Source organism: Dendrobium catenatum, unplaced genomic scaffold (genome assembly GCF_001605985.2).
Source record: "Dendrobium catenatum unplaced genomic scaffold, ASM160598v2 fragScaff_scaffold_1067, whole genome shotgun sequence".
Taxonomy (NCBI): domain Eukaryota; kingdom Viridiplantae; phylum Streptophyta; class Magnoliopsida; order Asparagales; family Orchidaceae; genus Dendrobium; species Dendrobium catenatum.
Window position 1 is genome coordinate 432,603 of NW_021319529.1, and position 72,089 is coordinate 504,691.

General features: G+C 35.5%; 3 protein-coding genes across 4 annotated transcripts; 2 read left to right on the forward strand and 1 right to left on the reverse strand.

Moving 5' to 3' along the window:
• The first annotated feature begins 16,984 nt into the window (after positions 1-16,984).
• LOC114580517 lies at positions 16,985-21,269 on the forward strand. Its single transcript, XM_028698344.1, has 7 exons — positions 16,985-17,734; positions 19,776-19,881; positions 19,957-20,093; positions 20,166-20,279; positions 20,367-20,459; positions 20,842-20,922; positions 21,004-21,269. Exons 1-7 carry the CDS (start codon positions 17,653-17,655, stop codon positions 21,267-21,269), a joined length of 879 nt encoding a protein of 292 aa, XP_028554177.1. The 5' UTR covers positions 16,985-17,652.
• Positions 21,270-21,333: 64 nt separating this feature from the next.
• Positions 21,334-27,664, forward strand: LOC110102781 (receptor-like serine/threonine-protein kinase ALE2). 2 transcript variants are annotated; one of them, XM_028698335.1, is made up of 8 exons: positions 21,334-21,786; positions 21,864-21,962; positions 22,050-22,157; positions 22,252-22,623; positions 23,623-23,898; positions 25,172-25,558; positions 26,145-26,388; positions 26,494-27,664. In XM_028698335.1, the coding sequence occupies exons 1-8, from the start codon at positions 21,555-21,557 to the stop codon at positions 27,140-27,142; spliced, it is 2,367 nt and encodes a 788-aa protein (XP_028554168.1). In that variant the 5' UTR covers positions 21,334-21,554; the 3' UTR covers positions 27,143-27,664. The 2 variants fall into 2 exon arrangements, with proteins under 2 accessions (XP_028554168.1, XP_028554169.1); XM_028698336.1 differs by lacking the exon at positions 23,623-23,898.
• A 1,786-nt stretch (positions 27,665-29,450) lies between these two features.
• On the reverse strand, positions 29,451-59,271 carry LOC110102782 (heterogeneous nuclear ribonucleoprotein 1). Its single transcript, XM_020831264.2, has 7 exons — positions 59,111-59,271; positions 58,718-59,003; positions 58,519-58,559; positions 41,072-41,235; positions 40,869-40,971; positions 40,631-40,800; positions 29,451-30,138 (listed from the first exon to the last, which is right to left on the reverse strand). The coding sequence occupies exons 2-7, from the start codon at positions 58,969-58,971 to the stop codon at positions 29,728-29,730; spliced, it is 1,143 nt and encodes a 380-aa protein (XP_020686923.2). The 5' UTR covers positions 58,972-59,003; positions 59,111-59,271; the 3' UTR covers positions 29,451-29,727.
• Between the last annotated feature and the right edge of the window lie 12,818 nt (positions 59,272-72,089).

The window sequence follows — 72,089 nt, forward strand, 5'->3', positions numbered from 1 at the left end:
CATTCAAATACTTAGTTAACAGTATATAATCAAAGATTTCAATCTAAATCATTCAATGGAACGCTGTAAAATCTAGCCAAATTTATCAAGGTGCTCATCTCAAAAAGTTATAAATAGAACCTCATTTTCTACGTGAGAGAGTTTTGATAGCTAAGAGAGTTGAAGAACACTTTTGAATTTCCCAGTCATTGCCACAAACGACCACCATCAACAATCACCACCACTATTATCTAATTCCATTATTCAATTAATGTCATTTGATTATTCGCATCCAACGACTTTATCAAACTTCAACTATTCTAATTTGGATACCTTTCACAATATAAATCAAATAATTTTTTTTTCAATTGTACAATCTTCTCTTCTTTAATTATGAAGAAAAGCACATTCTTGTATGTATAATATGTTGAGCTATTGCAATTGGGTCAAGCCCTATAATTTACCTCATTTTTATTTTTCTCGTAAAAATTTCATTTGTATATTACAAATTATATATGTGTATGTTGAATCTTTATACAAAGCTAAAATATCAAACAATCTACTGCTGTAAATTATCCAGCACATAACAATTTGGTGTCATTTGTGAGAAATATTCCAACACACTGCAAATATTTTCTTAAATGACTGACAATTATTTCCTCAATCAAGGATAACACAATATAAACAGTAAAGGCCACAGTGGCCTTACTTTGGAGGATCTTACATAGTATAAAAGAAATTTTAATCTATATTCTATAACTCTTAGAAATGGTCAAAAATTTGTTCAAAGCTAAAATACTAAATATTTTGTTATTGTAATTTTTTTTGCATGTAATAATAATGATTATTGATTTTTGCTATAAATATTAGGCACATGTTTAATGTTTCAATTCTTATAGTACAATAAATAGTTCTACTAGCTTAATAAGGAGGGTTAATTTATCTTGCTCCCTTGAATGCTAATATGAAAATTTTTATATGTGGATATATATATATATATATATATATATATATACTATATATATTAGGGAGGCAAATTAAAAGATTTCCAAAATTGAATTAAAATAATGGCTGATTAAATTTCAAATTCAACTAAAAATTTTAAGTCTAATAATAAAAAGCTAAATTAATTGATATTTCTATATTTAATATATTTTCAAACTAGATGTCATGAATACTAAGATTTGTTTGGGGTGACTGATATTTTAATAATGTGGCTGTAAAAGATTTTATAGGTTGTTTTTGGAAGTTATTGAAAAAAACATCTTCCTAACATACAAATTTTTTGAATAGCATGAAGAAAGACATAGTCAAATAAAATTGTGGTTGCAGATCTGAAAAAAAAAAAAAATGAGATAGATAACTTTCCCAAACAAACCCTAAATTTAAAAATCTCATCTTAATAAAATGCACTTCACATAAGAGCTCATGTGCCATAACATCAAAATTCTAATTACTATTATAAGGGCATCCTTGGCTCTATGTTAGGACTCCCGTGTCGGTGGCACCCTCGCTCCTCGTCAGTGTTTCTTCTAGGGAAGTACTCTTAATTTTTCTGTTCCACTTTTGTGGTTTTCTTAGTTGTTCATTTTGACTCCCTACTCTGGCCTCCTCGGCTGCAATGGCGGTGAAACGCCTGTGCGACCCTGATTTTTTAGATGGCCTGCTCAAATCTCGTTCCTTTCTTGTTGCTCTTGCTGGAAGTCCCTCTCATATGTGATTTCCTTATCTCAAACCTACTTCTTTTTGGGGCTTGTCGTCACTTTGGATCTCAGAGGAGAAGATTATTGACTTAGCGGTTCCTTTTCAATTTTCGTTACTTGATTTTTTCCCTCTTAGCGGCCATCTCTTGACTCCAATTGAAGGTTACTCTTAAACCTTAAGCTTATTGGTGAAGTCTCAGTTACCTTGCTTAATCTGTCACATATTTTTATTAAAATGATTAATGATCTTGATTATAGTAAGGTTTTCTATCATAGATCTTATTTAGTTAATAATGCTATATGAAATTAACTAAATGGTCTCCTCTTGTTGATGTTTGTGATGAATCTCATGTTATCCTGATAAAGTCTGGTTGGGCCATGAGAAATTAGGTTATATTCAACAATTTGTTATGGAGGCTTTCCCCTCCTTTTGTGCTTCTTGTAAATGTATAGGGAATTTGAGTGGTAATTAGCGGCCTCTTATGTCCTTTGCCCCACCTATTGCTTGTCCTAATGCCTATAAACTACTTAATGTTAATGTTAATGTTAAGTGTGAGGAGGTTAGGGTGGGTAATGTTGTTTCTTGTGTTGCCAATGATTTGGCTCAGGATTTGGGTCATACTGATGATGTTGATGGGAATGATGTTGGTCTCTCGGTGGAAGCTGCTGGCCATTTGGCCTCTATCTCACCCTTGAATGATCCTGTTTATGTTAGCGAGGAAGATGTTCCTTTAGCTAATGTCATGCCTATGAATATTGATTGTACTAATATAGATGGTGTAGAAGGTGTTGATGTTAACATGAATGACAATAATTGTTACATTAAACTTATAACTAGTCCTACTTGTGATAATGTTATGGAGGAGTCAGGTGACAATTTGGTTTCTTTAGTTGCTGGGGGTGGTGGAGCATCGGTGGAGCTGAGTAAGTTGGATGATGTGGCTTCCGGGATGCTTACTTCACCTATTCATACTATGGTGGATTATGAGGGTAGTGATGAAGTTGTGTTGCCTCTTTTTGATCTACCAATATCCATTATCTCCAGTGAAGATATGTTAGCTCACCTTGCTAGGGATAATGTGGTGTGATAAGGTGAATGGTTAGATGATGGCATTTCTTCTACTGGAGGGGAGGAAATTAGTTAGAAAGAATTGGATGCTCGGGGCAACTTTGACTTAAGTATTCTTCAAATTGTTGATGTTGATTTTTTCCAAAATAGTGGTAACCACAGAAAACGTAAATCCAAAAATAAATTATTCTTCTTGTTGGATTTGGTCTTCTTTTGCATTGGTGTCTGCTTGGTTGCGTCGGGCTTTTTCCTTTGGAAGTTTGGGGGTGGTGCTCTCTGTTTTGTTGGCTGGGCTGTTCTGATGTAATTTTTGTTAATTTTTTTGGTAGTAGTACCGAGTTGATTTTGATTGGTTTTGGTGAGCTATGCCTCTATTATTTTGGTTATTTCCCTATTATGGTGGGTTTCTGTTATGGTGGAAGTTTATTGGATGTGGTTCTTATTTGTTGCGATGGAATTGGTTTAGGACAATGACGAAGCAAGTTTCCTACACGCACCTCGGACGACCATGGCTTGGTTCGCAACCTAGGTGGTTGTTTACCTATCAAATTTGGTTTAATTTGATTTTTGAGAACATAATATAATTGGAACTTCTGTTGCTAACTTCATTTCCTCCTTGGATGGCTCTAGCCTGGAAACTAGGCGGTGGTATGAGTCCAATTGATTTTGGTGATGTATTCTTCTTTCTTTTGTTCAGATGGTTTGGCCCTGATGTTTATTGTATTTACTATGGCTGCAATCTTGCTCTTTGTGGCTTGCTTTTGGCCTTGTGGTGTATTGTTCCTCTTATATAATGGAATTTTCTTTTTATATAAAAAAATGCACTTCACATAAGAGCTCAATCAATTATCACATTGAGGCATTATCATTAAAATGCACTTCACATCACCTTATAAGCTCAATCAATTAAAACTTCACTTCACATCACCTAATTAAAATTATTTTTTTAATCATTAAATATCATGCAAAATGAGCTAAATCAATTATCACATTGAGGCATTATCAAAGTCACCTACTCTAAAATCTTGCTTAATCAATATAACTAAAAGCATTCTCATAAGAGCCACAAACTATATATATTTTAACACAAAATAAGAAGCTTTATTAAAATCATAAAAATAGTACAAGTAGCACAGGAGCAAAATGACAGGAAAGCAACATAAAATACAAGGGAATTACAACCCAACTGATTCAGTAACTGGCCGAGGCTTCCAGCTTCCCCAAAGCTAAGGTCAGACCATCCAATTTGGTGATGATAGTAGTAAATCACGAAGCAGCCAAACCCAAACGAGCAAGAGACCACCACCAAAGGTTGCCATAAGCCATGGCGATGGAGAAACGAGCCCCAGCCACATCATTGCCTAGCAAAACAAACGGCCAACTATAAAAATAAATCGAAGCTCCAATGAACTAGCACAAGCAAAATCAATCAATGTAAAAACCACCATCGAGAAGAAGCAACGATAGTCGAGAACCACCAAAGACAACATCACCAACCCACAACTTATTTCCTCCCACATTTACCCCTCCCACAAGAAGAAATAGAAACAATGGGACGATCATTCAGTAAGGGAAAACCCACCCCAGGTACATCATCCTCACTAGCTTATGAAGAAGAATCAAAAGAGCATTAAAGCCAATCAAGTTGCATCCTAACCTTCTCCCCCAAATTGGCACCTACTCGAGCAACCAACACCTTAGAGGATACTAAATTAACAGGGACCTCAACAAAATGAGCATTTAAACTTGGCGTAACTGGAGAATTAATAGTAGGAATAACATCAGAATCCACACACCTCACACCTGAGGGTGTAACCAAAGTATCCCCACTCAGATTAGGACGAGACTCGCCAGAATCCTCCACACAATGCACCAAATTACCATTTAAAATGCACGGTGCAGACATAACTTTCACCCCAGACACAACAGGGCAAGAATTAGGGATGCCAGACTCACCCAAAAACTCACCAACACTAGCACAAGCCCGAGGTGCAAAGACCCCAAGCACAATATCCTCAGGAGTCTTCATAGTATATCCAACGACACCAATCTCATCAACAGAAGTAACATTGATAAATGAATTAATAGGCAACGAGTTAAGAGAAGTCGGCATTGGGTACCCCAGCTCATTAACAGGAGGCAAAACAGCAACCTCAACCTTAGGAATACCAACATCACAATCCAATCCCTGCACCACAAGCACCATTATAGTAGGGACAACAGCATTATCTACAATAGCATGGACTAAATTAGAGCTCGGAGTAGGAGAGACATTAGGGGGAACAGTCGAACCAGGACGGCATTTACCTGGAACATTACCAATACACTTACAAGACGCACAAAAGGGGGAGAACTCGTCAAAAACAACCTCCTTGACATACTCTAAATTTTCAGAGCCTAACCAGACTTGATTAAGATAAGATTTAGTAATATCAAGATCCACTAAGACACGGGCAATAGAAGATCGTGAGACTATAAAAGTTGCTTCATCAATTTTCAATGGTTTGCCAAAGATAGCACCAATATCATGAGAACACGAGGGGTGTACAAACGGGGATGAAGGTGAGGAAAAGAAATCCAAATCAAAATAACATGTGACTCAACACCAACGTCTAAACAAGATGACCACTTAGTTAATTTCATATAGCAGTTGAAAACCATATAAGATCTATGGCAGAAAACTCTACAATAGTCTAGGTCATTTGCTAATTTGATCAGTATGTGAGAATGATCTAGCATTGTAGCAGAGACCTCGCCATTTAGCTTTAGGTTAAAAAAAATTTTCTAAATGGTGTCCAGAGATGGCCTCTTAGTAGGAAAATAACCAACTAAAGAAAATTGAAAAGGGGGAGCCAAAGCCTTGATTTCCTGGTCGGAAATCCAAAGCGAAGGCAAACCCCGAAAAGTAGAGGTCCAAAGATCTAGAAATTAGGAAGAAGTAGAAGAACCAGCAAGCACTTCTAAAAACAAACAAGAATGAGAAACACCCCCTAAAAAATCGGGGTCTCGCAACTTATTCAGAGCCATACCGGCACCGCTAGAGAGAAAAAGAGTAAAAAATCGAGCAAACACCAAAACCATTAAGATACAAAGAAGAAGAGACTTCCCTGGACTCCAGGAAAGCAACCGACGGGGAATCCCCAACGGGGCGGGGAGAATCCCGACGAAGCGTAGCAACGAAACCCTAGCAGAGGGAAAAAAAGCCTTAAGGGACGGGAGCTAAAAAGTAAGTGTGAAGACTTGAGAGCCACAAACTATATGAATCAATTGTTTATCCCTAAATGTTTAACTCTAATATCACTTGTTATTGAATGCGGATTGAAATTAGGTCAAACATATAAATGACTAAACAGATTTTTCAAACTATCTCAATTTAGGTTTCATTTGGGATAGCTTTCTTATTGCTTTTTAAAATAATTTTTTAGTCAAAAAAAATTTTAATTAAAAAAGCTTTTGTACTAAAAAATTATTTTTAAAAAGCACTAAAAAAGCCATCCCAAACAAAACATTAATCATCTGTTGATTAGTTTATGCATCACGTGAAATGCTAACTTTTTGTATAATAACATGTGATTAATATGTTTTAATAAGAGAAAGTGGCAATTTGATGGATATATGGAAGATTAGTTGGCTCAAAATGTGTGGTTTAAAAACAAGCCATGAGGCTTAAATGTCTATTTCAGTTTGATTATTATATATTGTTTCAATTTATAGAAAATAAATAAATAAATAAAAAGTCATATTAGCTAGAAAAAATATTGCAAAGAGTAATGAAATAAAGAGAGCACAACTCTTTCACGTAAGAGTCTTAACCCTAAACAAACAAAGAGATTATCTTAACTTATTAATTAATGTAACTCGACTGAATTGGATTGGCCGAGTTAGTTTGTGATGGCGTTGATGTAATTTTTTTGAGATGGATTGTCATCAAGGGAAAAATATGTATTATAATATTTTTGATATATTTTACATCATGTGATCATAATCATAATATCATGAACACCTCCATCCTTTCGAACATCACCAACAACCACTCTCATCACCATCACTTTCAGTATCGTGTTTCTCCTGCAAAGTATGATGAAGGGTCGAAGGTAGCGACAACCGCCTGCTATCCCCATCACTCAGACGAATCTAGCTTCGCTAGCCTCTAGTCTCATCATGATTGCAATTGTCACTGTCGGCTCGGGCTTGAACTGGCTTCCAAAGCAGATGTAGATCATGAAGCACAAGGGTGGGAGCTGATCCGTGGGAGAAGGTTTTCGTTATCTAGGTCAAGAATGGTAGGGCACTGGAGGTAGGGCTATAAATGTATTGAGCGTTCAGTAAGCTACTCATGACTCAGTTGAATTACAGTTCGTTCATAATCATTTGTTTAAATAATAAAGCAAATTTGAACAATTTTTAAAATTTCTTACTGTTAAATAAACAAATTTAAACAATTATGTGTTCATCTCATTTTGTTTCATGAACAAGCTTGATAAAATGCTCGATATAAAGCTCATTAAGAAGCTTGATTAATATGTAATACCAAGCTTGTAAATAAGCTTGTTAAGAATTGATCAAATATTGTTATAAAACTTTATTTGGTATATTTTTATACAATTTTTAGCTTTATTATAATAATTTTTTTTATATAAAAAAAATATTTTTTATACTACTCTTTCAATAAAATGAATTTGTTCACGAACAATATTTATTTTTTCATGTTTCTTAGATTGTTTGTTTAAAATGTTCATGCACAAGTTTATTTATTAGAAGAATCATTTTATAATCTCATTTGTTCATGAACGAGCTCGTGGATAGCTCAAAAACACTAGCGGACACTTTTGATAGCTTAAGAAAACTCGCTAATCAGGTTCACGATCTAAATAATTGTTCGTTAGTAGACTCGATAAGACTCGTTTGTTTTAAGCTTGATAAGTACGAAACAACGAATCGAATATGAACCAAACACAAATCAAACATAAACACCTATCATTCTAAATGAGCTAAACTTGAATACAAATAGAAAATCTCGAATCAAACCCGAACCAATTATAAAGAAGCCAATAATAAAAGAGCTCAAATATGAACCATTAGATAGATTGCTTAATGTGTATAACATACTCATCTTCTTCCTATTTTATTGGCTCAATTATATAATTCTAATTATTTTGTCAAAAATTTCAGCCGCGTAGCATTAAATAAGTCAACATCAGTCTTCGCATGATTGTCAAAGACAGCTCTAATTTCAAAATGTTATTGTCAGATAAAATTTATTAAAAAGGCTTATTAAATATTATCAGATAAAATAAATTAAGCCGAATACTTCTGAGGCAGCATTTTGTTTTTCTTTAGAAAGTCAGTAATGGCTAAGAAGAGATTATTATAAAAGTGGTGGCTTTGAAATTTATTTGATGCTAATGTCGTGTATTAATTTTATAATATAGAATAAAATTATGATATGTTGATATAGAGAGATGAGTTGTTGCATAACTTAGTTCATTATTAAAATGATGATTACATAAAGTAAAATATTTTAATAATAAAATATGTTTTAAAAGGTTAAAGTAATTGTGTAAAATGGATTTTAAGTTGAAAGAGCCTGATGTCATTAGAGCTATCTTCAAAGAAAATTTTATTGTTTTTTGATGGCCAAAAACTAAATATTCATCATAAATCTTGATGTTGATGTCAGGAGTTTTGGTGCCAATCTCGAACATCAGCCTTGTAGACGATGGAATGCATCAATGTTTTGTTGATGAAGTTAATAAGTATTGGTTGTGAAGCCGATGATTTGCATTGGTCTTATAGGTGATGCTCTGCGTTGACATAGTTGGTGATGATGTGCAATAAAGTTATTGAGTATCAGTATAGTTTGGCTACAATGGTTGAGAGACTTTATTGGGGTGATGGTGGTTAGAAAATCATAATCGAGTGAATATGATTAGAAGATTGTAGTTGAGCAACTTCGTTAGATGACCATAGTCGAATGACGATGGTTGGAGAACAGTAATCATGTGACAATGATTAGGAGTGCATAGATTGACGAGGCTGATTGGAGGACCAAAGTTAGGCGATGGGTGTTAGAAAATTATAGCCTGACAACGATAGTCAGAAAATCGTACTCAAGCGAAAGTAGTTGGGAGATTGTATTCAAGCATTCATGGTCCAAGGACCATAGTCAATCCACGATAATGGAAGGACTGATGTTAGTCCATAAAGGTCGGGAGACTATGGTTAGGTGACATTACACGATGATTAGAGGACCATGAGTACATGATGATGGTCAAATTAGGGGTGTCAAAATCGGTTTTAAGTTTAAGTTCTAGTCGAACTTGGAATTGACCCGAGTCCAAACGAGTTGATCCTAACCTGACCCGATTTAGTAAGTGTGTCAAAATTTCTGCCCTGAACCCGAGTTGCTGTGTTACCCAGTTGACCCGATCTGACCCGCTAACCCGATTTTCTTCCAAACGCAAGTAGTTCGGGTGCAGTCTTTGCTAATTCGAGGGCACGAGCACAGGCATGATGTAGTGTGGGAGCGAGTGCGCGGTACTGGGCCCGGGCACTGGCCTTGTGTCTGTGCCTATGCTGACGTAAGAAAGCAGGACGGCGGCAGCAAGTGCATGCGTTATGCGCGCACGAGGACGCGGGAGCAATGTAGGGTATCTGAGTCATTTCAGGTTGATTTTGGGCTTCCAGGTCAACAAACCTGACCTATATGGAAAATGGGTTGACTTGAATATGAAATTTTTCAAGTCATGTCCGAGTTTGGTTTTGGCCCTGGTCAAAATTTGACACCCTTAGGTCAAATAAGTGTTGTTAAGCTAAGGTAGTTGGACTATAATGGGTGACAATGGTCAAAGGACATTTGTTGGACGATACTGGTTGGAGAGCCATTATTCGGTGATAGCAATCAAAGGACTGCATTCACACTATAATAGTTGGAGGTCTAGCAATGACTATGGCCCGACGATAGTAGTCAAAGGGCGGCACTAGGTTTTGGTCAATGGAACTCTGTCATTCTTCAAGCTTTTGAGCTCTCTTAAATCCCCCACCTTATAGAGATATAAAGAGTGATGGTATATTCATAGTTTTTGATAGTGACGTACTCCATAAATATAACAAAAATCCAAAATACTCCATTTGATGCCTATATTGATTCTCTTAGTCATATATTATTCTTTTTAGTACTTAATTGCCTTAGATGTCAAAATTAATCAATTTCAGGATCTTACGATTTGTCTCATCGTGATGCTCAATTTGATTATAAGCATGCATGATTTGAAGATTGTTTGGTTTCATAATTAATATTTTAAACTTTATTTTTATACTTTAAGTGTTTAATTTAGCCTCATTTAGAGTTGAATATAATCACTTTTGGCGTCGATTGATTTGTTTCATTGAGACATTCAATTTGATTATAAATTTACTAAAATAAGGGAAATTGAATTAAAAAAAATTTCCAACTCAAATATGAATATAAATTTCTGCCTTATCAAATTAATTTTTTATGAAGTGTGAATTATTGTTATTATTATTGATAGATTATTCTAAAAATCTATTATCCATACAAATAAAAGATAAAGAAATATTCATGTAACGTAGAACAAATACTTTTATAGAAATCGAATTATAGTGGACCTTATTGCTTCATATGCAAAGCTAAGGCATGCATGTTTTGTGGCTCCTCTTCATTAATTTTAATTGATGCCTAAATTTTTATAAGAAATCATTATTTGTGAGGCCCTTAATAGGGGTGGAACTAGCCTTTCAATTTTTTTTTTTCGGGGGGGGGGCACAAAATTTTCATATAGATAGCTAAATTTTTTTAAAAAAATGATGATATAATTCAAAACAAAATCTTGTATTATTATAATAAAGAAATTAAAAATTATTACAAGCTTATTAATATATTTTATATTTTTTAATAATGTTGCATCACAACCTCATTTGAAATCAAATCAAACACATCTTTATCAATGAATGGTACCAGACAATCATTAAGACAATCATCATTCATCTTACTATGCAATCGATGTTTGATAATCCTCATTATAGAAAATGCTCTTTCAATTGTAGCAGTGGTAACTAATAAAGTTAATGCTAAAGTGATAATTTTATAAACTAGAGAATACATAAGATCCTTTTTAACCTTAATAATTTACTTTGCAAGATCAACAATACTGTTTAGAGAAGAGAACTCTTCATCGGTATGTATATCAATGATATAAGTTGACAATAGGCTTTTAAGAGTCACAAAATTAATGGTAGAAAAATTACTTAGATATAATTCTGTTATATGTATAAATTTTCTCTCATCATAAGCATTGAAGGAATCAATTTGATTTAAGCATGTCATACAAAGAAGTAACCCAGTACTAGATTCAAATAAATGATAATTTAACCCTTAAAGTTGTATATCAATCACAATATAAAATAGCTCAACACGATAATGATGTAAGTTAAATACTTCTTCACCTCTTCGTATTGATCAACGATACGTTTTGTATGTATCATTCATATTTGAAACTTAAACTTCAAAAACACCACAAAAATGTGATACTTTCTCTAGTAAAGCAGTCCATTCATTCTCCCTCAAAATATGTAGTCATTTTTTAAATATTTTCACCAATTTCATTACATTTCTATGTTTTGATCTTTCATTTATAATGATTGTGATAACTCATGTGTAATTCATAAGATATCAATTATTAAATGCATTATAAAAATAAAATCAAAGTATTTCATTATATCAATCAGAACACCTGCTTCAACTGAATATTGATCATGTACCCTTTCTTCTTTAAAAATCTCAAGCACCTCAATTACAAAAGAATGCCTTCTCATGAGACTAATTAAAGAATAGTAATGTGAACTACATCGAGTATCATCATATCTTTCTAAATTAGTCTCTTGATTTAAACTTTAACAGCTTAGGAGATTGCCCGCTTGAATATGTGAATGTATTTTATCATGGTGAATATTTTTTAGAGCATCCGATCTCTTATAAGAAGCCCCAATAGTATTTATAATTTTAGAAGCAAACTCAAATAGATGTTTCACTTGCCAATGATTCTTTGGTATTGCTACCAAGCATAGTTGAAGTTGATGGGAAAATAATGAACATAAAACACTTGAGGATTATCATGGAGAATAAGTGTCTTCAAATCATTAAATTTTTCTTGCATATTGGATGCCCCATCGTAATCCTGACCACGAATTCTATGAATGCTCAATGAGTGTTTCGCAAGTATACTTTCAATGGTTGTCTTCAGAGTCATCGCATGAGTTGAAGCTACATGTGTAATGTATATAAATCTTTCAATGACTTGCCCCAACATGTCTCACAATAATAGCAAATTATTCTTTTGTAGAAACATCTCTATATTCATCGACTATAATTGAAAAATAAGAGTCTTCAATAACTTTTATAATATGTGACAGTTTTAGCATTAATAGCAGAATAAATTTCTTTCTGAATTTTTGGTGAAGTTAATTTTATGTTAAAGCTTACATATATAGATATAACCAATTTAATTTCATCATTATGATTAGCAAGAAAATCAAGAAGCTCCAAATAGTTTCCTTGATTCATTGACTTGGATGACTCATCATGCCCAAGAAACGATAATCCAAATAGTTTCAGGACCCAAAGATCAGACGAAAATTAGAATCAGCTCAAGATGGGGTAGATTAGGGTTGAGTTAGTCTGTAATTTTATTTTTTCCCTCTTGAGTCAATTGTAATCTTTGGTGTGACTAATGCAAAGTAACCCTACACACCACTTGAAGAGACTTAGAATTTCTGTTTTTACTCAAATCGGCAGTGACGATATTTACATCGTCCTTGGAGATCTGGCTTTAAAACAGAAAATCTAATCAGGTTCTTAATTAAGGCAAGCCGTCAATTAGCAAATCGCTGGAGATTACGTGATCGGTTCAGGACATAGGATCAAAAAAGAAGAAAATTACCGCCATAAATAATTTAAGTATTCTGTATATTTTTGGAAAATCGGTCAGGACCATCTCTTATCGGCCTGGCAAATATCACAAATTATGCCGTTAATTATATCAAAAAATCAATGAAGTAATTTAAGGATGATTGATCACGATCCATCGTCCTGGACGATCGAGATCGGCCAGGACGATCTATTCAAAAACCCTTATTATTTCTGGACGATTAATATCGGCCAGTACAAATTCAGGGCGATGCTCTGGACGATTTTCCTCTTGATTTAACTGATCGGGCCTGACGTCGGTGATATCGTACTGGACGAGATCAAGCACATTTCAATCCATTCCAGTTGTCTCAGGGACGATGCCCAATGGCCGATCATGGGTTTGTATGATCGCGGCCAATACGATGTCAATATGGTCCTTAGGATGATATAGTCGGCAACTTGCAATTAATGAGCCTCCTTAAAGCTTTCTATTAAGAGCTTTATTCAGCATTTATTGAACATTTCCTTGCTGCTGTTCTGACTTGAGAAAAACCTAAAGGAGAGAGAGAGGAGTCTTGTGAGGGGGAGCTTTGGATGGGATCTAAGGGTGCTCCAAGCTTGTTTCCATCTTTCTTCTCCTAGAGTTCTTGTCGCTTGGAAGGGTTGAAGAGAGGTAAGTTCCAAGCAAGTGATCGAGGTTCTCTGCTTGCTTCAGGAGGAAGCAAAAGGAGTTGGGTTCTCTGCCTTGCCAAGTATGGCAAAAAGGAGGTGTTTTTGTGAGGGCTTCTCCGCTTAGCTGTAGGGGCTAAAGGAGAGTCACGATTGTAGTGCAATACTCGGAGGGCGCCTCCGGGGAGTGAACGTAGGTCGAGTTGACCAAACCACTATAAACCCTTGTGTTCTTGTTTTTACTGCTTCCGCATTTATTTTCTTCCGTATTTATTTGTGGTGATTTGGTTTGTATTCGTGCTTTGCCTAAAAATTTTTAAATACCAATTCACCCCCCTCTTGTTAGCCTTGGGCCGGTTCTATAGGGCTTAACATCTTAACGAACTTTCATCCTTGACCTACGTCCACTCCTCAGAGGCACCCTCCGAGTATTGGATTAACTAAGTGTCTCTGCTAGCTCCCTCAGCTAGGCGGAGAAGCCTTTACAACAGACTCCTTTTCACCAACCTCGGTGCAGCAAAGAACCTACTCCTTTTGCTTCCTCCTAAAGCGGGTAGAGAACCCAGACCTTTTGCTAAAGTAGACCTCCCAAGGACGAAGGACGAAGAACGGAGACGATGACTTGGAACCTTGCTTGGAGCAACCTTTGTAAACCCTCTCACAAACTCCCCCTCACAAGTTCCTCTCTCTCTCTCTCTCTCTCTCTCTCTCTCTCTCTCTCTCTCTCTCCCCCTCTCCCAAGTCTCTCTCAGGTCAAGACAGCAGTACTCAAGCTGGTGGAGATATAACAGCAGCCCTTCTTAACTTGTTATTGGGGCTTGAATAGGTAGCATTAAATATAAAAAATAATGTCTTTTTGTACATTGTAAATCATTTAGGGTTAAACATGCATGCAATATTTCTAATTAATGTTTAGGGGAATTGATGACTTCTCGGTTGATGGGGTCCAATCAAAAGATAAGTTTTTTGAATTTTGTCCATATCATACTCTGTATTGAAGGTTGGAGTCTAGAATCAGCCGAAAGATCGATCAAGTTGATCTCTACACGTTCTTTCCTTTTTAAATAGAGTTCCATCTATTAAGTTCTAGAAAGGTATTTAGGACCTAATTGAAAATTAAGTATACATTATTGAATTCAATCACACCAAACAAATAGATTGTTGCAAACATATTAACATAACGAAAGTAAGAGTTATAATAAATTTAACCACATGATATTACCAAGAACTAAAATTAAAAATTCATTTATTATTAAAGGAATGATAAGGAAATCAACATTTTAATATTTATCATAAATAGACATAGGAGAAAAAATAAAGAGTGCTCTTGAAGTGTAAGCAAATAGTTTTCACTTCAATTTTAAAAAGGAGTCCCTCTAGTTCTTAAAATTACAACAAGAGCAACCATAAACTTCCCATCCTTCATTAGGATCAGTCCATAATACATATTGTATATTGTTTACATTTTAGCAAACACATGCAAAACATCTGAAGATCTCCAAGCAACAGTTTAAACTAAATATTTTACGAGCATTCTTCATTCAAAAATAGAAAACATGTTGGTGCATATAACCTTTGTAAGGAAATTTAATAAACCATAGACGGTGGATCTAAGATGTAGTTTATAAAGACATCAAGTATATATGAAGGATGTTTTAATTGAATTTTCCAAACGGAATAACAAAGGCAGGTTCTCTTTGCTTGCCTAAAAGCAAGAAAGAAAAAATGTTGAACAGTAACTAACGGGGGATATTTATATCACTATATCAGAACTGATAATCTATCATAGCTATAGCCTTGTATGCGAAAAGTGGAAAAAGAGAGCAGAAAATAGATCAATGGAAAATAAATATGAAACTCACCATAGAAGCTAAAGAGAGACACGGCATCGGCGATGGACACTATGCCTTTGGAAGGCTAACGTCAGGGCACCACACTGAGATCGGGAGAGGAACTTTCTGCCGCACACGAAGAAGAGTGGCTGTATGAGCAACTGAGTGTGAATGTGTAATTATATGGGATTAGGGAAAAAATGAGGGAAAAATAAGAGTCTTAGGGGGGGAAATAACTTAAATGCCTCTCTCTTATAATAATTTTTTTTAGAGGGGGCAGTTGCCCCCTCTGCTACCCACGTAGTTCCGCGTCTGGCCCCTAGCCCCAAAAATGTAAAGTTTCTTAGTTTAGGGTTATAATATTATTCAAATTTTATCACTCAAATTTTTAGTAAATTCAAAACAAATTTATGTTATTATGATTCTACTTGTATACTCGTAAATGCCTTTACAAGTATTTAGTAAGTAGTCATCGAGTTATAAATAAATAACTCACATTTAATAAGTCTCATAGAGGAACTGGCCCAAAAACATTAGGCCTCACTCCCCCAAGCTTATGAAGGATGTTCACCTCTCTCAGGAGGAATGGAGGACCTTGTTGGCCAAGTAACTTATCACTAACCTCTTGGAAGTGAGCAGCCATGGCAGCAAGTTTCCCCACCTAGGGTGAGTGTCATCATCCTCACACGTCCAAGTCCAACTACAGTAATCACCTACTCTGAGGGCCCTCTCAGCTTGCTATGTTGTAACCATCCAACCACTATGTTCATCTTCTCCATAACCTTAGCTCATTTTCCTTCTCTTCTAAGCAATCCAAGGCTCGTTATAAATTGCAAACTACTCCTAGACATCACTCAGTCATCAAGCACCACTTGCTCAAAACACGCTTCAAAATTTGTTTACTCCTACTCAACACTAGCAAGCTCAGCCGCACTATGGAGCTCACCCTTGGTATACTCGTCACTACTAAGCTTGCGAGAGATAAATCATCAAAGCTATGCACCTCTCTCCCTCCCTTTAGCCAATCAAGAGACGACACATGTCTGGGGGGGGTTTATATAGTGTTGTACTTTTTACTTTTTTGTGTAACATTTCCTATAGCCATTAGATTCCTCTTTTTTTTTTTGCAACCTGTAACTTGCATATTACATTAGATCCCTTTAAATAAGGGGGTGAAGAGGAGCATTTTAAGGATTATATTTCTCAGATTTTTTTTAGATATTCTTATTGGACTAATTGAGCTTATGAGCACTTATTTTATAGCTTTCCTCTAGCATTCCCCATCTCTTCATTCTCATACATATTTTTAGTTTCAGATCACGCACTAGCAGAGTCGGTTTGCAACTAAGGTCAAGCATCATCTATGAACAAATTTGGATCTAAAACCACTCATAAATTATTATTTTTTATTTCAAGAAAAAAAACTTCAAGCATAGTGTCACTCACTCAACCAATTGGATGTTAGTTCTATGTTTTTCATATTTATATATTTTTTTATAAAATTAAATAATTTTGAAAATTTTAAATTTTATAATTTTCATGTATTTTTAAATTAGAATTACTTGTGTTAAATCAAATCCAAATTAGATAGAAAATAATATATAAAATGTATGCAATAATAAATTTGAGTGCCCACATAATCAATTCATTTCAGCTCTACTCAAAATATAATTCAAATTTACGTCAAATTTAAATCCGACTGAATTCAAATTTTTTGAATTTGATCAAATCTGATTCGGAGCACCAATAATAGATGGCTCACGGCCTGAAATTACAACGGAAAGCAAAATCCAAACCTGCTTAAAATTCTAGAATCAATATGAAATCTATTTATTTATCTCTCTCTCCCGTTGAAGAGGAGCTAAAAGCCTAAAAGCTTCATTTAAGCGCTTGTAATCTCCTTTAATCGTCCCATTTATGATCCATTTGACTGTTCGTTGTCATTATGGTGGCTGCAATTGTAACTTTCAAATCCTTTATTGCAAGTTCTGCTCAGTAGCGGTTTCTGGTCTCCTCCTGGTTCTCTGCTGAGTTAACCCCCCTCCATTTACCCTTTTTATCTACCGCCGAGCTCTATTTTCGTGTTAGTTCTTGTTTAAAGCTCCCATTTTTCGCCATAGAAATATATTCTCTTGCTTCTCTCTGATTATTTCATCTCTATCTGAAGCTTATGATATCCTTTTAGCTTTCTATTCGAGACCCCTTTGATTATTCTGGTTAAAAATAGTAACTTTTGATAGCAATTTGAGCTCAAAAGGGTTTTTTTTTTGGCCACTGGGTGCTCTCTTTCTCATGTTGTTGGTTTCTGATGAAGGATCTCGTTTTACTTTCATTAGCCTGCTTGGCCTTTTCTCCTACGGCAGCCACAGTAGATTATTCCTGATTAGTTGTGTTAGTTTTGTGCTGTTTTGGTTTGGCTAAGTTGCGCTTGGGTCTGCGTGGGCCTTAAAGCTAGGGTTTTTCCGGCGATATATGATGGGTTGGATGGAAGGGAACCTTGCTGGCTCTGTTCTCGGCGTTCTGATTTTTCTGTTGGTCATTTTTGAATCCAGAGGTAAGAAATTAGTGCTCCAAGAAAGCTTTTTTCATGTTCTTATTTGTAAAATCGCATATTTTAAAAGGAAATATCCCTTTGATGTGGTTGGAGCTATGTACTTTTCATTGTTCTTCAATAGATACTGTATTCTAGCATTCTTAAATAATTGTGTGGTGAGATAATTTTCTTAGGTTTTGATATGCTCAGCTGCTTCTTCCTACTCAATATCTATGTATATCTATGTGTTGATGATTCATAAAGGATGCAAATTATTTGAAGGAAATAGTAGCATAACTAACCTTAGATATTGCCTCTTTTCTTGGTTATGATTTTTGTAATCATTAAGTTTGTAGATATGAATATTTACCAATATGATTCTAAATTTAGAATCTATTTTACCAGAAGTTTTGCCTTTAAAAGGTTATTTTTTTATCTTCTGTTTAGTTTTAATGATTTTAAAAACTATTAAGATTTTAGTATATAGTGCATTCGTTAGTGATCTGCTTTTTTATGATGTGTTTACTCTCAGTTATTTAGGCTTCATTTGGGGCGGCTTTCTTACTGCTTCTTAAAGCAACTTTTTAGTTCAAAAATTTTTATATTAAAAAGCTGCTTTAAGAACCAATAAGAAAGTCGTCCCAAATAAAGCCATAATTTGTTTATGACATTCATTATTTTTATCTTTTTTTTTTAATATTAAGCTAGCTTGTTTATGAAGACTAAATAGATGATTTATAATTTAGGTTGGTATGAAGTTGATAAGTATTTCTCAACATTAATAGAAGAGCAATTCATGATTGGATTTGCTAGTTTATTTTCCTTGAATATGCAATATCAAAGAATTTCTATATGAATGAGAATTTGACTTCAACTAAATTATGAGATGTCTTTCAAGAATCAATTTAAAATTATATCTTGTTCTATTATTTTTAATGAAGTTAGCTTTGTCTATACCACATGACACTCTTATTATTGCCTTCTTGGATTGTCCTTTGCTTCGGTAGTTCGGGTGTTTTACTTTCGATTTGCTTCATGAAAATCCAAATAGAGCTTCTATTGTAGTAATGAAAAATAGAATTGGTGTATTATTTTTATGGGCCATCTTAGAGTTTAACTATGTTTCATTTTATTAACCATCATTATCCTTTCAAGATGATGGGAATTGCTATTCTTTGATCCATTATTATTTATGTTGATTTGTCGAAGGGTTAATAATTGTTGATCTCCATGTATTAATTGAAAAGCATTCTAATTTACATTTTGACCTTTTTCTAGTTTAGCTCGGCAAACTACTTCTCTTCTTTTTGTGGATTCTTCAATTGTTTTTGTCGAAAGGCTTCTCTTTTATTATACTTTTTATGAAGAAGATAATGACATTTTTACTTTCTGGGAGAAAATATGAATCCATTGTATATCTTGGATTTTTTTGTGAGCTGCTGCGAAGTGAGTGAAAGAGTCTATGAACATTTATGAGCCTTTGGTCACTTCTATTAAGAATGTAAATTAAGTACAATGAAAATGTCCAGAGATAATGAAGAGGAAATATGATAAAAATCAAATCATTTTTATGCTATGTAGTGATGATTAATTTTTATCCTTCAAAGAAAACACATAACATAGCCTTTAGTCATGGTCGACTTTCGTGGTAGGTTTATTGTTGCGTTTGGAAAAGGAGGCAGGAAGCTCACTCTTGAGGGTTTGGGGATGGAGCCCTTGAAAGGTATCAGATATTTAAGATTATTTCATTAATGGTATCTCGGGAATCTCATAATATTTTGGCTGCCCAAATTTTTTCCTTATAGGAAGGGGGTACCATGTTATATTTGTATCTCATAAATTAAGGTTGTAATTCTCTACATTCAACAATAAAATCTGTAACGTAAGAAAAGGTTATAGCCATCAATTGGGTGAACTTGTATGAAATTCTTGTCTATTTTCTTATGTGTTGATCACCTTTTTGGTTTTTTGACTTTTTTCGCTCTCTGTATTTTCATAATTTTTTCTTATCTCTCAACAACTTTAAAATCCATGGCTACTTGAAATTTTTGTTTATTTCCAGAATCAGTGGCTCATCCTCCATTAATATCACCTTCAAAGCCCAATTTTGAGTCCCATATCGTTGAGGAAATAGTACCATCAGTGCAACCCAGTGCTTCCTTGGACAGGTCTATAAATGTGCATATATCACCAGTTCCAGTATCTCTCTTACCTGATGGTCAGCAACCATATCTTCTTCGCAGTACTGGTAAATCCCTTACCATCAGAAATTCAGTCCAAGTATCTCGTACAATTTTATTCTCAACTATGGAGGAGCATAATTTGCAAAGAGAAAGAAATCTTGAAGGATATCAAGCACCAGATGTTCATCATGTCACAGGTAGATAATGTCAATCAAAACTCTTATGAAGTCCTGTGTTTTACTCATATCAGGCTTGCTTTTATCATGTAGAGAACAACCTATCTTCTGCACATGATAACCCTCCAGCAACACAAATCAGAGAGGGAGGTGATATTGGTTCAACATCCCTAAATGGTTCTCCATTCACATTGCAACATGCCCCAGGTACACAGATGACAAGCAGGTAACTTAAGAATCCATTAACTCTGAATTTTATGTACATCTGATTTCTCATTTCTTGTCTGTCACCAGCTCCATCTCAAAGAAAGATTCAAAATGTTCAGCCGGATTCTGAAGGAATACATCCATCAATGTCTTCTCCATCACTTGCAAAAGGCTTCAACAGTGAGCATCTCTCGCCTCTATTCTTCAATTAATTTATGAATACTCTTGGTCAGTTGATAGATGGCAGGTTTAGGCTTCGTTTGGAACTGCTTTCTTACTGCTGCTTAAAGCAGCTTTTTAGTAGGAAAGTTTTATTTTTTTCACTAAAAAGCTGCTTTAAGAAGCATAAAGAAAGCCGTTCCAAATGAAGCCTTAGATCAATGATTAAGTTGCCTCTATTGTGTTGAGTTCATGGGTTTGAATCCTGAAACAGGTTCTTAGCAATGCCCTGTTAAGATTGTATACATCAATACCTCCACAAAGGCACAAACCCTTGCATTTTAGAGTAGCCTCATGTACTTGGATATGCCCTTCATCAATTAATACCATATTGTTGATACAGGTCTGCCAATGTCCTCAATGGCTGCAACTCCAACAGAAACATCAAGCCATTTGTCTCCCAAAAACTATTCACACTTCAAAGGTACTCTGCTTATGCTCCTTTTCAAAAAATGCTGAAATGGTTTGTTTAAGGTACTCATTCGCTGAAGAATATTTCCTTTAGGATCATCCTCACACATTTCACATCCACAAAATGAAGCAAACACTGCACATGCTCCTTCAAACTCACCTCCCCATTCTCCAGAAAGAAGAAAAATTCACAGACCAAAGCCTGCACCAGCAATTTCACCTACTGAGAAAAAAATTGACAGAATTGAAGGAAGCACTGTTTCATCCCCATTTTTTCTGCATCCGCCATCATCGCAACCTTCTGGTTGGATTATATTTCTGAATTATCATCATCACTATTCATTACTGAATATGTCCTAGCTTTAAAGTCTTGATAACTAATTTTATTTTTTTCTTTTGTTGGGTTATTCTGATTTACCAGCTCTTTTAAGTGCTCCTGCACAAAATTCTAAGAAGAGAGAGAATTATGGCCCCCATCCTAATAAAGGAAAACGCCATGCTCCTCAACCCTATGAAGCTGACCACCATGTGATCTCTGCTACTCTCAATTCTTCAATAGAAATTCCAAAGAATAAGAGAAGGCATTTAGTTCCTCCAGCTAATTTTAATGGTTTTGAGATCAACCCATCTGCCCCACATGCTCCCATGCTGACTCCAAAACATAAGAGAAGTTATGCTCCTTCACCTTATATTGGAGGTGCTATGATCAATCTAGCTCCTTCCCCTTCTCCTGTTGAGATTTCAAATAATAAGACAAAGAATTATGCTTCCCCACCTTATGTGGAAGGCCCAAAGATCAGTACAGCTCCTTTGCACCCTCCAATCGAGACTTCAAAGAGGAACAGAAGGCATCATGCTCCTTCACCATCTCCTCAAGGTGCTAAAACAATTAGAAAAAAAATATGAAGAACGTGATAAGTGGCACTACGTAATAACCTTTTTTCCTCATTGCAGGCCCTAATGCCCCTCCAATCCAGGCTCCAACTTCATCAAATAGTGAAATATCTGCTGCTCCTTTGCCATCATCAGCCAGTCCCACAAGTTATATAACATGTAAGTTCATTTGCTTTTCTTCTTTTCTATCCACATTTTCTACTATTGAATTTGTTTTGTTACAGACTTGATCTTTTCCCTTAATAGGGCAAATTCATCCTCCAAAAGCTTCTCCTTCTGCAACTTTTGGAGGCAAGTCGTCGTCCCCACCACTGCAACCTAAACGGTCATTACCCCCTCCTCCTCCTAATTCAGGTACTTTCTATTGTCCGTTATGTTAGTAGCATTCCTCAATGCATTGTTGTCTTGAAATGCTTGATTGTTTTTGGTATCATTCACTTAATTGCAGACTGTGGCCCTGTTGTATGCCAATCACCATTTACAAATCCATGTCCTGGATCACCTTGTAAGTGTGTATTACCAATTAAAGTTGGCCTGCGCCTTGGTGTTGCTTTGTACATATTCTTTCCCTTGGTTTCTGAATTTGCAAAAGAAATTGCTACTGGAGTTTCTATGAAGCGAAGTCATGTACGCATTATGGGAGCAAATTCTGCAATTGAAGATCCTGAGAAGACAGATGTGCTTATCGATCTGGTTCCACTTGGAAAATCCTTTGACAACACAACAGTTTTTATAACCTTTGAGAAGTTCTGGAAAAACCAAGTTTCAATACAAGCCTCATATTTCGGAGACTATGTTGTATTATATGTTAGCTATCCAGGTTAGTGGACTTCTTTTGTTGAACTAGTTTCTTAGAATCACAGCATCACACTTTAACTTGAATATGTGGTATAACCAGACGGCTTTCTTACTGTTTCTTAAAGCATTTTTCTAATGCAAAAATTTTATTTTTTTACTAAAATTTGTTCTAAGAAGCAATAAGAAAACAATCCCAAACTAATCAAACTAACAAATCTGGCCCAATGCAATCCTAACAAATTCAGTTTTCTTCTGATGCCAGCACTTTATAGTTATCATCATATTTCTGAATCTAATGATGCTGAATGATTTGAATTTTTGAATGCAATCAATTTGATGTGTACTATTATTAAATTGAACGAAAATTGATTATTCACATATTTCAAGCCAACAAGTGATTCAATCACATGCTTTCTCTAAATAGAAACAGGAAATAGTAAATTAAAACCCAATTAATAATGAAATGATCAAAATGATCTGAGAAATTCAGTGAGCATTAGGAACCACATAAAATCAGCAAGCAGTTGTAATTTAATTTTCACAAATTAAATTGTTGATTTCCAAGGAAGCACTCATCTTACATTCACAAGATTGAAAACTTGAAAGAGTATGTTATTCATGCCAAAGTTCTTAATTACGTGCCTTAGAACAGTTATTTATAGACTCTATATCACTTGACTAGTTGATATGATTGGATTAGTATCAATTTAATTTAGGTTTAAATTAATTCCAGATGCAATTTGAAATTCCCTAGATTCTCCATTTATAGTCAAAATAGGCTGAACCATGAGAATCAAAGCCTTGAATGCATTTGTAACTTCCCAACATAAATAGCAGGGATTAGGATAGGCAAGAAATTACAACCCACAATACCTGCAAGCCTCCAAAAGAACTCGTATGCAATTTTTGAGGGTAACAATAATGGAAGAGCGTAAGCGATAGTGTAATGATACGCCAAGAGGGGGGGCACTTATCCGTGTTAAATTTTATCCCCTAAGTTAAATTTTATGGATTTATGCAGGCCTTCCCCCATCACCACCTACATCAGCATATCTTAATGGGGAAGCATATGCTAGTAACAATAATGGAAGAGCGATTCATCCTCTTGCAGTTGATTTAAGAAGGAAAAAGAAAAATCTGGGTGCCAGCGTGATAGCTATTATTGCTATGACTTCATTGATAGCCTTGGTTTTAATCTTTGGCGCTGCATGGCTTCTGTTGTTAAGAAATAGGGACCTAACAGGTCTGCTTCCACAAAATTTTCAATCTTCACAACTTCCAATTGCAAAATCATCAGGTACCTCATCATCAAAATTTGTTGAATGTTTGTATTTTTTATTAGTATCTACTCCAGCACCATGAAGGAATGCAAAGAACTCATATATTGCAGAGTATTTCCAAACGGGTGGTTTGTAATGAGGATACTCATTTTTGGTAATATATATCTACATAAGTTTTATTAGGAGGCTGAGGAATTGATGCCTCTGAACTCATTTTTAATTGAGCTCAATCATTTTGTTTTGTAAGATAATATTATAGACAAAGCATCACAACATTTTCTTCCGAAGGCACCAAGAAGCATTTAGGCTTCGTTTGGGACGGCTTTCTTACCACTTCTTAAAGCAGTTTTTTAGTATAAAAATTTAAATTTTTGTATTAAAAAGCTTCTTTAAGAAGCAGCAAGAAAGTCGTCCCAAACTAAGCCTTAGACAATACTTGACTCCATTCACTGCCTAAGCATCTAGATACTTCTTACCTTGCATGCCACCTTAAACAGTATTTTTCCTCCTGTCCTAGTGCTTTTTGGATAATATGAATACTATAATGTAAAGTGCCAGCATAAATTCTGCTAGTTGAGCTTCACTCTCAACAAAATTTTCACCCTCTTTCTTTCAGTTTTGGTGTCATCTCATTGATTCATGGAATCCCTACTACCTATTCATCAATCCAAGGACTATTGTATTTATTTTGCAATTATTATTCTTCCCATTTACCAATTCATAGACTATTATGATTATTTTACAACTTTTATTCTATGATTTTATATGTTTATTCTCTTAGGATCGTTTGTATAAATACTACATAAATGTTGAAAAGAAATACTCAACCGATTTTCTGTATTCCTTGTCACAAAAATCTCCTCCCTTATACTCTCTCTCTCTCTCTCTCTCTCTCTCTCTCTCTCTACCGCTCTCACCGCCCACCTGTCTTAAGAGCATAGCTTAGGATATATTTAAAATAAAAAGTGACTGCATATCACTTGGTAGTTTTATTTATTATTGTCATACATTATGGGTGTGGAGAAAGCAATTGTAGACCTTGATTCTATTCCCTAATAATTTGTTTAGAGGAATTACTACAATTCCATCTAAGAGTAAGCATCGATTGCTCGGTGTTTGTGCCTTAAAATAGGCTTGTTATCACCAGAATTGCATTATCATTTCTTTTGTTATATTTTTCATATGAAAATCCTATTTCAAGTTTTAACAAAATCACTAGCACAACTTCTTCTTTTTTCGCTTTAAACATCTATATTCTAAATATTCTACTTTTCAATTTTACAAAAATAGGCGTTCCTATGAATGTTAGAATTGGACCAAGTTCAACATCAGCCTCCTTAAGCTCCAGCATGTCAACATATAATGGCTCAGCCAAGACATTCACACTGGCTGATATGGAAAGAACCACAAACAGATTTGATGATTCAAGAGTTATTGGAGAAGGTGGTTTTGGTCGAGTATACCAAGGAACTCTTGAAGATGGAACAATGGTGGCTGTAAAGGTTCTCAAGAGAGTTGATAGGCAAGGTGAGAGAGAATTCTTGGCTGAAGTTGAGATGCTTAGCCGTTTGCATCACAGGAATTTGGTCAAGTTGATCGGCATTTGCACCGACGAAAATGTACGTTGCCTTGTCTATGAACTCATTCCTAATGGCAGTGTGGAATCGCATCTACATGGTAAGAATTCAGAAACATTGTATCTTTTATTTGCCTTTCTTGTATATGAGGACCCTCATATACCTCACATTGGCCAGTGCCTCCTGTACTGATTTATATCACTTAAACGTAACTGGATCCATTAAAAGAGAAGCCAAATACTAAGGTATTGTTGCAGAGATGAGGATGCTTAGGTGAATGAGTGGCTTTACTCTTAGAGATAGGATATGAAATGAGCATATAAGTGAAAATGTTGGAGTAGCTCGAATGGAAGATAAGATTAGAGAGAGATGCCTTAGATGGTTTGGCCACATTAAACGGAGGTCTTAGGGTGACCCTGTCAGGAAAGTAGAGGACCTCAACTAGAGGTATTAGATTTTGACTTATGTTAAAAAAGATGGAGGTAGACCTAAAAAGACTTGGTTAAAAAATATTAGAAATGATCTTTCTTTATTAGATTTAAATGAGAATTTGACTTTTAACATGACACAATGACGAAAAAGATTCATGTAGCTGACCCCACGTAGTTGGACAAAGGCTTGATGTTGTTGTTGTAAACGTAACTAGATCCATATTTCTATGGCTGTATTTGATGTGTTCTTCCCAGGTGTTGACAAGGAAACTGCTCCACTTGACTGGAATGCTCGAGTAAAGATTGCGCTAGGGGCGGCTCGAGGCCTAGCCTATCTTCATGAAGATTCAAGCCCTTGTGTCATTCATCGTGATTTCAAATCTAGCAACATCTTATTAGAACATGATTTTACTCCCAGAGTGTCGGATTTCGGGCTCGCCAGGTCCGCTTTGGATGAAGGAAAAGAGCACATTTCGACGCGAGTAATGGGAACTTTCGGGTACAAAACTATCCAAACTTAATCACTATCTTTCAGCCTTCACAAATTGCAGTATATGATGGTTAATGGCATCCTAAAATGATTGAGTTCTTCTTTTTTTCTCAGCTATGTGGACCCTGAGTATGCAATGACTGGGCATCTTCTTGTCAAGAGTGATGTGTACAGCTATGGTGTTGTTCTTCTTGAGCTTCTTACTGGGAGGAAACCTATTGACATGTCACAGCCTCCTGGACATGAGAATCTGGTTGCTTGGACTCGTTCTCTTCTCACAAACATTGAAGGATTGCAAGCAATTATCGATCCAGTTCTTGGTGCTAATTATCCTCAGAACAGTGTGGCTAAAGTATTAGCCATTGCTTCTATGTGTGTTCAGCCTGAAGTATCGCACAGACCATTAATGAGTGAGGTAGTTCAGGCATTAAAATTAGTGTACAATGAGAGTGATGAGTATAGGCAATCAGTAAGCTACAGTCAGGATGAAATGTCAGTAAGAGATGTGGAGAGTGGAATAAGTGTTGAGCTGTGTCATGGAACAGCTAGAGAGAGAAATGAATTAGATGTATTCGGTCCATCTTCGAGCTTTGCAGGAGATGCTTCTGGTTCATTTCGACGGTATTCAAGCTCAGGTCCATTAAGAACAGGTGGAAGCAGGCTTTTTTGGCAAAGGGTGGGAGGGTTGGGGTCGGGGAGTTCGAGCGAGCATGGATTTGTGCGTGGATTTTGGTTAAGAAGACATCGATGGTCTCAAGAGTAGTGTCAGAATTTATTCAGCAAATGAAGGAATCTGATATGAAGTTGATATATTAGAGGAGCTGCTTTTTATAACAAGTTTGTTCTTACTGAAGCTGAACTTGCAGAAGCTTTGCTTTGGAGGTACAAGGGATGGATGGATGATTTAGAAGAAAATTGATGCACTGCTTTGTTGAGCTTCTATATCATGAAATCCATGGTGGCTAAGATTGGGCATCTCAGACAATTAAAAACTGGGATATGAGATTTTGTTCGAGACAATTTTATTACTACTTAAAGCAGCTTTTTAGTAAAAAATTAAGGTTTTTGTATTAAAAAGTTATTTTAAGTGGTAATGAAGCCGTCTCAAATGAAGCCTTAATTGATGAAGCAAAAAAATTATTGCTTTATGTACATGAGAAAGAAAGCAAAGGAAAATGATTGCATATTTTTTGTTCTTTGTGCAAGGAACAATGAAAAGATGCTCTATATTTCAATAAAGTTTGAATTGGGGTACTTGCTTTGGCCTCTCATTTTACTTCAACAATATTGATGTACTATTTGTTAAAAGCTCTTTATAGTTTATCCTTTTTTAACTAAAAGAATAAGAGTTGTTAATCAAGCTTCTTCAAGTAATATTTATTTGTTTTAATTAAAAAGAACATAATTAGTTATTAATGCTTTAATAATAATAATGTAATTTTCAATTAACACATAATTTTCATCTTTTGATGTGGGACTAAAATCATTCCTCTGACACTATGTTGCATCAATACATCTATTTATGAAGGCGTGTTGTATCAGATACGTCTCGGACACAGATACGGGTTCGATATTGCACTGATATGTGTCGTATACGTCAAAGCCGTATCCAATTAAAATACTATTTAATTTCAAAAGGACATGCGTATCGTATATGCGTGTCTGTTGAAAGACGGAAAAAAGACGCGTCATATTTACTTCCGTAATTGCGAGCACGATTCTCTCATTTTTTAACTTGCGAGCCATTTACATTGATGTTAGTTTACTATAAAATAGGATATTATGGCATCAAATTATTTTGCATTTGTAATGCTTTGATTTTTGTTTCATGTATTAAAAAAATCATGTTATTGTGATTTGTATGTCTTCTTAAATGGAAAAAAAAAAATTTAAATCTCATATGTTATTTAGTAAACATGACACCAAATCATTCAATAACATAATTAGTATAATCATGCCACAAAATACTTATTAGGCAATGAGTTTTAGCTCTTCCCTTGACTCGATGCTTATTTTTATTTTGATATTGTAAGCTACAATGCTACAAATGATGTTGCTTTCATTTTTTTCTCATTTCAAATATTATGCTTTGATTGTTTTCTTAATTTTTATATATGATTTATCCGCGCCGTACCCGTTCATATATTTTTAAGAATTGACATGTCTCGTATCCGTATCGTGTCGTATCTGTGTCGCCGTATCCGTATCAGTGCAACATAGCTCTAACGTGTTTTAAAATATTATTTGATTAAAATAAATTTAACTTCAATTGTTTTTCCTCCATTAGCTCAAAGTTTGCCTGCAGCTCCATTAGTGGCTTGCAATTGCTCGTGAGGTGATCATCATTAGTGTGAGCTCGTTGATATTAGTGAGTACTAACTAAAGGTTAAGCTGCACTAATATTATTCTTTTTTAACTCAAATTTTAATTTGGAAGTGGTAGCCAACAATTTGGAAAATTTTCTAATTTTTAAACATTTTTAATAGCAGAAGTACATGCCAATTTTTTTAATCATTTGTTAATATGAAGTTGTATCAGATTTAGGCTTCATTTAAAACAATTTTTTTATTACTTTCTAAAATAAATTTTTATTAAAATAATTTTTATTAAAAAACAAAACTTACTAAAAAAACTATTTTAAAATACAGTAAAAAAGTTGTAATCCTTAAGCTCTAATTGTCTTAATTTTATGCTTATAATTATAAATAATTTCTTGACAGATGTTCTATTATTTTCATTCAACTTGAATTATCTCTCTTATACAAAAATTGATCTCATTATTTAATATTATTTTTCATCTATTTAAATATATAAACCTTAATTTTTATTTAAATAATTATTTCAATCCCGAATTTAATCTTTTATCCAAAAGTTATATACAATTCTCCTCTATAATATAACACTAAATTTAAATCACAAATATCTAATCAGAATTAAATTATTATCTTCTTATTTTTATTCAAATTACTAAATTACAAATTTACTAACTCTAAGAATAATTTCATAGCATAATAACATAATTTTAGATTTTATACATTCATGCATATTCAGCAGGAATAGAAGCAGCTCAATAATCTAACATAGAATGAAGGATTTAACGAAGAAAAATACAATAAAGTTTTGATAAGAAATCCTCTGAAGCAAAGTAATAGCTTAAAAAAAAAAAATACTTGCATCAGCATTGGGCAATGGGCAGAATACAATCGCCATGCCAGGAACATTAGAATTCTGTAGTAATGATTCAGCTCCATAAAGTTTGCTCAACAAAACAAAATCGAATATTTATAAGGCAAACATCAACAATATGTCTTCACAAGGAATTAATTGGAAGAAATAAAAATTCAAATCTTATCTTCCATAGGGATGATAACGGCTCCCATATCCCCGACCGCCGCCGCCGCCATAACCACCATAGACAGGACCACCGTATCCACCAGCTGCAGCACCGTAGACATTATTACTACCACCACCATATGCAGCCGAACCGTATATGGGCTCGCCATAGCCAGGTACGAAGCCGGCACCGCCACCATAGCCATAGCCATAGCCATAGCCTCCTCGGCCATAGAATCCACCACCGCCACCTTCTCTACCTCCATAATAGCTATTGCCCATGGATCGATAACCACCGCTGCCGCCGCCATAGCCATAGGAGCCGCCTCCATATCCATATGAACCGCCGCCTCCATAACCAAAGCCTCTTCCATTGGCTCCAATTTCTCCACCACCTTTTTTGGGTTCAGCCTTCTTGATTTCAACCTACAGTCATCAATGAATTTAACTTTTGAACACTGCATCAATCATGAAATATGAAGTAATCTTATGCTAACAGTAGAAATTATTTGAAGTTTCTGCAAGTTCTTGCTATTATAGATTTGAATAGCGACAAGAAATAAAAATCTCATGAAATTCTAGGCAGGCATTTAGGGTTAGACACCGCATCATAATCTATTGCTAGCGCCATTATAGATTCAAATGGTGGCAAGAAATAAAAATCTTATTGCAACGTTAAACGAGCATTTAGAGTTAGAAATAAAACCACAACTAACACTATGCTCTTTTAACTTAACATGGAGACGAATTTAAGATCTTATAAACTTGATATGTTTATTTCACTAAAGAAGAAACTGGAAACAGCAAGTCATAATAGTGTGACCAACTATCACAACTACAAATTTGGCTACAGTAGACTTGCTTAACAAAACTTGCCCCTTCATCTTCCCAAAAGAAGAAAAAGAAAGGTGCCAACAAGAGATAGCAGTACATGTGGCAATCTTACCAAGATAGGTCAGTTTTGAAAAAGCAAAATATATAACCCTAATAACCTATGCAAGTCCTTTAGAAGAAGATGCAGCCTTGGCATGCCAGAGGCAAGCAAAGTTAGCACCATCAACAAAGGTCGCACACTGATAAAAGATGATGATTCGTAGGGCTACAAACGAACCGAACCGACCTGAGTATGTGAGTGTTCATGTTTGAGTTCGTTTATTATTAGCTTGTTCAAATTCGGTTTATGTTTGATTCGAGCTTTATTGTTTGTGTTCATGTTTGGTTCGTTTAAATTAATGTTCATGTTTGGTTCATGTTCAGTTCATGTTCGGTTTGTTTAGTGATTATCGAGCTTTAAACAAGCAATGTCTTAACAAGCTCTGTTCGTGAACATATTTAGCGAATTTTTTTAAACTATCAAACAAACATGTTCATGAACAAATCTAACGGGTATTCTTGAGCTATCAAAAGAACAATATCTAACGATGTAATATAATAAATTAGCAATCGTAAGGAAATTAAAACTACAGCATATATTATAATATTTAATTACTTTAGAATTTATCAATGAAAAATAATTATATCATTATATTATAATAAATTAAAATATTTATATTATGTTTGTTTATCAATTTTATAATTAAATATTAATCGAGTTTTTATCAAGCGTATCACGAGTTCTGAATCGAACACGAATCAAGCTTTTATCGAGCTTCTTATCGAGCATGTTCATGAGCTTCAAGTGATGTTGTTCGTGAACATAAATGAACCAAACACATCAATGTTCAAGGTTATTTATTTAAGGATCGAGTATTAAAAATATTGTTCAAGTTTGTTTGTTTAGTTAGTTAAACGATCAAAAACGAGCTTTAATTGAACCGAGCAACGAGTAGTCGTCGAATGTTTTGTTCACTTGCAGCCCTCATGCTTCGGTGCATATCAAAGTCAGAAGTCCTCTGTGAAGAAAGAAAAATCACCTCCAATTTTCAAATTAAATATTGTTGAAATATGAAAAAGACCAAACGATGTTCCAAGTAGTCCTCAACAAAGATTAAGTTTATGAGGGGAATTTTCTGATAGGAAACAAATGCATAAATTGAAGAAACCTTGGCTGAAATTTGGAATTTCAACAGAATTTTGAGATAAATCCATAGCAAAACACTAGAAAACTTGATAATTGATAATAGTAAGAAGAAAGCAAACAAGATACAATGATCTTCAATTCTTGAGGAAGATCAGGCTCTCCCAATCTCTAGCTGGTGACTAGAAACCCAAACACCTAAGAGAAAATTCAGAAGCTAGCAAACATCTCACATAACCCTATCCCTATAATCCCTTATCCTCTGATTAGTGCAAATTTCATTTTAATTTTTATTTTTTTAACTTTATTGTAATTTGAATTTTATGTTTTTTTCTACCCTATGATGGAAGGCAACTAATGATCATTTGTAGGTTGTGCTCTTGGACATGCATTGCCTTTGGTGTGCTAGTTTCTTGGGTGCCATTAGGGGTGTCAATATTTGACATGACCCAAAAACCCGACTCGAACCCGACCCGAAAATTTCGGGTTAGGGTCAACCCGAACCCGAAACGGGTCGGGTTCGGGTTAACCCTTGGACCCGAAATTGACCCGAAAGTGACCCGATTTTGACCCGAAAACCCGATTTTAACCGAGATTGACCCGATTTTGACCCGAAAAGAGGATATTGACCCGTTTTTGACCCGAAAATTAGCAATTTTTCGGTTGAAAACGGGTCATTCGGGTCGGGCCGGTTTGACCCGGACCCGAAGCGGGTCGGGTTCGGGTCCAGGAAACCGACCCGTTTTTAAAAACGGGTCGGGTTCGGGTTGACCCGAATAGTGCCGGGTCAATTTCGGGTTCGACCCGAACCCGACCCGTGACCTGAAATTGACACCTCTAGGTGCCATGGCTTGTGGCTGACTTGGGTTTGACCCTAGTTCCTTGGGTGTGGTTTGGTTGTTTCGGGTGTGGATGGCTTGTGTGCTGGTTACTGGTTCCTATTTCTGCTGGTCGGGTTCATTCCCCCTATTTGCCTTTTTGTTTCCTCTGCCTACCCGTTTCTTTCCCCCTAGCGTTGTATGTTCGTTGGATGAGTCCCGCGTGCCTCTTCGTGTGCTGCTCCAAGCGGTGGACTTTTGGTCTTTTGCCTCCCCCTTTCCTATTGGCTTATATGGGCGGCTGTTTTGGCCGTTTTGAGGCATTTGAGACCAGATTTTGGTGAGTGAAAACATCAAAAAATATGGGTCCTTGGATAGCTAGCGAGCTATATCCACTTTCTCTTCTCCTCTCTTTGATTTTGTCTCGGGCTTCTTACCTACTTCTTCTCTCCACAAGTTTCCACCCCACTTGTATCTATCTTCTCAAGCTTTTGAAGGTGTTGGTTGGCCGGTTTGGTAGCATTTGTAGGAGTTTATGGTGGACGTTGGCCCAAGTTGCTATGGTGGACCTCTGGTTTGCATGTCGTTGAGCACTAATCTTTTTCCTTCTATTTCGATGCATGTGAAGTGACCATTAGTTGATTGTTCTAAGGGTATTTTTTTTATCTAACTTCGGTTTGTTTTAAGATTTGTTTGGTGTTGGCTTACTAAATTTTGAATTGAGATTAGTTCTTCTTGCCTTAGTGTTATTCGTTGGCTTTTTTAATCTATTTTTCTTCATCATCCTCTATTTAAAGAATACAAATAAAAGCAAAAAATGGGTCGGTTGGCTATGTATGCACAGGATGATGAAGAAAAATAGATTAAAAAAGCCAACGAATAACACTAAGGCAAGAAGAACTAATCCAGGCGAAAGAATACAAATAAAAGCAAAAAATGGGTCGGTTGGCTATGTATGCCACGCACATCATTTAATCAACGAGCGTTGTATAGTTATCAAGATATGACCAACATAATTTATGAATGGTATAGGGTTGACTTTCTCGGCAACCCTCTTAAAAAAAATACAAATAAAAGCATAATTACTAAACAACCCCTCCCTGAATAATTTCCCTCCTAAACCGCCCCCCTCCTAGTTGAATTTTCCAACAATGCATGATCCCCACAAGGGGGGCTGGCTACTCCCAATTTCGCCTGGAATAGACCACGAGCCAGTCTTGGTGTTGGGTCGTCTGGACCGGACCATCTTGGACTGGTCTATCAATACTCCATCCCCCAAAAAATCACATTATCCTCAAGGTGGAAAGATGGAAATTGGTATTTCATCTGCTCATACAGCTCCCAAGTAGCATCGTACTCAAGTAGGTTTTTCTACTGAATCAGCACTTCCTTCCTCCCTCCCCTTGTCGTACTCCTGCCAATTCCCACAGTTCCAGAACCACCTCCAGGTCCTCTGTTAACATCACTGGTAATTATGCAACTGAGGTGTGATCCCCTATACCTCTCCTCAACTACGACACGTGGAATACCAAGTGTATGATCGCAGTCGAAGGTAGCTTTAGTCGATACGCCACTGCTCCGATCCTCTCCTTTATCTCAAAAGGGCCAAAGTACCGCAGAGCCAACATCCCATTCCTCTTACTAGCCACTGTCCTCTGCCTGTATGGACAAAGCATCAAATACATCCTATCCCCTACCTCAAATTGAACGTTATTCTTGTTCTCATCAGCCTGCCTTTTCATAATCTATTAGGCTCTCAACATATGTTTTTTCAATTCCTATAGTATCCTATCACGCTCTTCCAAGTACTACACCACTGAAAGACTGATGTGCTACTCTGCCCAAAGTGCACCAAGCGAGGCAAATCCCTGTCATACAACACTTTGAAAGGATCCATTTGGGACATCAAATGATACAAAATGTTGTATCAATACTCTGCCCACGCCAGCCACTTACCCACAGTCGAGGTGTCTCTGAAGCAAAGCATCATAGATGTCTCCAAGCTCTTGTTGACCACCTCCAACTGCCCATCAGTCTGAAAGTGGTAAATAGTGCTCCTCTTCAAAACAGTTCCCTACAATATGAACAACTCCCTCCAAAAGTAACTGAGGAATACCTTGTCTATATTGGACACTATAGACACAGATATCCCGTTTAATCTGACCACTGATCTAATGAAAGTTGATGGCATTGTTACTTCCATGTAAGGACGTTGTAGAGGAATGAATGGGCATATTTGTTTAGTCTGTCCACCACCATCATCAGAATAACTATAAACCCCTCCAATCGTGTTAGCCCGTATATAAAATCCATAGAGACCTCTTTCCACACTCTGATTGGAACTGCCAACGGCTGTAGTAAAACCCCTGGAGCCATAGCCATATACTTATTCCTTTGGCTCACAACGAGCCGTTATCTCCTCTACATCCTTGTGCATCTCCTTCTCAATTTAATTCAGCAGGCAGTCTCTTATATGTATTTTGTAGAAGTGCAGGATATGAATTGAGGTTTATGGCAGCAAAAACCTCCCATAGTATAGTATTCTCTCCCCATCCACTGAATAGCCTAGATGGCTACTCTCATCTTTCAGCAAATCCTCTTTGATCTTTCTCAGCTCCTTGTATTGCGCACTTTCTACCTTCATAGCCCCCCAATCCCACATTAGCTGTATTGAAATGGCTATCTCCTAGAGCTCCTACACACATCTAAACAAGGCATCCGCCACCATGTCTTCCAATCCTATAGCCTATATTGGATCTCAAAATCATATCCCAGCAACTTTCACAACCACCTCTGATGCTCCTCGATCACCATCCTTTGCTCTAGTAAATACTTCAAGCTCCGCTGGTCGGTCCTGATGATAAACTGTCAGCTTAGCAAGTATGTTCACCCCTTCTAAATAGCCAACACAATGGCAATCAATCCCTCTCATAGACTAACTTTAGTCTAGCTCTGGCTATAAACACCTAGCTGAAGTAGGCAATGAGTCTGTGATTTTGCATGAGTACTTCCCCCAACCCATATCCTAAAACATCAGTCTCCATTACAAAGGTCTAGTTGAAATCAGGTAGTGCCAAGGACCGAAACTATAGTCATGGTCTTCTTCAATCTCTCAAAGGCATGAGTAGATATTTTCCCCCCACAAGAAGATGTCCTTCTTCAGATGTCTGTCAGAGGCCAAGCAATGGTGTTGTATCCCCTCACGAATATCCTGTAGTACCCTGTCAATCCTAGGAATCCCCTTAGCTCCCTCAAGTTCCTAGATAGAGGCCACTTAAGCATGGCATCGATCTTGGCCTTATCAACGGCAACCCCTTCCTGGTATACCACATGCCCTAAGTACTCCACACTCGTATGTACAAAACAGCCCTTCTTCATATTGGCCCTCAATTGATGCTCATGTAACACCCCTAAGACCTCCCTTAGATGTTCCAAATGCTCCTCACTGGACTAGCTATACAGCAAAATATCATCAAAGAACACCAGAACAAACTTCCTGAGGTAAGATCGAAACACCTTGTTCATGAGGGACTAGAAGGTAGCATGTGCCTTGGTGAGACCAAAGGGCGTCACCAAGAACTCATAGTGTCTTTCGTGTCTTGAAAACTATCTTTGGAGCATCTTCCTCTCTCATCCGGATCTGATGATATCCAGACTTCAAGTTCACCTCGTGAATACCGTCACTCCACAAAGCTCATCTAGTAGATCATCTATCACTGGAATAGGAAACTTGTCTGGCACAGTCTCCTTATTCAGGGCCTAGTAGTCCATACAAAATCGCCAGCTTCCATCCTTATTTTGAACTAGTAGAATTGGGCTAGAGAAAGGGCTCACGCTAGGTTTGATGATCCCAACCTCCAACATCTCTTGGATCAACCTTATAATCTCATCCTTTTGGATTTGACCCCCTTCCTCAGCATGATGGCATGCTCCTGTCCCCTCTGTGATGGCAATCCTTGAAGTGGGTGAAAAATCTCACATAATTGTTGTATAACTAGATGTACTAAAAGAGGGATGTCCCCTCCTTCCTCTTCTCTAATCCCTTGTCTGTTATTTCTCCTCTCACCTTCATAGTGTAATTCAGAGTGAATCCCACCATCGAGTTCAGGGATACCTCAGCCATGTCTTAGTCAGCTTTTCCTCCATCGATGCCTCATTCCAACCTCCCTCCTCAGCTTCCTTGTCATCACACACAATGAGAACCTGAAGAGCTCGATCCTTATACATATGCCCCAGTGTGTGTGCTTCTAAGCGCATCTGAAATATAACCCATTTTCCCTCTTATCTTGCACCTCTACCTCTATGATTCGCCCAACCCACCGCGGGGCAAACTCCACCGCTCTTCTCCCTATAAGCTTCTCTATGGAAGAATATTGTTTGGGCTTTGTGAGCTAAAGTTGTAAGTATACTCTGATAGGCCCCTCCCTTGGTGTTGCTTATGATGGCATTCTCCCTCTTGTATTTTTCCTTCCTCCACCCTCAGAGCCAACTCCATCTCTCTCAGCCCCCTAAGCCTCAATACCCTGAGTTCTGCCTGTATATCCTCCCTAAGCCCTTTCATGAAATTCCCCTTCAGCCCTTCCTTAGAGATTCCCCTCATTCTCTCCCTGCTAGCAACTCAAACTTCTCCCGACGCTCCATAATTGTCCCCTCTTGAGTTAGGGAAAATAACTGCTCATGGAGGTCCCCTTCTCGGATAGCTCGGAAACGTTCCAACAAGCATTCCTTAAATTCTCCTCATGAGTAGATCGGATATCTCGCCTTCCTTCACTGGAATCAAGCGAAAGCTTTCCCTTCCAAACATAGACCCGTCGCCATGAGTTTCTCTCCTTCAGTCAGCCCATTAATAACAAAATAACATTCCACCTGGTACATCCAACCTTGAGCATCCTCCCCTTCAAAGATCAGCAACTTTAACTTCCATGCCCTCGCATCCATACCCTATTGGTTTCTTCCCCCATTAGTTTCCTCAGTATAGTGGTAATGTGATTCCTTCCTATCTCCCTTGGTTGATTTTAACCACGTGCCCCCCCCCCCAACAAACACCGTGCCAATCCCCGTTCCGCCTCTCCCCATGCCCGAATAATCTCTCAGAAGGATCAGCTTCCATCCTCCTTGTTGTCCTCCCTTCAGAATAACCCGATTCACCCACCAAAGGGGCTCCATGTGGCGGTCCTTGATGAAAAATACTATGCAATTCATCGTCGTCCTCCTGTGTCTCTTTTCCTCGTCATTCCACCATAGTAATCGTCGGTGATGCTTTTGATTGCATCTTAAGCATATTTTTCATCATCTCTTCAAAGTTCCCAAAACGGTTCTCGATGGCAAAGAGTCTTCCCTCCACCCCGAAATATTTCTCCTCTACTCTGGCCTTGAATTGTTCCATCTCGCTCTCCAACACATCCATCTTATTTGCTTCCATGAATTAGATCTAGGTTTTAATTGTAAAAAACAGTGAGGAAAACTTGTATTTCTGCCCAAGAAAAAGCTCTAAACTAATTTGATAGGAAACAAATGCAGAAATTGAATAAATCTTGGTTGAAATTTGAAATTTCAGCAAGATTCAAGCAGAATTTTGAGATAAATCCCTAGGAAAAATACTAGGGAACTTGATAATTGGTAAAAACGAAGAAGAAAACAAACAATATACAATGGATCTTCAATTCGAGAGGAAGATCCCACTCTTCAAATTCCTAGCCAATCATTAAAGCCCAAACACCTAAGAGAAAATTCAGAAATCAGCAAACACCTCACATAACAATAACCCTCATTCCTTATCTATTTAGAGAATAAACATAAAAGCATAATTACTAAACAGCGCATCCCTGAATAATTTACCTCCTAAACTGCCCCCCCCCCTCCTATTTGAATTTTCCATCAATGCATGGGCCCCACAAGGGGGGCCGACTACTCCTTGTTCCTCCTTGAATAGACCACGAGCCGACCCTAGTGTTGGGCCTGCTGAATCGGTCAATCCTGGATCGCTCTATCATTCTCTTCACCTTCAACGTTGATTTCCAAGAGCAAAAAAAGCCAACAAGAGGAATCAAATCCATGAAGCTCTTCTTGGCTAGTCAACAAATCAAGACACATGGGTGGACCAATGAGAGAGCACTAAGAAGAAACTAATAAACCTAGAATAGGTTTAGCCAAATGAAGACATAAAAGAACATTTAAACCCACAGAGGTAGGCCAAGCTTAGAAAGTAAGCATACCAACTTGGGTAGACTTACCTTACTAAATGTGGCTAGACCAAGTTGTAATAAATAATTCTTGGTTCGTTATATGAAAAATGCATGGATGCATGACAAGCAAAAAGAAGTCATAAAATAAGTTAAAACCCCACGTTTTCTCCCTTCTCTACCATCATGGCCAACCATTGTATTAAAATAATATCTCCATTTAAGTATTATTTTATAAATCTTCTATTAATAAAATATTAAAGCGGGTAAACAAAGAGGATTAAAAGAAAGGAAAATTAGTTTAATGCCTGAATTAATTTTAGATTTAAATGTGAAATAAGATTTTTTTAAAGTTTATAAATAGACTCTCTTTTAATTGCTTTTTAGAATTATTTTTGAATTCCTCCCATGCACTCTCCACTAGAAGTGGTTGGCCTCTCGGACTCTCTTTAGAAAATTACTTCTGGTCCACCACTCAGTCTCTCCCCAGAAGCTCGTTCTCTCTTGATCCTCTATACCTGAAAAGGAAGTTCTTTGGGAATATAATTTCCAAGTTAAAAAAATGAGAAGAGCTGAACTAGAAGAAAAAGATGAGCAATCGACAAAGCAGAAAGCAAGAAGGGCAGGAAATCATCTACAATAAAGGTATATCTCAAATGATCTAATATAATCTTCCTACCCTAATTATCATCATACCCTCTCTCAAATTATCTGAACCCTAACATGGTTGGACCATCAAGAACAACATAGTACTGGTTGAATCTTAAATGGTCTCAAAAACTAAAGACCGTCAAGCTATAGACAAACCCACAATTTGTTAGCATATTAAAAAGGAAACTTGGTGCATCAACCTCCTACTAAATAAGGATCCAAGGAGGTTTGATGTGCTTGTCCTTACCTTGTATGTGTAGGATGGTCATTTCCATGAGTAAAAGCCGAAGACCTCTGTCACATGCTTCAACATATAATCATTTGAATTGCTAGCTTCTGCATACTATCAGATTGTTCCATTACACAAACACTTCATATCAATGTTTAAAATTGCGTATTCGGGTATTGAGGCGTTTTTCGTTCGTGAGGCGAGGCGTAAGCCTCAAGGTGTTTTGAGGCGTAAGCCTCAAAATCAAAAGATTGCGTAAACATAAAATGATAAATTTTTTATATACTAATGAGTGAATAATATAAAACATAAAAAAGCATAAGAAATGAAGTGAAATCAAAATATCTCAATAATAAGACAACATAAAATATAGTTCAACTCAAAATTCTATCTTTTCCAAATCCCAGTATTCTTTTCATTAACATATAATTCCAATTTCCAAAATAAATAGCAATGACATATCACATAAGAACTCATAAGTCATCAGCACTGTCATCACTAAGGGGTTCTTCATTTGAATCATCATTATGGTGAACTGCTCTCTCCCCTTCCTCCTCTCCTATAGAGTCCAATGTCGGGCATTTACTTCAAGATTTATGTAAGTTTTAATATATATAGCGTGAGGCATAAGCCTCAAGCCAGTGAGGCGAGGAGGGCCTTAACCAAGTTGAGGCGCAAGCCTCATAAAAAAACTCGAGGCGCAAGCATCGAGGCGTTTTTTACTGGAATTGCGCAAAGGCGGGCCTCAAGGCGAGCCTCATATTGCGCAATTTTAAACCATGCTTCATATGCTGAAGCACAATCTCTTAACTTGATTGAATGTTTACTACATTTATTCTCTAGGTATACAAAGAAATTACAGCATTGAAGCGTTTGACATACTTTCACTACTTGGATCATCATTAGATTTACATGAACACTAGTGGCTAAAAATAAAGAATCTAGGACAAAGAAAGTTTAGATCCAGTATATCATGCATGCTGACAATGGTAATGCTGGTTTTAGCAAAAGATAAACTTACCTGTTTCCCGGCAAGATTATGCATCCTGCCCTCGGAAATAATTTTTTCAACAGGTTCCTCATTTTCAAAGGTGATAAAGCCAAAGCCTCGAGAACGCCCAGTGCTGTGATCCACCATTATTTGATGCTCAACCACTACTCCGTAGGAGGAGAAGTGCTCCTTGAACTCATCTGCAATGTTAAAAAGCTGATGTGATTACCAACTGATTAATCAGATAGTATAAAATTGTAACAATTACCTTCTGTCAAAGCTGTGGGTATTCCTCCCACAAAGATTTTCTTGCTCTTAGGACCTCCTTTTGGTGGCATATCCTCCCTTGGAACTGTTCTCTTGACTTCAACCTGAAATTAAAAATAAAAAGTATCCGAATAATTCAATCCAACATGTTGTCATAACAAAATATATTCTGTAGTTTGAAGTAATATGGTCCTATGGTCCTACCACCCGCCCATCAATAGAATGCTCCTCTTCCAAAATCTTATCAAGGACAGTTGGATCAGCAAATGTAACGAATCCAAAACCTCTAGGCATCTGGGTGTGCTTATCCTTCATTATAACAGAATCAATAATCATCCCATACTTCGCAAAGTGATTGGTGAATGTCTCTGAAATTGCAAAGAAGAATGATTAACAATAGAAGAGCTATTCGAGAATGCACCAAAAGAAGAAATATCCTAAAACGAGTAAAAGATGCTATAAAAATCAAATGAACATGGATGTGCAAATGTAAACACCATCTTTGAGAACATTGCATTTCAACTGTTTCCTTCATCATCTCAGTGCAGTAACACTATGGAGCAAAAAAAAATTAATGGAGGGCATGCAGGTGATATTACATATATTGCTGTCTTTGATCATAAAATAAAACCATAAAGAAATAAATTCATAACATTTTTTTGTTGATTTCTACTAATCAATAGTGAATATCAATATACTTATCTAACAAAAACTAATAATAATAATAATAATGCAATCCATAGAACCAAAGCACTTAGTAAACCAGCTAATTAACTGCACAAATTAAAAGTGAATATCATCCTCAGCCTTCCCACACGTGGCATCTTGAAAACGCCAGCCTCATGAATCAATTGTGTCTGAGGTTCAACTTGATCCGAAATCAACCGAACATCATAATAAAGATGTATCACGATGCCAAATTAATCCAAGAATAATGATGATGTAAAATGCTATAGAAAAAATAGGATTGCATGCCACCTAGGTTTTATGGAGAACCTAAGGCAACTACGCAAGAAACTAAAAACTGTGACATCTTGAATTCAGGGTACGTAAGGAATTCAAAGCTTAAATGCACACATAATTAGGGCTTCTTCGAAAGATTCAACAAAAAGAACAACAATATCAAGCTTTTATCTCACTACATAGGAACAGCTACATGAATCTTTTTTCTCCATTGTGTCCTATTAAGAGACAAATTCACATTAAATCTAAAAAAGAAAGGTCATTTATAATATTTTCTAACCAAGTATTTTTTAGGTCTACCTCTACCTTTCTTAATATAAACCAAATCTAATACATCTACTTTCCTAACCGAGTCAACAGAAGGCCACCATTTTATGTGACCAAGCGATCTAAGGCAACTCTCTTTAATCTTATCATCCACTGGAGCTACTCCAACCTTTTCACGTAAATGCTCATTTTGTATCTTGTCTTCAAGAGTAAAGCCACTCATCCACCTGAGCATCCTCACCTCTGCAACAGTTAACTCTCTGTTTAAAATTGCGCAATAAGAGGCGCGCCTCTGTGCAATTTGACCCAAAACCGCCTCAAGGCTTACGCAATTCCTCTCCTGGCAGAGGCGTACGCCTCACTTGGACTGAGGCGCGCCTCAGAGGCGCAATTGCGCAATTCTGGCTGAGGCGTACGCCTCAAATATATGCTCAAAACCGCTCAGTATATGCTCGGTACCGCTCAGTATATGCTCGGTACCGCTCAGTATATGCTCGGTACCGCTTAGTATATGCTTGGTACTGCTAGGTACATGCTCGGTATCGCTTAGTATATGCTCGGTACAGCTAGGTATTTGCTCGGTACTGTTAGGTACATGCTCGTGCCTTAGGTACATGCTCGGTACTGCTAAGGAACATGCTCGATACCACTCGGTTTCTTCCCATAAAAATAATAGGTCGAACCCCGCCAGGGGGCAGCGCCCCCTTGGACCCCCGACAGTCCAGCATATTATTCTATTCATCATCTTTAGTAATAGTTGTTAGTGTTAGTTTACTTCTTCATGAGTGCATGTTTTGATTGGAAGACATTGGACTTTATAGGAGGGAGGAAGGGGTGAGAAGATTCCCTTGAAGACCCATTTAATGATGGGACATGATTAGATTATATATGTTCTTTCTTAATTATACTTTGGGAGTTTTGATAAACTAATATTTTATGATTTTGTACTTTGGGACATGATTTTATTGCATCTATTTTCTTACTTTCCCCTAATTTTAATTGTCATTTAGATGTTTTTATTGTATGATAGAATCTTACTATTTTTTACTTGCTAAACCCCTTAAATTCTCATTTACGCAATTCTTCGTCGGTGAGGCTTACGCCTCACACCGCCTCGAGGCTTACGCCTCGCCTTACGGACGAAAAACGTCTCGAGGCTTATTTACGCAATTTTAAACCTTGAGTTAACTTAATATTATGCTTCTCTTTTAATGGCCAACATTCTGCACCATAAAGAATTGCAGGTCTCACTACCATGTTATAAAATTTTCCCTTAAGTTTGAGAGGGACTTTTCTATCACACAACAACCCCGATGCATTCCTCCACTCTAACCATCCAACTTGAATTCTACTAATAATATCCCCATCTATTTTACCATCACTCTGAACAATAGACCCAAGATATCTAAAACGAGTGCTCTTATTAATGACTTGATCGCCAAAGTCACAATCCCCCCACTAAATCTATTATTACTAAAATTACACTTCATATATTCAGTTTTTGATCCACTCAAACGAAAGCCTTTAGACTCTAAGGTTGACCTCCATAATTCAAGTTCACCTTCAACTCCATCTCTAATCTTATTAACAAGAAAAATATCATCAGCAAAAAGCATACACCAAGGTACAACCTCTTGCAAATGTATAGTGGGAACATCCATCACTAAAGAAAAAAGATATGGGCTTAAGGTTGATCCTTGATGTATCCATTCTATAGATATGGGCCCAGCCTACTCAATCAAATGTGAAAAAAAAAAGAGATATGAAGAGATGGGTAAAAATTATCACCTAAAATTGAGGAAAGAGATATTTCAAGGATTTTTACCTTGAGAACCAATTCGCCTACATTGGGATTTATTTCAAATGGCTTGGAGACATGCCTTTGGGTGAGAGCAACTCATTATCAAGTGAAAGGTGATTTACAAAAAAAAATAAACAAGAGCGATAGGGAGAAATCACAAGAAAGAGAAAATAATGCCACTCGGATTGAATTGTATTATATTGATTTTATATCCAAGATACAAATTAAATTTATAAACATCTAAACTTTTTAATTAAAAAAAAAAGAAATTCAAATCTAGCTTAAAAGTGAATTACTTCAAAATATCAATTAAAAAATTATAATTCCCATCAATTAAAAAATTTAAATCCATCACTTTCATTGGTGGTAAAATTCTACATGCATTGCATAGATTGCAGATACAATTTTGGCTCATTAAAATTTCCTACATTCTTAATTATAACTTTAAAATTCCTCCTTGATGAGTTTGCACGAAATCATCTGTAAATTGACTATCTTTTACTAAATTAGCATGAATTGAGGTCCCAAATTGATAATATTGATCCCCTGTTTTAAACTTGCCTTGAGTCCATTGGCCTTTATTTGACATGGGTAAATCACAAAATTATTAGCTTGCCAAATTCAATCCAAGATGGCTTGAATTAAGGTTTGAAACAGGGGACCAATATTAATAGATAACAGCTCCTAAACTTATTCCCCCACCCTCCCACATTAAAATAGCATTAGTTAGAAAGCAAATAAAATTTGTCGTAGACCGGTCAAAAATGTGCTCAGCCCAAAAAATATTGAAGTTAACTTTGTTGGTTGTGTAGCCTACCCATGAAGCATTAATTAGACCATTAAATATGTCCAACCCAACTTCATAGATATCAACATTAATGATTCAATTATAGTAGCCACTCCTACGATTGAAGTTGATCAATTTTTTTAAAATAGCCAATCTAATAATAAGATTAGCCCAAAGCAATTCCACAATAAGTATAGATGAGCACAAGTTGAAGCGAAGTGGAACATATCCTTCTAGCAATGAATTAGAACCCAACATCTAGTGTGAATGACCTATTATGAAAAATTGTCAAGAATGATTGATAATCATTATAAACATTCATTAGTATCCCATGAGTTCTTGTGTCTTGATCCTATTAGATATGATCCCTCCTAATAAGAATTTTGCAGTTACAATAAAGGATTGGTAAAAAATTTCACCTATTTGCCCCTAATTAGAAATTGTCTTCTCCTAATGTTGATCAATTCTATTATTGAAACTTTTAATGCCTCTTCATCTCTTATTTTTTAATGGTTCAACCGAATTTTCCATCAAATAATGTCAATCCTCTAGAGCGCTCACTAGGTATTATATTAATTACTTGAGCTCTTGAATGACCTAATTAATTTAACATTTGGAGTAATTGTACTCTTTGAGAACAATTTGAAGTGGTTAACAAATTACGTGAGCAAGCCTCACCGTTGTCTTATTAGTCTCCATCCATTCTTCTTAGGTCTAAAATTAGCCTAGCCTCTCATCAATTATTTCTTTCACCTAGATTATCCAAGATATTCTAAAAGTGAAACTAAAACTCAAACACTAATATGTATCTAAATCAATCTAACCCCAAAATTTATATGTATCACAACGATAAGATGATCTAATAATATTGATGAAATTATGATGGAAAATGGTATGAAATTGATAGAATTTTAAAGCGCTTAGTGTTCTTTGGAGAAGGGATGTTTTTTTCTATGCAAAAAATCAAGAACTAGGGTTTCATGAAGTTAAGATTTCTAATTTACACCTACATAAAAGGTTTTCAAGCAAGTATGGTTAAGGTTTTCGAGAAAAGTTAAAAAGCTAGAATCTCCTTACAAAACAATCAAGAAGCATAAATGAACAATGAAAGATAAGATCAAGGTAATAGATCAAACTTATGATAAAATTAGTCTTCCTCTTACCTTAATTAGGGTTTTCCAAGTAAATAATAAAAGAAAAATTTATAAATATCTAACTCCCTAAACAATAACAACAACATCATCATCATCATCATGCCTTTATCCCACTATGTGGGGTCGACTACATGAATCTTGTTTCTCCATTATATTCTACTAAGAGCAAAATTCTCATTTAAATCTAATAAAAAATATCATTTTCAATACTTTCTAACCAACTCATGTTAGGTCTACATCTACCTTTTTTAATATAGAACATATCTAATACATCTACTCTCCTAAGTAGGCCATCCAAAGACGCTTCATGTGACCAAACCATCTAAGGAGACTCTCCCTAATCTTATCTGCCACTGAGCTACTCCAACCTTTTTATCTATATACTCGTTTCACATTTTGTCTAATAAAGAAAATAGGGAAAATACACGAAAATTCAAATATAGCCTAAAAGTCGAAACTCCTTTAAAAATATCAACTAAAATAGGTTAGTTCCCAAGTAAATATGATAACTATGGACTTGAAAGTTCAAAATCTATCTCCTTCAAAGATGGTTAAATTCTTCATCCATATCTTAATAGTAGATTAAGGTTTTAGTTCATTTAAACCTCATTTATGCTTGATTACATCTTAAAATTTTCACCTCATGAAACCATGCCAAAATTGATTACTTTTTAGTCATTTAACTTTAATCAAAGTCCAATTTCATAATATAGATCACCTTGTTTTTTTAGGTTTGACTCAAGTCCATCTTGATTTGATATAGCTAAACCTTAGATATATAAGTTTGCTCAATTGTCCCAATTAGGTTGAGTTAAGGTTTAGGGACCTTTGTATCACTATAATAACTACCTTGATGCAAGAACATAGATGATGGTGCATATGGGTGATATTGCATACAAAGCTTTCATTTACTATAAATAAATTATTCAAATCAAAGGTTTTGTTGAATTTCAATAATTCTTAGGATGATCATACACCACCGTTTAAAATTGTGAAGCACAAGAGGTGCCTCAACACAATTTCAAGGGAAAAAGCCTTCAGGTGAACGAATTGAGAATTTCCTGTGAGAGGTATACCTTGATTTGGTTGAAGCATGCCTCGCTTCTCTAGTATGAGGCATATCTCTTAGTCTATTTAATTTTTTAATGAAATAATATAATTAAAAATACCTACAATCAAACATTCATGCACCCAACGCCTAGCAATCTCATGCAGCCAGCTTGTCATTGCAACTGTCATCAACGATCGCCTGAGAGCTGGACTACACCATATTCCCTTCTTCCTATTAGATAAATTTTCTTCTTCCTATGCAAGTATTCTTCAACTCTTTTCAATTGTATTCTTGAATATGTATTGGTTTGTAACCCTTATTTTTTTTATTAGTAACCCTGCTGTCATTTGGTAAATGTGATTACTCTGTCATTTGGTAAATGTGATTACTCCGTTTAACTTTCATTTTGTTTCAAATCTTTTTATTCGAAACCCTAATTTTATGTCAGTAACCTTTTTTTGTTTGTAATCATAATGTCATTAAATAAATGTGATTGCTACATTTAATTTACATTTTGTTCCAATTTTTTTTGTTTGAAATCCTATTTTTAACCCTAAATTTTTTTTCTTTAAATATTTTATTGTTCTCAACTCGCTATTGTAAAATTTTGTAGATGATGGTTATAGGCAAAAATAATCATAAGAAAGATCAATATAGAAACATAGTAGTCAAGTATTGTTGGAGGCAATGACATAACATGTTTACTTAAATATAATTAATGTGAGATGGTGGTAAAGAGTGGTGTAAATAGGATGAAGGAGCACCTATATATCTGGATCCCATAAGAATATGGAACCATATGCCAAAGTGCTCGATATCGTGAAGGAGAAAATCAAAGCATACATAAATAAGTCAACAATGTTGAAGCATCTAGCACATAAATAGTTGATAGCAAAGTTGATATTAACTTGTACCACGAGAGCGAGCATAGCAGTCGAAACTCATCATTCTCATTGCAATCCATGTCCTGTAGGGGTGCAAGGAGCCCCATGGATCACTATATGATGACCCCGATAAAACATAGACAGAGAGATTGGCCTTCAGCATCACAAAAGCTACCTCAAAGACTATAGTGGAGGCATAGACATGGGTATAAACGAATATAGGGAGATTTTTTATGAGAATGTTATCCCTTTTAATGCTGCAACCTTGCAAGTTTACTTTAACATGATTTGTTCTGTCGGAGACTATTAACGAGGGTTAAAGCTCTCATCCAAGTATGATTTAAGGACATGGATTTTGAAGGAGGAACTGACAAACACTGAAAAAAGTATTGAGGAAATCAAGAGAACCTACAACCAAACGGTGAAAACTATCATGTATAATGGATGGTAAGATAGAAAAAATAGAAGCTTGATAAATATAGTGATTAATAACCCTTACGGTAGCGTTTATGAAGTCTATTGAGACATCTTATCAAAAAAAATGTCGAGTTCCTTTTTGGAGTAGTTGATGGTAATATTAATGAGATTGGGGAGTACTTGGTGGTTCAAGTGGTGACGGATAATGACAGTGCTCGTAGGGTCGCATATGCAAAACTTATGGAGAAGAAAAAACACTTATATTGAATTCTCTAAGACGCACATTACATAGGCCTAATCCTTAAAAATTGGGGAGCTGCCAAAACATAAGAATGTATTGAATAAAGTAAAAAAAATTAATTAATCATATATATAACCATTCTTGAGTTTTGACACTTATAAAAAAAGTTTTTGTAAAAAAATAGAAATAATGAGCCTGCAACAATAAGATTTTTCATTGTCTATTTGACTTCACAAAGCATGTTGGAGGCGACAACTTTTGGAGGCTATCTACACTTCACCACAGTAGTCAAGTTGTGCTTGGGCAAAAAAACCCGAGGAAACAAATTAAAAATATTATTTTGAATGACAAGTTCAGGCAGATTATGGTTTATGCTATTACAAATACCACGCCACTAGTGTAAGTTTTGAGGATAGTGGCTGCAAAGAAGCAGCCTACAATGGATCTCGTATATAATACTATGGGTAAAACAAATGAGCTGATTGTCGACAACATAAGAGGAGAGGAGGGAAACTATAAAAAAGTTTAGAATATTATTAATGAAAAGTAGGAGCCACAACTTTATTGTTACTTGCATGTAACAAACCATTATCTAAATCCTCATTTTAAATATAAAGAAAATAAGTCAACGAGTCCTGAGATAAAATTGAGATTATATCATTATATGAATATGCTTATAGTTGATTCTAAGATAACAAACACTAATATACAATTGGTACCTTCTAGAAATAAAGAGGGCTTCTTTGGACTGTTGTAGGCGAAATATAGTTTCAAAACGATCTCGAGGTAATTTGATTTTTTTTATTGGAGAAAATTTATATATCAAAATGATTCATTCTACCTACGGTACTTATTTTCTTCCACCTCAGTTGAGTGATGAATACAATTTGATAAAAGCGCTCCAGAACTATATCATTTTGTTGTTAAGATTTTGGGATTAATGTGCTCTTCATTTAGATATGAATGCCACTGTAGCATGTATAAGCAAGTGCATGCAAAGAGTATAAATTATCTGACAATCCTAAAGAAGTATTCCATGGTGTACATCATATATAATAAAAGACTAAAGGACAAAAGCTTGAAGAAAAAAAGAATTAAAGGATGACTAAGACCCTTAGCATTTTTAGGACATTACTATAGATGATGAGTAGTTTGTAAATGATCACATGGAGATAACACCATCTGAGTTATAAGAAGAAAATTTGAATATTAATTTCTTTGATAGTTATAGAAACAAATTATCTGCATCCACCACAAGCCAAATTTGTTGGGTTACTTATCCTGAGCTTGAGTTCTATATTATGTTTTGGTGCTTTCATCAACATAAGAAGTATTTGTTGCTTGAGAAGTATGATATTATGCATGGACTTTATAATACATCAAATTGAATCCAATTTGTTGTGTGACTTATTCTCCTTCTTTGGGTAGAATTGGCCAAACGCCTTTCTTGTTCGTAATAGCTATTGCTCTGAATTTAAATAGATTCAAAATTATCTATTCGTATTTTATACTAACTTTTAATCCAAATTCTTTTAATGCAGTAGAACTGTTGATAAGTTTGAGATCAATTAAATAGCTTGGCACATATGAAACTTGTATTTATGCAAAATCATTATTCTATAAAATTTTGGCAAATTTCTTAACCAATAAGAGTAAATGTGGTTGGTGATTATTTAAATCAATTCATTTTCCTATTGATTTTAATCATTTCCAATTTTTTATTCTTGAATATTTAAGATTATTTCATTATCAACTGATTGTAAAAAGAGCTATTGCTTATTTTTCAATTACAAAAAGAGAATGTTAATGGAGAGGAGAACATGAACACTCAAATTATTCCTCCTCCAACTACTACAAAGGAACTCATGAATAAAATTTGTTTAGATATTGACAAGTATTTTTATGAAAATGGCATTCCATTCAATGTTGTTAGGAGTCCAGCATGGTTCAACATGTTTCAATCTATTGAGAGCTATGATTGAGGCCTAGAGCTTCCAAGCATATATGAGTTGAGGACCCGGATGTTAGATGAGGTTGGGATAACAACAAAGATGATGGATGAAGTTAAAAAGGCCAGGGTTGAGACAGGAGTGACCATAATGTCAGATGGTTGGTCAGATATTTGACAGAGGAGTATCATAAACTTCCTTGTTAACAATACATATGAAATTGTATTTCTAACATTAACACTGTTAATGTTTCAGCTTTTGTAAAAGATGTGCAACTATTGTTTCAAATGCAAGATGATGTTGTGGAGGAAGTAGGAGAGATATTTGTGGTTCAAGTTATTATAAATAATATAAGTGCATACAAAGCTGTAGAGAGATTATTAATAGAGAAGAGTAAGCACCTCTATTAAACTCCATGTGTTGCGCACTGCATTGATTTAATGCTTGAGAGGTTTGGACAATTGTCACAGCATAACTCTACCTTTTTTAAAGCAAAAATTGTTAGTAAATTCAATTACAATCACTCTCGGGCACTCAACTTAATGAAAAAATTTACTGATAAAGAAATTATTCTGCTTGTTGTCACTAGATTTGCAATTATATATCTGACATTGCAATAATTTAAGGAGTTAAGACAACCATTATAAGTTATGTTCGGCTTTGAAGAATGAGACATAAATTCATGGGCCAAAAAATAAGAAGGAAAACAAGTGAAGAAGATTATTATGAAAGATGATTTTTTCTAGTAGAGCATAAATTATATTCTGAAGATTATAGAACTTTTAGTTAAGATGCTAAGAATGATTGATGGTGAGAAGGACCAAACAATAGGATTTATTTATGAAGCAATGAATAAGGCTAAAGAAGTTGTAGCAAGAGATTTGGATGGTCAAGAATGCGCTACAAAAAAATTTAGAAAATTATAAATGAAAAGTAAGATCACTGATTACCAACACTTACATGCTTTTGCATATTATTAGAACCCTCAATTTCATTATGATAAGGACTTGTTTATATGCATGCTTGTATAGGCTTGTTTGTGAAAGTGACTATCTCAAAGAAAAAGATAAACTTAAAAATTTTCATTTGAAGAATGAAATATTTAAATTTAGAGCAACTCAAGCATATTACAAAACATGCTCTCCTAATATGCTTGCACGTTTATAATTTTAAATTTAAATACTTATGTTTAAGCTTCCTACTTGAGTATATATTATAATATACTTTTTATTTTAATATAGAATGTTGGCATGCCAATTTGGAGAAAATGCTCCTGAATTAAAAGCATTTGCAGTTAAAGTTCTTAGCCTAATATGTTCGTCTTCTACATGTGAGCATAATTGGAGCACCTTCAATCAAATTCATACAAAAAAAGGAATCGATTGGCTTCAAGACAAATAAACAAGCTTGCTTATGCTATATTTAATAAAAAATAGAATTATAGACATCTTAAATTATAGAAGTAAAATAATGGAGACGATGAATTAAATCATTTACTTATCTATAATTTACAATCTTATGATGAATGAGTTACTCCTAGAGTAATGATGTTTTTGAAGTTTAAGTTGAAGTTGAAGGAGAAACTTATGTCGATAAGGAGAATAAAACAATCAATATTGACATTAAAAGGTCTATTGAATTGAGACCAACTTCTACTTCACAAGTATATAAAAGAAAAAAAATAAAATGGGACTGGAGTTTCAAAAAAATTCAAAGATAATCTTAAATATAATGGATTATTTTTTATGTTATTAATTTATTATTTCATTTTAGATTACAAATCATGAAATATTAACTTGTATAGAGGATAAGGAAAAAAATATTATAATTGAAGAAGATTTTAAAGATGACTTTGATGTTATTAATTTATTATTTCATTTTAGATTACGAATCATGAAATATTAACTTGTATAGAGGATAAGGAAAAAATATTATAATTGAAGAAGATTTTAAAGATGACTTTGACATAAACTATGAAAATTCTTCTGAAGATTGTCAAAATAAAGATGAGAGTGTCTTGGGTCTTGATCATAGGAGCGTGCTTAAGCTTCAAGTGATTTTTAATTTGAATCTTATGTTTCAATAACATTTACTTTCAAACAAGTCATTATGTTCATAATTTACTTAATATTTTACATATCTTATGAGTTATTTATAATTTTTTTAATACTTTGATTTTTCATTTTGAGGCTTACGCTTCACCTCGCACAGAAAAAATGTCTTGATTTCTATCTTCGCCTTTTTAAACCTTGTTATTATGCAAAAAATCAATTTTAACATTCATTTTCACTTTAAAAAATTTTTAAATTTTGAGGCTTATGCCCCACTTCACAAACAAAAACACCTTAATGCCCAATTTTAAACATTGGGCTATACTTCCTCTAACAAAAAGAAATACATAATAATATGATTCATAAAATCAAAATAATAAATGAACCAGCTAATCAATTGCTTAACCTAAAATTAATTATCAAAGTTAGCCTTTTCATCAAGTAATTGGGGCCTGTCTTACAAATTAATTGAGTGTCAATCTTGATCAAAGCTCAAGTGCAATTTGATGAGCCATCTATGCAAATGTCAATTGATGTTAAACTCAAAACCCAAAATGGAATTAATGGCAATGCAAAAATAAAATAAGCCTCTATTCCTATGTTATTTCCCCAATAGATAGTTATCACTTATCTAGGGTGTTAAATAGGCCAACCTAGTTGAGTAGAGCTCTACCCAACTATCTTTCTTCATTGGGAGTTGAGGAGTGCTTGCTCATCACTCAAACTTTTAAATTCTATCGAGTATGTGTATCATTGTTCTGCTAAGTTGTATCCAAATATAACTAGACTAAATTAAAATGAAAATTAAAAATTAATCTCTCTTCTAATGTAAATTACTTGATGGTTTTCATAAAAAAAGGCATATTTACTTATTATCTTTCAAAAAATGAAATAAATGGAGTAGGATGAATAATACTATTCTGAGTTAACTTATGCTTGTTCAAAATAGGATTTCGTTCCACTTAACTCTACTAACTTTCATCAACTAAAATGCAAGGAATCAAATCAGCCCTCATACAATTCCATGAAATGCACCACTAAAAGATAAGCAACTTTAAAAAAAACACTCAATGAGTTTTTTACTAACTTATCAAGATATCAGTTGAATGACAAATGGGCAATTCCACGAATGCAACAGAAAGACTTAGTACAGGATTGTTTAGCCATGCATTAAGCCTCATAAATGATGTTTAAGCCTCCACATTTAACAAATAAATCAACACAAACAGTCTGCAAGAATTTAACTGTTTGTAGAGTGTATCGGTTCCCATACATCCTCACTCAAGGACTCTCCCATAATGTTTTACTGTTCAAAACATCCAAACTAACATAATTACATTAATCAGATGCTAATCCCACAATCCCATGTGTCGTCTTCAATATTATAATGTTACATGGTTTTATAGCTTGAATAATAAATGGGGTATTTCATACAATAATGTATATTTGATAATATAATAATCCATATGAAATCAACATGACATATTAGTTTTCAAATCTATAAGAACTTACAATACAATAACACCATCAAGCCCTTATCCCATCACGTGGGATTGGCTACATTAATTATTTTTCTCCATTGTCATGTTAAGAGTCAGATTTTCATTTACATCTACTTAAAAAAATGTTATTTCTAACACTTTCTAACCAAATCTTTTTAGGCCTACCTCTATCTTTCTTAGCATAGATCCTAACTGGGTCATCGAAAGGCTGGCTTTTATGTGATCAAACCATCTAAGATGACTCTCTCTAATCTTATCCGCTACTAGAGCTACTCCAACCTTTTCACGTATATACTCGTTTCACATTTAGTCTTGAAGGGTGAAGCCACTCATTCTCTTGAGCATCCTCATCTCTGCAACACTTAATTTAATTTTATGTTACTCTTTTAATGGCCAACATTCTACACCATAAAGCATTGTAGGTCTCACCACCATCTTATAAAATTTTTTCCTTAAATTTGAGGGGTACTTTTCTGTTACACAATAGACCCGATGCATTCATCCACTTCAACCATCCAACTTGAACTCTACTAATAATATCTCCATCCATTTCACCATCACTTTGAACAACAGACGCGAGATATCTAAAATGTGTACTCTTTTTAATGACTTGACCGCCCAAAGTCACAAACCCCCCATTAAATCTATTACAATTAAAATTACGCTCCATATATTCGATTTTAGATCTACTCAAAAGAAAACCTTAAGACTCTAAGGTTGACCACCATAATTCAAGTTTACTTTCAACTCTCTCTCTAGTCTTATCAACAAGAAGAATATCATCAACAAAAAACATACACCGTGGTGCATACTCTTGCAAATATCTAATAAGAACATCTATGACTAAAGTAAAAGGGTATGCACTTAAAGTTGGTCCCTAATGTAATCCAACTAAAATAGGAAAATACTTGGTCAAACCATCTTGTTTGAACACAAGTAACAACTTATACATACATATCCTTAATAACTTAAATATAAACATTATTAACCCCTTTCTTTTCAAGAACTCTCCAAAGCACTTCTTTGAAACTTTATCATATGCTTTTTCTAAATCAATAAATATCATATGTCAATCCTCCTTATTATCTACAAACTTCTCCATCAACCTCTCAAAAAATGTATAGCTTCCATAGTAGACCTACCCAGCATGAATCCAAATTGATTTTGAGAAACATTAATATCACATCGTAACCTATGCTCAATAGCTCTCTCCAAAAGTTTTAATGAATGACACATAAATTTAATTCCTTTATAATTCACACACACTGATGCATCACCTCTATTCTTAAAAATAGGAACCAACACACTCATCTAACATTTTTTAAGCCTTCAAATTAATATTAAAATTTTCATAAGCCAAGAAATTTCATCTCCTAAGCATTTTCACACCTCTATTGAGATATCATCAGGTTTAAAAACTTTTACAGACTTTAAGATTCTCAAAAGAAAATTTTCAACCACAAATGATCATGATTCTCAAAAGAAAAATAAACACCACCAAATATAATAATGCAAGAAGCACAAAGAGCCAAAATTACATACAAACACAACAATTTTGATGTGGTTCAATTGTAGCCTACATCCACACATAGGATTTTTAGCACAACTTCCACAAAATAAAATTGTTATTCCTTTGATAAGAGAAGCCTTTATACCAACCTTCTTTTCGTAACAACATCCCCAATCATTGGGACAACCTCCCATGAATACTCTCCTCCACAATGTTCCAGAAAAATGAAAGAGTAGAATTGGGCTTTCAAAAAGTTTACACTCTCTGACAATATTTCAATCACAAAAGATCATGATTCTCATAAGAGAAATAAACACCACCATATGCAATTAGCAAGAAATGCACAAACTAAAGAGGGCTACGTGTACTAAAAAAAGGCTGTAATGAGTCTCAACCATGATAAGACCTTACAAGACCTCCACTTAGCATCTTTTAAACTTAAATGGATTACCTCCAAACAATTCTCAAAAGAAACAATCAAGAAATTATAAATTTCCCTCAAAAAGAGTAATGTCTTAATGTCAAATTCGTTGAGAGTGGCCTCTTTGATGGAATATGGTCTCACAAATGGGAGGGGTAATTGTGATGAAGGAATGTGCTTATAGAAAGTTCCGATCTCAAACATAAATAAAACCCTGAGACATTATGGTGAAATAAAATCAATATGCTTTCTAAAATAACGCCTACTATGGTGTTTACAAATAACCAAGTAGCCTCTCTTTCAACAACCTACAACTATATTAAAACCTTTCCAGTTACTTTATAAGATATCTACTCTAACCCTAGAACAACTAACTATTATGTGCTAAAACGGAAATAATACCTTTCTTGAGCTATATGATCACCATGAATAGAAAAAAAATGGTAAATAAGTAATGAATCCATTACAATAATGAAGTGTGAGATTGTTTAGAAGAAAAAAATAATAGTACAATCCAAAATTTTAAGCCATCAATGCTCAGTAGAAAGGCCTTTAGAGTCTTAATGATTTATTGCTCATCACTTTTTCACTCGCAATCAATCACATTTAATAATGATGATGCCGTGATCATTAATAAAAAAATATCAATATATATGCTTGACATGTAGATCAAGTTAATATATGTTAACGAGATCTAGTTAGAATTGCTATTGTTTACAAATAAAGATAGTTTAATGCATTTAAATGTCATAAGCTACAATTTTACTCATATGCATCTTCTAGACGTCCATGTTAAAGTCAAATAAAACAAACCATTACAAATTCCATCATAATCCTACCAAGGAAGTCCCATTAATAATAGGGTATTTGATAAAATTCCGAATGATTTAAAACACTATAGTTAAATGGGCAAATCAAGTTGAGATGCAACCCAAAATCAGCCCCAACTCCCCTCTCCCCTCCAAACACATTCACAAAATAGTAGAAATTACTTGCATATGTATTTAACAATTGTAGGGATGATAGAAATTAAGAAAGATTGATGAAGAAAACCAGTATTTTTTTTTATTTTTTTTGAAACACATGATCAAACATCTAATACATTGAACATATATAAAACTATCTTAATGGACTCAATGATTACCATCCTTGAAAAAGAATAAGAAATGAGTTTGAAGTCAAGTCCCTCTCATAACATAAAGTTTCCGGTTAAACTTACTACATATTTAACAAATAACATGAAATTTTCACTCCTCGCGACACAATAAACCTCCAGTGTGTTCAAAAGAAATATTAATACTACCATAATATCACTCAACAGACTAAGAGTAAGAAAAAGTAAAAGTTAGACCTAAATCAAAGCTTTCTAAATCTTCTAGTTTTAATAGCAATAAGAAAATAACAGAATATTAGGCAATCTGTGCATCCACAAAAGACCACTATTTCTCATGCAATATATTTTTCAACATAGAATCAGAAATTAGAAATAAACTAGAATCATAAGATAGAAAATACGGTTACCTTATCCCAAAATTAAGGACATGCTCAAACCTAGCTACATGAAAACTAAGTAATTAACATGCTACTAGAAACAACATGAAAACTGCTCGGCTTAATACCAATCCATGATTGCTCCAAGCATTCATTATCCTCATCACCACAATTTACCATCCAATAAGCCTTCTTTTCCATTCCATTTTAAAACCCTCTATACCATGTTTTCTGGAAGTTATTCTTGTAACTACTATGCATAAGCATGGAGCATTTTTTTCAAGTGTTTTACAACCTTAAAGAGAAGAAACAGAGGTCTAATTTTGTTTAAAAAAACACAACTATCAAGAGACGAGCATCTTATCACTTATATATATATATATATATATATAGTAAAACAAATACAATTAAACCATTTAAGTTTGTAGCATATATATAGCGTAAATGAAATATAATCTTTTCTAATATCTATTCCATCTATTATCATTGTATGTTAAATCACCACCATAATTAACTCACTCTTCTTCGTAATCTTAAGTATTAGCAAATGACTCTTCAAATCAAAACAATATGCTCATCCCACAACCTGATGCATAGCCAACACCTTACAAATAAGGCTCACATCTATGACCCCACCTCATATAGTCCATAAGCCTTGGCAAACACTTACTCACCGTTAATGACATTAGTTTGAATCTTTACAACATTTTGGACAGCTCGAGTTACAAGAAAATTTTAACACACAAAAATTTTGCATTTTCATACTTGAAAAACAAGATAACTACAGAGCTCTATAAGGATATTAATACTAATATAATAGCACTAAACAGAAAAGGCAAGCAAATCTGAAAGCATACCTACGTAAAGATATTTATAGCTCAACTACTGATAGCGTTAGTTAAAGTAACATCACACTAACAATATGGGCCATTCAAAAGTAGAAATGTTGCACTTAGTAATAAAAAATAGCTTGTTGAACATTTAAACAGATTAATCATAATCTCTGACGTGGAAGCAGGAAATGAAAAACGTACACAGTGCCAATTTAAAAAGAAAATCTAATTAAGATAAGATCGAAGAAACAAACGAACTAGGTAAACAATATTTAAGAATATTCACTAAAAAAGGCAAAAAGAATCTGCAATTGAACAGTAGCTCTTACCTTCGGTTGTGTCCCAAGCAACACCACCAACGAAGATTTTTCTACCAAACAAGAAAGAAATACGGTTATCTTCACTTCACCATCCCTCCGTGGCAATCAAATGGGCCAGAATATGACCCTGACCATCCGCTAGCCTTAGATCTAGAAACATGATGGTCTAACAAAAACGAATAGCAATCCCTAAAACTATGCTACTAACCCTGAAGAAGAAGAAGCGCTAACATGTTGCTTTAACTCCTCGTCTGCACTATCTACGTGATCTATCCTCCTTCCAGGAGACTTCTTCCTCTCTCCTGCACCTTCTTCATTTCCTCCCTCTTCCTCCTCTTCCTCCTCCTCAACCTCCTCCTCCACTTCCTCCTCCTCTTCGACCTCCTCCTCTACCTCTTCCACATCATCTTCTTCCACTTCCCCGCCGTTAACGGCGGCCAGCTTCTCCTTCGCAGCATCCATGGGTTTGTTTCCTTTTCTACGACCTACCAGACCTGCAAAGGAGCAAAGGTTATTCCGCTAATTCCTAATCACCTCTAAGCCTAAACAAGAGCAAAACCCTAGGTGGTACCGTGCAGGGCCTCAGAAGTACATTTCCTACCTATCTAAGGTTTGCGCAGCGGAGCTCTGAGGATCGCTTTCTCTCGGAAATATTTCTTCTGCCAGAACGAAAACCCTAACGGACGCTCTTGGCGGCGCGCTTGCCTGCGTGGACCGCGCGTGAGTCTAATCGATTATAAACGTTGACGGAAGGCGGTTGTAAGAGGCGACACGAAACTGCTACCAAGACCGGTATTATCGGGCAGATACGATTCCCCTCAAAATTACAAGCCCTTGTCGGATTTGTTTTGAACGGGTGGCATCCTCATAATTGTCGCTTGATGGCATAATTAATTCATGACGAGCCTACCAGCAATCAGCTTCACAGTTGTAGGACCCGCAGTTAATTTCTCCCCACTAAAGGGGTCGTGCCCCATGAGACAGGAATCAAATATGGATAGGCAGGTTCCTAACCATGCTCGTCCACCAACCGAACAAAGCTCGGTGGGGTGATTTTAATTTGTTATTTGTTAAAATTGAACGAGAATGTTGTCTTGGGATGCAAAGAACAATTTAAAATAAAAATATGTTGATTATTTTGTTTACTTAGATATTATGTGCTTTTTCTTCATATTTCATTGAATAGTAATATCATTAGCCTTAAATAACTCAAAATTACTAATAATTCTTTAATATTTGCATGCATGATAAGATAACTCAAATGAGTTGATCGAACATTCTTCAAACTCTTATCGAACATTAATAACTCTTATCCAAAAAAAAATTTGATCATGTTTAAATAAGGTTTGAATATGACGTTCTTCGAATTATGATCAAGCCTTCTTTGATTCGATCCAGGTTTCATAATACAAATAAGCTTTATGTAAATTTCGATCACGTGCCTGATATATTTAGATCAAGGATAAAATAAGTTTGGAGTGTTTTAGGTTTAAAGTTTAGAATATAAACATATAACATTATTAACCTTCAATGACAATCGTTGGCTAGTCAGGACAGAGAAAGAGACGAAAATCTTGCTTTGAAACATTGCTTCATTGCCGTCCCTTGCGAACAAGAATCGCTGGAGAGGAAGAAGATGCTAAGAGTATGAGAGATCGATTAATGTTTTACCCAAAAAAAGTTGATGTGATTCCCCTAAAATTTTAATATAATTACATTAGTCATTAGAATGAATATATTTATGAAAATTTAGGTTCTTTGCATGTTAAAAAATTTATAATGTTAGCGTGAAAGGTTATCATATTAATATTAAATAAAGATTTAGCACACAAAGGGACATGAGAATTCTATGAAAAATCTAATAAAGGAAAAAAATTATGAGGCCTTACTAAGTTTAAATCATTCCAGTAAATTTATAATTAATTATAAACAATGCTAGCTTTTTCCCATAATTGAGCAAGGTGCTGCTACAATAAAGTAGACAATATTTTATAAAATGAATTATGTAGTAAAAGTTAGAAGAGATGTTTGGCATGGGAGCTATCTTCAATAACCCTTAACGGATGCATCAGATGAACAAATCACTTCATATCCCAAATATAAACTTACTCGGAAGTGATCAAACTAACTAATACTCACACCGACTTTCTATTAAGAGCATCAGCAATCACATTTCCTTTACGATGCTGATAAATAACATTCAAATCATAGTTTTTAATCAACGCGAATCGCCTTCTCTACTGCCCCAGGCTTAAGGTGGATCCGCCCCTAGATCTAAGTGCCAAATGATTACACAAACAAATTTTATAGTTTGATAAGTGAACTTCAAAAGACACTATATCTCAAATCAAAAATGTCGAAACAAATTGCTACAATGAACCTTCTTCAGTTAAAAATCATTAGTTGACGAAGTAGCAGCTCATGCGCAGTGCTTTTGCCTGAATGAGTGTATGTTATTCTGAAAAGAGAACAATAATACTATTTTTTGTGTGTTGAGGTGCTTTGAGATGGAGAATTCTGCACAAGGCTAGTGCTAAAAGTGAGTTTCTAAAGATAATACGTTACTTCTAAGACTTTTTTTGATAACTTTCTTAATATTTTTTAAAGCAATTTTTTAGTACAAAAATTTTATTTTTTTTATTAGAAAGCTGTTTTAAAAAACCATAAGAAAATTGTCCAAAATCAAATCTAAGGGTTTGTTTGGAATGGCTTTCTTACTGCTTTATGAAGCAGCTTTCTAGTTAAAAATTAAAATTTTTGTACTAAAAATCTTCTTCATAAAACAGTAAGAAAGCCGTTTGAAACCAAGCTTAAGGCTCCGTTTGGGGCAGCTTTCTTTATGCTTCTTAAAGCAGTTTTCTAATACAAAAGAAAGCTTGTTGACCTCCAGATCATAGCCAAAAGAAATAAAAAAGAGACAGAACATGTATCAAAATATCACACAAATCCTGCATAAATCTCGCTTACCTCGTACAGATCGGTGCTGTTTGAATGGCATCCGATGATTCCTCCTCAAAACCAGTAAATTTACTCTGTTTTCGCGCTTCCATTTGTCTATTAAAGCGACAATGAGCCAAAAAACTGAAAAACTCATATTCATACTCTTGAAGTTCGCAGCGCACCGAAAAACCTGTCTATACACGTCTTTATTGCACATGATGGGACGGGTCCTGACGAGCGTGTTATTGGTACACACGTGATGTCTAGGGATGTTGTGCGGGTTAACAAATTTAAACATGATCCTCCTAAGTAGGTACATAGTAGTCGACAAGGTTCAGCAAATAAATATAAAATGCCCCCAAACACCCTCATGGACCCTGACAAGCATGTTATAAATACACACGTGATGTCCAGGGATGCTCCGTGGGTGACTAAATTTGAACTCAATCCTCCTAAGCAGGTAAATAGGAGTCGACAAGGTTCAACAAATAATTATAAAATGCCCCCAAACACTCGTATGGGCCCCGACAAGCATGTCATTGGTACACACGTGACGTCTAGTGATGATGTGCGGGTTAATAAATTTTAACCCGATCCTCCTAAATAGGTTAATAGGAGTCAATATTCAATAAATAATTACAAAATGCTCCCAAATACCCGCATGAGCCCCGGCGAGCATGTTATTGGTACATATGTGATGTCTATGGATGTTGTGCGAGTCAATAAGTTAATTCAAGTTCGAATATGATTCTTATATGTCGATCAATAGGAGTTGACAGGGTTCGAACCATCAAATAAATATATGGTTGTGGCGACCGATATATTTATTTTAATACATTCATATTAAGCCTTTAAGGCTTATAATCAAGAGAATTTGCTAATAAAGGCATAAAGACTATAACACCCGATCCTCTGTCGATAACTCGATAGAGTCGACAAGGTTTATCTATAAAATATAAATATTGTCAAATGGAAATGACCCTAAACACCTCGATGATGGTCGTGTTGAATAAAAAATCTTAACTGGAGTGGTCCTTTCCAAATATTTCAAAATGACATTCTAAACATTTAAAATTTCAAAAATCCCAAAGTCATTCAAATCCAGAATATTTAAAATTGAAACAACACTATCAAATACTTAAAGTAAAATCCATCCATCCTCCACAATAATTTACCGGGGAGGATAAATTTGAAAATAACTTCAACTCATATAAAGCTAAATGCCTGGTTGAAAATATCACTAGGATTCGTTCTCAAACAATCTTCTACTAGTAAGGATATGGTACGTGTCCTCTAACCAGCAGTTTTTCTGCCAAACGGTACCATAGGATAAACAGTTATGACCCAAGGCCCTCTGAATCGAGTGGTTTGCTGCCAAATGGCACCACTAAATATCGGTTATGACTAAAATCAATACGCTTCTAGTGACATCAAATCCTTGAGAGATGAATCAATAGGATATAATTAATAGAGCATAAAGCTCTCTGTTACCTAAGGTGGATTCAAATTTGTCCCCTTAAATAAACACTCACCCTAGGTCTATAAGGTCCCCTTGGACAAAGTAAACCATGGCTGTTAATAAGGATCCTTCTGTCAGGTTGGATCGACTTCCTCCTTTGATTAAGTAAACCAAGGACCAGGATGACCTACGACACAGAATTATGGGATCTTGATCGGGTCCATCATATATTCCCTCACCATCCGCTTTAAGTGGAAGATGGTGAAATTTCTATTTTAAATATCAATTTTCTAAATTTCCAAACCTTCAAACTTCCAATTCTCAAGCTCATGCTGCTATTATATGCTAGATAACACGTATCTCTATGTATCTGATTGATGACTAGCCTTAACTGAAAGTTCTCTCTCGTTATCGAGATGGGTAATTAATTATAGGGGCTTGTGCCTATATGAAATCAGAACTCATATCATAAAGTCCTCGCAAAAAAGGGCAAAATCTTTAGGTAATGACTTATCTACAAACCCATCTATCTTCCAAAATTTACCCCAAAACTTAATTCTGTTAAAACTCCCTCGAAAAAGAAAAAAACAAAGTCGGGCGAAGGCCGGGGCCAAATTTTTGGAGCCCACAGATTTCGGGCGACTCCACTGAGGATTGGTTTTTCTTTCCATATTTAGCTAATTTTCTAAACGATATAGTAGCAGCAAAAAAAGTAATGATAATATTGAGCTCTATACGGTGAACATCAAAATATGACACTTAGTCCCTATGTCCAAAAAGTCATCACTAAAAGGTCCTGATAGAGGTAAAAGTAAATTGAGCTTTATACGGTGAACATCAGGATGTGATACTTGATACCTATATCCATAAATCTATCACTGAAAGATCCTGATAGAGAAAAAAATAACCATCTATTATGATGGTAGAGCAAAGAAAGAATAAAGATATATACGGTGAGCAATTGGGGTGTGATACTTGGACACATATCTAAAAATCCACTACCGAAAAATCCCGGTATAAGGGAAAAATAAATATGGAGACCAACATCACTAGAAAAATATACACAAATAATGGTATGATATCTAGTGTGTACCCCTAAAGATCCACCATTAAAGAGCAAATACCACCTAAGTGATCTGAGAATTATATTTGAGAGAATCAAAAAGTTTGATTTAAAGATGAACGCTCTCAAATGTGCTTTTATGGTCTCCTCCAACAAATTCTTGAGTTACGTCATTCGGCATCGATGAATTGAGATCGACCCCAATAAGATCAATGCAATTATGGAGATGCCACCTCCTAGAAGTCTCCGCCAACTCCGCTCCTTGTAAGTATAACTGGCCTTCATTTAGTGATTCATATCGAATATGACAGATAGGTGTCAGCCATTTTCAAAGTTAATGAAGAAAGATGTCTGCTTTAAATGGGATGCAGAATGATATGAAGCATTTGATAACATCAAAATATATCTGTTGAACCCGTCCATTCTTACAATGCCAATTCCGGGAAGCCTCTTATAATATACACGGTGGCACTAAAAGAGTCCCTTGGAGAATTATTAGCCCAGAATAATCAAGAAATTAAAGAAAATGCACTCTACTACATTATTCAGAGGTTGATTAGAGCAGAAAGCCATTATTCTCCTATCAAGAAGCATTGCCTGGTGTTGATTTTTGCAATTCAGAAACTTGGCCACTATATGTTGTCTCACAAAATTACGTTGATATCAAAGATCAACCCTATGAAGTTCTTGATGACAAGACTAGCATTGATAGGTTGCTAGCAAGATGGGCAGCGATACTACTGCAGTTTGATATCACATACATACCGCAAAAGATGGCGAAAGGATAAGCCTTGGTAGATTTTCTTGCCGCGCATCTTATCCCGACAGGCTCTCCACTCAATGATGATTTTTCCGATGACCAAATCATGCAGGACGAGGAGAACAAAAAGCTATCATTTTGGGAGATGTACTTCGATAGAGCATCGTCGATTAAACATGCCCGACCTCCAAATATTATAAGAGCCCGAGCCGGCATCGGTCTTGTTCTCATACCACCTAAAGAAAGCATAATGAGATTTTCATTCAGTTTGGCTAAACCTCAAACCAACAATGAAGCTGAATATGAAGCTCTAATGGTATGGTTGGAGATTAAGATCAAAGTAAAAATTCAAAATCTTCAAATCTTTGGTAACTCTAAACTTGTGATATATCAAGTCTGGGGAATTTACAAGATTTGTAAGGTCGAGTTCGCTCATTACAACCGGTGAACTCTTGAGCTCCTGAAGTAGATGTCAAATGTTAAAATAGTTCATATTTCTTGAGGACAGAATGCCGAAGAAGATTACTTCATCAAATCATCTAAGGAAATATCAAAAAGCAATGAGGAGAAGTCAATATTCATCTGAGTTTACAACCGTCAGATCTTGGAGCCCGCTCTGTTATAATTACCGAAGGTAGAGGGAATTACAGCTTCAAGTTAGCAGGATGAAACTCTAGTTGACCCTCAACCTCTCCATATGATCATTATGGAAAATTATCCAGAAGGATATCATGTGGCCAAGAGATGCAAAGCTAGTTAAGCTTCAGAATCGTGGTTGCATTGCTTGGATGTTGAAGTAGAAGATGATTGGAGGCAACCCTTAATCGACTACTTCAAATAAAGTAAACTCCCGACAGACAAATCTCTTGCCACATAAATTTGGAGGAGAGTATTACGATATGCATTTATCAATGACACGTTGTACAGACGAGCTTTTGATCAAATGTTGCTAAGGTGCCTACGGACCAAGGAAGTTGATAAAATAGTAGTAGAAGTCCATGAAGAACTTTGTTGTGCATATCAGTTAGGTCCCAAGATGACAACTAAAATCAAAAGAATGGGTATGGCCGATAATGGTGAGAGATTATATTGACCATGCTAAGAGGTGAAACAAATGTCAGATTCACGGTGATGTTATGCATCAATTACCAAATCCTCTGCACCCAATGGTAGCGTTCCGGCCATTTGAATATTGAGGTATAAATATAATTGGACTAATAGATATGCCATCATCTGCGAGACACCACTTTATTTTGGCAGCAACATATTAATTCTTCAAATGGGCAAAGGCTGTTCTATTCAGAGAGGTCTCATTCGAGCATGTGATTAATTTCTTTACCCATAATATTGTCTATAGATTTGGTGTGATATGCCGTATAATCTTGGATAATGGTATGTCATTCAAAAGTATAAAAATTTATAAGTTTATTGATCGGCACAAAATTGATTGACGGTGCTCGTCTATATACAATCTAAGAACAAATGGCTTGGCTGAGGCCTTCAATAAAATGCTGGTAAAATTGTTGAAGAAAATTCTTACCAAGAACAAAATAGAGTGGCATACGAAGATGGAAGAGGCGTTATGGGCATACCGTACAACCTATAAAATGCCAACCAAAGCCACTCCTTATTCACTAGTGTTTGGCTTTAAAGCCATATTATCACTGGAAGTTGAACTACCGCCACTCCGTGTAGCAATCCAGAATGATCTCACTCATATGCAAAATGCTCCCCTGAGAATGGAAGAGCTTGACGCATTAGATGAAGTTAGATTGCAAGCTCAACAAAATCTGAAAAATCTACCAAGCAAGAATGACAAAATCATTTGATAGAATGCATGGTGCATCCTCTGGTATTTCAAGAAGGGGAATTAGTTATGGTGCTTAGAAGACCAATCATTCCACACTAAAGAATTGGTGGCAAGTTCATATTCAATTGGGAGGGCCCCTTTATTTTTGAGAAGGTGTATCAAGGAGTAGCTTATCATTTGATCGATCTAGACGGACGTAGGCCTATGTCATCGATCAACGGTCGACATTTAAAAAAGTATCATGCATGAAAATTTTATATCCAATTTATTTTATAATGATCAAAGCTTTATATGTATATATATCAAAGCTTGCTTATATTTATATTTTGAAATTCTCTTATATATTAAGAATGCATTTCAAAATCCCCCATCAGAATGGGTACATTTTAAATATTTATTCAGGTCAACATCACACCGCGTGCTAGGATTCCCGAATAAATATTTAAAACCTCAAAGATATAAAGCCTATCTAAAATGTCCCTACGAGACAGGGGACATTTAAATATTTATTTGGGTCCATATCATGCTACACGATGAGATCTCCAAATGAATATTTAAAGTCTTAAAATCTCAAATTTATTATATTCTGAAATATCCATGCAAGACATTGGGTATTTTAAATATTTATTCGGGTCGACATCATGCTGCATAGGAGTATCAATTTTGGGTCACTAGTCGGGTTCGTAACGAACCTTGAACTAACCCTTCACTATTCGAGTTCGGGTCAACCCGACTCGTGTTTACAAACGGGTTAATTTTCTGGACCCGAACCTGGCCCACTTCAGGTTTGGGTCAACCTGACCCAACCCGCTTTGGGTTCGATCCTCTGGCATTTTTTGCACGACCGCACGCAATTCGGTCGTCCAACTACTCGGCCGCCGGTAGGGCAGTGGCAGCGGTGTAGCCGTACAGGCAATGTGGGGCAGGTGCTATGCGGCAATGTTAGGAAGGTGTCAGGAGGCGATGTAACTAGCACAGCGACGACCTAACTCAGGCTGTCAGGCAGGCAACACGCGTCACAGGGCAGGCGACACAACTCCGTCTCAGGCAGGCGATGTGACTCCGTCTCGGGCTGGCGACGCACGACCATGTGGGTAGCCGGGGCAATCGAGGCATGAAACCCAGGGCAGATAGGTTTTCGGGTCATTCTCGGTCATTCCCGGGTTTCCGAGTCAACCCGAACCTAACCCGGTTTTGCAAACGGGTCAATTTTTTGAACCCGACTCGCTTTGGGTTCGGGTCAACCCAAACCTGAAATTTTTGGGTTGAGTTCAGGTCGGGTTTTCGTGTCGGGTCCAATATTGACACCCATAGCGCTGCATGCTGAGATCCCCAAATAAATATTTAAAATCATCTATTTAAATATTCTTTTATGCTGAAGAATACAAAATTTTTTTTTCAAAGTATATGTAGTAATCTTTTGAAAAATTGAGGTACCACCTTCTCCAACGTACCGAGACTCAAAGGTCAATAAAGATATTTTTATGACTACACACTCCAACCAATTGAGCCAAAAAAGCTTGAAGTCTTTCGATAGCCTAAAGTTTAAGGTTTGAATGGGTATAAGAGGACGGATCCAACAAGCTCAAATATGGTCGGATCGCTGGTAGCTCTGTCTACTCAACATGTCATAAGAAAGGTCGTAGTAGAGGATCCCCCACTTTATCAACCCGTTAGTAAGGACTGTATGAAATACGAAGGCTAATCCAACGTGACAAGTTCAAATGATCATAGTTTATAAAGTTCCCCTAATTGACCGAATAATCAAAATTCTAGTTGGAAAGGAAGAGTCGTAAGAACCAACAAGATGTTTGAAGACTATAAATCTTCAACCATAAAGGAGAACTCTAAATCTATCAACTTCAGTAAAATCAACATTAAGAAGCGTATTTCCCATGGCTCAAGTATGAAGTCTGAATGAGTGTAAAAGGATAGATCCAACACACCCAAATATGACTGGATCGTTGATAGCTCTATCTACTCAACATTCCATTAGAAATGTCGAACACCATCTCAGTAGCTCGAGGACAAAGAGCTATTAAATCTTAACTCGCCAGATCTGATGAACTCAAGTGACTCAGATTAAAGTCTCCTCAAATGGTTAAGGATCAAGATACTACCCAAGTTTGGTACTATCAACTGAATTCAAAACCTGCAAATCATTCAACAAATTCGCAAAGCACAAAGCGAGGAGCGAATGAACTTTTCTTCAACAAGTCCATCAGAGCACAAAGCAAAGGACAGAAGAAAATATCATAAAGTTCATATAGAGCCTAGAGCTAAACTAAGAGGACATCATCATCAACAAGTCCATCATGCACAAAGCTCTAGATTGATGACTTCTCTCCATCGACCTAATGCAAGCCTAAAGGATTTGGGTCACCAATATATACTCCTTCATCAAGCCCACCAAAGCAAGAAACATAGGGTCGAAGATACAAAAACCACCTAACAAGTCAGTAAAGATAAATCAGGTAATTCTTCATCAATGTCCACAGCATAAGCTCAGGACAGAAGGAACCAAATCTCAGGATTCAAGCTAAAGCTATGAAAAGAAGTATCCTAGATGATATCTACGAGTGTCCCTAAAGACTGGGGGCATTTTAAATATTTATTTAGGTCGACATCACACTGTGTGCTGAGATTCCTAAATAAATGTTTAAAATTTCTTACCAAAATACAGTTAAAGAAGGGAAGAATGTGGAAGATCCTCAGTAGACTGAACGTGCTATCAGTATAAAGTATATTTTGAGCAAGATAAAATTCATTTTGGAGGCAGCAGAGTCCCGCCATATGATGAATCTACCAAGCTCATACAAATTATGAACAACATATGTACATATACGACAGAAATATCACATCCATATATAATTATGACAAAGAAAAATGTTGAACATATACAGAAAGATTATAAACTAAAGATGACAGTGATGCCAAAAAAAGAATAGAAAGTGGCAGTGCATCCTACTATCATCAATCTATGAATGAATACTCTATGGATCTGGATCCATGAAGGCACAAAGATCGACTCTAAGAGATTGACATAATGAAAATGTTAGTGTGACATCAAACCAGATTTTGGTGATCTACTAAATGGAAACCTCTGTATGACATCAAGAGCAGATATTTAGAGATCCATAGGGTCAATCAACATACGATAAATATGATTCGCTTTGGATGGGTACGATATTTGTTGGAGCGGGGGGGGGGGGGGGGGGGGGGGGGGGGGGGGATTTTTGACCTATGGATCATAGCCGAAAGAAATAAAAAAGAGACAGAATACATACCATAATATAGCACGAATCCTGCATACATCTCGTTTACCTCGTACAGATCGGCACTATTTGAATCGCATCCCGTAATTCCTGCTCAAAACCTACAAATTTACTATATTTTCAAGTTTCCATTCGTCTATTAAAGTGGCAATGAGATAAGGAGTCTTCTTATTCCATTTTCTACCTGCTCGAGCTCTTCTCCCATTCCTTCTTTTGGCAGACCTCCCACGACACTTCCGGTACCACCTACCTTTTTTGAACGTAAGCAGCCAAACAAACCTCTCAACAAAACTCCATATCCGACTCGATCTCTAATCTCTCGCTCTAGGACGACGTCAGATCTCCCCATCTCTGCCTATAGATGCACCCCCTTCCGATCTTCTCTTGCTTTGGGTTAAACCAGACCTCAAGCCACCGAACTCTATAGCTGACCCACCATCTATACCATTGATTCAACCCTAGCTGATGCCTGCATTTGCCTTCTCCCATCAATCTAGTCATAAACCCCTTCACAACTTGAACCAGAGCCCAAGTCCTCTGCCCTAGCTATCTACCCGAGCCCTTTCCACTCAAACCTACGTAGTCATTCTCTCTCTAGACTAATTAATTATAACAAATTAATATTGGTCATAATTAATTACTCATTAATTAAAGTTAATTAGTATTAGTTATAAATACTTATAGTTAATTATAATTAATATTAATTATGATTTCTTATGTTAAAGATAATTAATTATAGCTAACTATAATTAGTTATTATTTAATTATAATTAATTAAAATTAGTTATAAATTTTTATAATTAATTCTAGATAATTATATGCAATATATTATTGTTGATTATGATATACTATAGTTAATTATAGTTAATTATTATTAACTATAATTAATTTTAGTTCATTATAATTGATTATTACCTTGATATGCATGTCGACACCGCCGATAATCCCGTAAAGATATAAACTTTCCAAAACTCATATTCCCACTCTTGAAGTTTGAGGCGCACTAAAAACCCGCCTATACATGTCATTATTGTGCATGGTGGGATGAGACCTCGGTGTGATGCCTACGACGAGGCCTGTAATCGCCTAAAAGCCCCATTTCAAAGTTCATGGTACATCGAAAAACCGTTTATACACGTCTTTATTATGCGTGGTGAGATGAGAATCCGGTGTGATGCCTATGATGAGGCGGGGTTACTCATAAGTACCCTAGAGTGAGGGAAAGCAAACTGTCTTTTTAAATAGGTACCCTCGAAGACCCCATACATGCTTTTATTGTGCGTGGTGAGAATGAAGATCATGGTCGCAGTGTCTAATGACATATACCATACACTCCTTTATTGCGTGTGGTGGGAAGGCCTAGTTTCTCGTAGTTTCCCCTAAATGGGGGAGATGTCGGGAGGCTGCTGAAATTTCGGGTGAACACGAGGTTGTACTTAAACTTGATTGAAATGGGATTTAAGTGAACTAAAACCTTAAATGAACAAGTTGAGGACCAAAACTTGAACTTGCACTATGGACTCAGATTGAAGCTTAAGCTTGGACCAAATCACATTGAACTTAACTTGAACATAAACTAGAATTTAAATGGGTCACAAAAGGTTTGAACTTCAATTGAATTTGAACAAGGACTTGGACAAGTTGACAGTGAACTTGTGGACTTGATTTAGACTCAAGCAAAACCAAAACTTTGACAATAAACTTGAACAATGAAATGGACTTATATTTGGACACAAAGCAAATAATTAACAAAATATACTTGAATCTAATGAGTTCAAACTTGGACTTAATTTGAATATTAAGTGAACATGACTTAAAATAGTTTGATTCAAACTCAAATGAACAAAGAACTTGAATCAAACTTGACTTGAATAGTTGAACTGAAGTAAAGACTTTGATGAACAAAAGGAGACTCGACGAATGGAAGGGGCTCATATTGAGCCTGAACTTTATTTGAACATATGAATGACTTTCTTTGGACTTGAACTTGAATGCACCACAAGAACTGGCATTTTGATGAATCCACAACAACTTTCAAATGGACACCAACATTTAATACAAGCAAAGGAACTCTAACTATAACCTGCTTGTGATCAACAATATGAAATCTTCGATAGAGATTAAAGATCTTCAAAAGTACAAATGCCAACATACAATGTGTTGTATATCAACAAGCATGATAGATCTATGGTACAATGAGCATCCATGAGCAAATCAGGTATACAATGGCCTACCTACAAATGTGATGGCATCTTTATAATCAAGACCAACAT

Coding starts and splice junctions, on each gene's coding strand:
- LOC114580517 (XM_028698344.1), top strand. CDS start 17,653: ATGATGGGTTGGATGGAAGGGAACCTTGCTGGCTCTGTTCTCGGCGTT. Junction 20,094..20,165: donor AGATGTTCATCATGTCACAG/GTAGATAATGTC, acceptor TTTATCATGTAG/AGAACAACCTATCTTCTGCA. Junction 20,923..21,003: donor AAACTATTCACACTTCAAAG/GTACTCTGCTTA, acceptor TATTTCCTTTAG/GATCATCCTCACACATTTCA.
- LOC110102781 (XM_028698335.1), top strand. CDS start 21,555: ATGCTGACTCCAAAACATAAGAGAAGTTATGCTCCTTCACCTTATATT. Junction 21,787..21,863: donor TCCTTCACCATCTCCTCAAG/GTGCTAAAACAA, acceptor TCCTCATTGCAG/GCCCTAATGCCCCTCCAATC. Junction 22,624..23,622: donor ATTATATGTTAGCTATCCAG/GTTAGTGGACTT, acceptor GGATTTATGCAG/GCCTTCCCCCATCACCACCT.
- LOC110102782 (XM_020831264.2), bottom strand. CDS start 58,971: ATGGATGCTGCGAAGGAGAAGCTGGCCGCCGTTAACGGCGGGGAAGTG. Junction 41,236..58,518: donor TGCTTGGGACACAACCGAAG/GTAAGAGCTACT, acceptor TTGCAATTTCAG/AGACATTCACCAATCACTTT. Junction 30,139..40,630: donor ATAATCTTGCCGGGAAACAG/GTAAGTTTATCT, acceptor TGATGACTGTAG/GTTGAAATCAAGAAGGCTGA.